Raw genomic sequence first — 66674 nt, 5'->3', positions numbered from 1 at the left:
TCAACACATGGGTCGGATTAGCGCCTGTTTGGACCTATACGACACCCTAGACAAGTTCGGGAACACAAAAAATACATTTTGAGAGTTTAGAGACCTATGTGATATACCATTACAAGTTTAGGGACTGTTTGTGCAGTTTACTCTTGAAAAGAAAACACAAAGAGACTACTCCTTTCTAAACATTAAAAAAATTACAGTTTATAAAAATTTATGAAATTGCATGTATGAAAAAAAGATAAAATTTGCTACAACACCCTCAACAAGATGATTTTTGGTGCTAGACATCACAAAAAAACGTGAATTTGCCGAGAAAACTTTAATTTGATGCAGGATATCGGACGTATTAAAAATTTAAAACACAATATTCACTCAATTAACGAGACATAAACTATGTTAACAACTGGACATTCACTCATATCGGCAACGACTACGCCGGTGACTAGTACTGTAGCCGAGCCGCTTCCCAGAGCTGGACTCACCGTCCTGGGCAACAACTGATCGAGTTGCTAGCTTCCTAGAGCCGCTTGCCTCCAGCGCCAGCCGTCTGTGACCTGTGATGCCAGCCCAATCTGCAAATCCCTCCTCCCATGCACCCCCGCCCAATCACCCTCAATCACCATGGCGAAGAAGGCATGTCACCAAAGTTTTTTTTTTTGGGGTTAAATTCTCTCTCCACCTCTAATGAAAATAATATTTTAATGACCATATCGTGTCATATATATAGCAAATTATCAGTATCATCAAACAAATTCACAATCTTACGATGGTTACCAACGAAGACCACACTTCTTACGGTGGTTACCAACGAAGACCACACTTTTTTGAATGTAATGTAACAATTTTTTTTAAAAAAAAATAACGTAAAACACATAACTCAAAATATTTTCTGCAGATATTCATATGTGCCTTTTGACAAATTAATTCAATTTCGAAGAAGTTTGATAAGTTTTATCACAATATTTGATAATGAAGAAAAACAAACATGCCACGTACTCCCTCTCCATCCCGTATAAGTAGCTAGGTTGTTTTTTTAGCCTCTCCCATTTCTTACAATATATTTTATTTTGTAAATAATCATTACATCAGAGTTTGTGAAAGTAAGATATAAATGTATTGGGAGTACATAAATAATGATATCAAAATAAATAATGATATCAGGATTTGATAAACTGAAAGTATTATAGTCTTTCAGGGTTTGTATTGGTATGTATGGGAATGGTATGAGTGAAAAATGAACATACTCTCTCTCTGTCAAAAAACCTATTTCTAGGACGGAGAAGTTGTCCCGGTAAAAATCGAGTTCTGCTAAGAAAAGAGAAGCAATCAAGTAATTTGCAAGAGTTGTCGATAAAGACCGTGTCCTCTTTCTCTATTACTAGGACTGTCCCATCTGCCATATATTGTTTGAGAATTGATGATTGTACTTTGTGAGGGAGTTTTGGTCTTTGGATGCATGTATTAGTTTAGCCTAGGCTTCTAGGAATTGCTATTTTGTGGGACAGAGGAAGTATTTTGCAATGGAGGGAAAACGTACCTATAGTTTCGAATAAATGAATCAGAGAGCTATCTGTAGTTTCGAATTCAGTTCGAACCTCCGTGAACTATACTACTACTAGTTCTTAAATAAGGTTCCCTCAAAAAAAAAATCACGTGTCCGTTTAAATGGGTATATAGCCCATCTTAATCATGATCACGATGACTATGGGGGTGTTTAGATGCACGGGTGTAAAGTTTTAGCGTGTTACATCAGGTATTATATAGGGTGTCATATAGGGTGTTCGGGCACTAATAAAAAAACTAATTACAAAATCTGTCAGTAAACCGCGAGACGAATTTATTAAGCCCAATTAATATGTTATTAGCAAATATTTACTATAACACCGTATTATCAAATCATGAAGTAATTGGGCTTAAAAGATTTATCTTGCAAATTAATCACAATCTTATTTTTTAGTCTATATTTAATATTTCATGCAGGTTCAAACGTTCGACATAATGAAAACTTTTAAGGTGAGATCTAAACCGGGCCATAATCTCAAAATTAATCCATACTCTACACGCGAAGCTCAACGCTAGTACTCCTACTTTGTACTGTACAGTGTATCGCAAAATTATGAAGGACATCCACGCTAGCTGCACATGACGTCGAACAACGTGCAGTGATGCGATCGACTATACTCCGCAACAGTGACCCCGGCCACAGAGAGGAGGTGTTATTATTCCTCTACTGAAAAGCCTAGTAGTATGTGAATACTCCTACTCTACAAGTCTCGAAAAACTATCAAGATGATATTCCGGAGTAGGAATAGGGCACAAACCAAGGCATACACGTAAGCGCGCAGTACATAGAACTATTGACGTGGACACAAGTAGAAACTACTCTATCTGTTTAAAAAAACTTAATCTAAAAAATAATATGATTTATCTCATTATAATAATCTGTATAATCATATGTACTTCATTGTTGTAGAAGTGATCATGTTCCCTCTTATATTAAGCTTTTTTAGACGAAAAGAGTATATAAAATTATAGACCTCGGTGTGCAAGTACATTGATACGTAAACACGCAAGTAAGACCTGTTTGGTACAGCTCCAACTTCTAAATATAACTCCAGGAGTTGAGTCTGGAGTGGAGTTGTGGAGCTGCCTAAACCCAGCTCCACAGCTCTAGTACATTTTGTGAGAGAGCTCCACCCAACTCCAATCCCAGTTTTAGTGGAGCTGAAACTGTTTGGCTGAGCTCTAGCTCCAGGAGGGGTGGAATTAGAGCTGGAACTGTACCAAACAGGCCCTTAAGTATAGAACTATAGACCCAGCAGGCGAGGCTATAGCTATGCTAGTTCCTTCAGCTTTCACACTGTAAAAAATGATTTTTACGCATCCCTTATTTAACCATAGACGGTCTGGCTAAATTAATGCTCGTATAAAAACATATTTTGATGAATTTCGGTTAAGATTTGCTTGTAAAATCCCACTTTTGAAAACATACATTATAAGATGTCCGGTTGAAAAAATGGATTTTTGCAAGCTGGGGTTTCTCTTCTCCGCTTGTGGTACGTGCTGAGCACGTGCTTTTGCCTTTTTCTCTCCTCTTTCTCCACTCCTCCTTTTCCTTCGCTTCCCCTCTCTCTGCTGTCATTTTTCTCCACTCATTTTCCTCCACCCTCCCACTCTCGCCCGGCCTTCTCGGGCTCGAGCTGGCAACGACGACGGTGGGAGTGGCGGTGACTTTTGATCGGCGGTGGGGGCATCCTCGGACTGCGCGGATCCACTGGTGGCAGCGACGGGAGGGGCGAATCCATCAGCCTCTCCCCCTCCCACGCGAATCCCATCGCCTCTTCACCCCTTACACGTGCGGATCTGTCGGTGGCAACGATGGGAGGGGCGGATCCAACGGTCTCTTCCCCTCATGCGCGCGGATTTGGCGGTGGCGGCGACGGGAGGGGTGGATCCGACAGCCTCTCCCCCTCCTGTGCGGATCTCGCCACCTCTCCACCCCTATCCCTACAACAACAACAACGATGGGCCTCAAGAGGTGCAGATGTGGTAGTGGGCGAGGCAGCGGATCGACAACCACGACACGGATGAGCGGTGGCGTCGAGCTTCGTCAGAGAGGGATCCGATGTTGGGAGCTCGCCAAGCATGGATCCAGCGGCGAGGATCAAGTTAGGGTTTCTGCATTATTTTATTTTGTAAAAGTCATAGAAATCAGGAGTGTAACTTGACTGCTTGTGAAAATCATGTTTTCGCAAGCGGTCTCCTTATGAGGCCCAACTGAAAAAACCGATTTCTGTATGCGGTCAGGACATCCATATGTGAAAAATCAAGATCTTCCCAGACACCTCGTGGGAGGCAGTTGGCCTGGCCAGATGCGAAAACCACTTTTTACCGTATGGAAAGATTTTTTTTTTATTAGTGTTACAAGGCACGCATACTATTTTTTTAATGCAAAATCGATATTATTAGATTTGTATTCAAAAGTAATTTCCCATGTATATTTGTTTGGTAATTATTGGTTAAAAGTTTATCCTAATAAAATATCATAAGTATTATATTTTGAAATAGGGAGGGCTAGTCGATGTATGCTGTATGCATGTATTTACATTACACGAATTAATTAATTGCTACATGATTCGCACTACACCACTTTCCATTCCAAATATTCATTCCTTTAATGTTTGCTACTACAGTTTATCATTGTTGCTAGTTAGTGGCACACAGTACATATTACTATGCTTATTATTACCTCGGCTCCTTTATCCTAATTTGATATCACCTAATTTCTAAGGTCTTCCTAAAATGATCATCTACTACGTAACAAGTATCTTTTCATTTGTTCATGCAAAGAGTAAATGAATATCGTTGAATGAGCTGCATGCAATTAATCGAAATTAATTTCTATTGGTGTAACGCTATATGTGACGCAATTAACAGGACATGAAGCAATAGATCACATTGACCGATGAGGATTAATTTTAGAATAATGAATGTTTTATTTATCCTTGACCTCATGTGTTCTTTGTTTAGGTAATTATCAAACTCGGATGGAGGGAGCATTAGCTAATTTTAAGGGAAAGCGCCATGTATTAACATTACTTTTTGTGCGGGTAGAGCTATGTTAACACGGGATATATATTATTGTCAAACGAATTTTACTAGTCAATTTTTTTAATTTTTTTAAGTTTGATCAAATTTATAGAAAATATAGTAGTATTTTTAACACAAAATAAACATAAATCAAAATATATTCAATGCTAGATTTATTGGAACTGATTTGATAATTTAGGGAAAAAAAATCAGGCGCCTTATGATATGAAACAAAAGGGAGTAGCAAGCTTATTGTGGCTTAATTTGCATGCATGGATGGTTAATACTACTCCCTCCATCTACTTTTGATAGTCATATTTCATCTTGGCACACAGACCAACGATAAGTGATTCTACTTATCATCCATTTAAACATGCTACTAGTCATCCTCGTGAACAAGCGATTCATTAATATTTACATTTCTCAATGCCCATGTAGCCAATCTTGTGTGGAGGAATAGAGAATCACGCATTAAATTCGAGAAAGACATTAAGATGATAGGTTGTTGGATTGAAATATGCCTATCAAAAATAGATTTTTCAGATTTGGAAATATGACTAGTAAGCTTTTAAGTTGCTGCATGGCCAGCTAAGCACGTGTAGCGACATAATTAAAGACTTGCATTTAATTTAGGTCGGTCATGCATGCATGCATGCAGCTGTTACGTACTCCAACTACGTACTAGTCCAAATATATATGGAGTACTGCCTCCGTTTCAAAATATTTGACGCCGTTGACTTTTTAGCACATGTTTGACCGTTTGTCTTATTTAAAAAATTTAAATAGTTATTAATTTTTTTCCTATCATTTGATTCATTGTTAAATATATTATTATGTAGGCATATAATTTTACATATTTCACAAAAGTTTTTAAATAAAACGAACGGTCAAACATGTGCTAAAAAGTCAACGGTGTTAAACATTTTGAAACAGAGGGAGTACGTGATTAGGGGGAGAGGGGCACAAATTCCACAGTTAATCATGCAAGGGATCACCCGAGTACACCATGCACGGACCACCGGGCCAGGCCAGGCCACAATATGCATGTAGATATATATTTCAGCCACGTGGCCAGCCAGCCAGCCTTCTTTCGTCCTGGTACCGGTGTGTTCAAGAAGCAAACATTCCTTCATTGTTGTATCATCTAAATAGTTGTATGTATATTCTTGAGTAAATTTTACTCTGGGCCACCTTTTATTACTGGCATTTCGTTTTGAACCACTTTTTAACTAATGTTTTTAATTTGGACTGGGTAAATTTACAATTGTGTTACTTTGGACTACCCTCAACTCTCTTATTCATCTACATTCAATTTGTCATATGTTAAAGAAACGATCTAAATACAGCTAAGGAGGTTTATTGACGAATATGAGCTGGCTTACTCGAGGTCGTTCATATGCTTGAGAGGAGAGTCAGGGTGGTCCAAAGTGAAACAAATATAAGATTACCTGGTCCAATGTGAAAATATTAGTTGAAGGGTGACCCAAAGTGAAATACCGATAATAAAAGGGGACCCAAAATGAAATTTACTCTCAAATCTATTAAAAAATAGTGAAATTTCATATATAATATGAACTATGAAAGAAATGTTGTGAAATATGGTCTAAATTCAAGAAGTTTCATATGTTTTACTCATAATTTACAGGATTTTCCTTCAATTATATGCAACCTAGCTAGTGCAAAGTGAAACTTATTTTTTATATATCCCAGTGTAAAGTAAAGTATATTTTTCAAGTTGCTGCAAAGTGCAATTTACTCTAATTGATATTATTAGATTCATATTTAAAACTATTTTCATATGATTTTATTTTTTTTTCATTATTTAAAATATAGCATAAAATAAATTAATGGACAAATAGCTCATGCAGCTGAACTTGTGTTAATTATACTCCTATTATATAGGATGGTTAATTTGCATGTAATACGATCCTAGCTAGGGACACAGCTAAATTAACGGCATGCATGCATTGCATGCTGGCACGTAGTTAGGAAAGAGATCGTCGTACGTTCATGCATGCAAATATTGATATATATATCCAAGTGGGCATTCTTTGAAGGCGTTGTCTCATCTGTTAGTCAAACAGTGTTCGAAAACAAATTGCTAAGGGCACCATGCAATGTGACCACCAAAAACAATCCGATCACCCATATATGCATCTTGCATGTAGTATATGTTTTTGGCACAGGACATCAAAGGAAAGAGGCTATCGCTCCCATCGGATGGCCAAATGAGCCAAAGAATAAGCCAAATTTTGAATTTTCAAACTTAATTTTAAGATTAGTTTTGAGATATTTTTAACGTAGTTTTTTTTTCAGCATTGGCTTTTAAGGTAAAAAAAACATATATATAAAAGTTTTACCTACAAATTTATTTTTATTCCCTAATAAGCTGTTTTGGCTTATTAGAAAAAAAAGCCAACCGATGGAGGCCTTATATATTATGGGGCTGTTTGGAACAGGTCCCTATCACATAGGCCCTGTTTGGATCCTCTAGGCTATTAAATAGCCCTCCATAATTTTGCTATTTAAGAGTATTAAACGTAGATTACTGACAAAACCCATTCCATAACCCCTAGGCTATTTTGCGAGACGAATCTAACGAGGTATATTAATCCATGATTTGCTACCGTGATGCTATAGTAATAAGCCGCTAATTATGGATTAATATACATCATTAGATTCGTCTCGCAAAATAGCCTAGGGGTTATGGAATCGGTTTTGTCGGTAATATACGTTTAATAATTCTAAATAGCAAGATTTTGGAGGGCTATTTAATAGCCCGGAGGATCCAAACAAGGCCATAGATGTTTGGACACTAATTAGAAATATTAAAAGTAGACTAATGATAAAACCCATTCCATAACCCTAGACTAATTCGCGAGACGAATCTATTCAGCCTAATTAATTAATCCATGATTAGCTGTGATGCTAATAGCGAGGCGCCTGTGCTGATTTTGTCAATCTCCAGGATTTGCCGGCCCAGTCTTCGAAGATGCTCATAGGAGTAAGGTTTGCGTGCGTGCGTTCATAGAGATGAGTGTGCGTGCGTTGTGAGTACTGTCTACGTTGTACCGTGTAATTCTAAAAAAAAAACTTTTAACAGCAAAAGAACAAAGAAAAAACGGCTTGGTGTGCCCAAGCATATACTACGTATATGTTATACGTAATCGGATTGTGTTTGGTGGACCCTTAGCAAGAAGGAGTGTAATCATCAACTTTTCTCGGACACGGACCAGACGAAAGAATCGAAGGCTGGCCTGCCCCGGCCGGCCGGTGGTCCGTGGTGTATTCGGTCCCATGCAAATGCATGATTAACTGTGGGATTTGTGCCCTTCTCTCCCTAATCACGGGAGTAATTTGGATTATTATACTACAGGCATGCATGCATGCACGTAGACGGACTATCGTCTATTTGATGAGTAGTACGTAGTTGGAGTACGTGCTGCTAGGTGGCCATGCTTATGCATCAACGTAAGTTGGGTAACCATGCATGCAACCGCAATAAGTACCTGCTACTGGCTTGCATCTCTTTGTTCAAAAGCTTTTCCTTTGACCTAAAAGCTTAAAGCATGTTTCACTTTCCATTTTTACCCAAATGGGATGCGTATGTTTGTGTAGACTCTATGCATTCAAAATTTAGGTCATCTTTAAAACATAGGATAGAGAAAACACAACGGAATGGAAAAAACGTAGGAATTGAAGTATTATATGTTTTTCCAATCCTAGAGAAATTGAGAACACAAGAAACAGAGAGAAGAGCCATTTGATTACACCGCAGGAAACACTCAACAATGAAAAGTTTCACAAGAGGTCTAACCTCTTGCTTATTTTCCTATGAAATTAACCATAAGAATGCAATCCTATGGAAATTTTCTTATCCTCTTCCTATGAATCAAAGGGCTCTATAGGAAAAAAAATCCTTAGGACAATGAATCCTCCAAAATTCCTTTGCTAATCCTCTATTTCAATGATGTGAGGAAGTTGTTTTTTTTGTTTTGCAATGTTATATTAAATCGTTGATCGAAAATTAACCAAGCAACCATATATATTAGAGATAATCCAAGAAATGCCATTGACAAGCATTTAAATCCCAAAAATGCCATCGACAAATGTGAGTTCTAAGAAATTCCATCGTACAAACGACTTTGTCCCAAAAATACCATCACCGTTAGGGTTCCGTCCATTCCACGCCGTTAAGTTCTATATGATGAACAGTGTATTTAACAGCGCAAAATGGCCGGAACCTTAACGGCGATGGCATTTTTAGGACAAAATCGTTTGTATGATAGTATTTCTTGGAACTCACAATTTTCGATGGCATTTCTAGGACTTGGACGCTTGTCAATGGTATTTCTTGAATTATCTCTATGTATTAATACTCATTGGTCGCATACATATGTATATTTCTTGGTCTTTGTTACATGTAGAATGAGTTGATTTTTCTTTTGTCTTGGATGAGAAAAGAAATAACGTCGCCTAGCTAGCCTTTTGGACGGAGGGACTACACTAATATAATGAAGAAGCTAAGTTTAAATATTTTATTTTCACTTAGTGTTAGGACTCTACCCTACTAAATTTAAATTTAAAGCTTAAAAGCCATCGGCTTATAAATCGTAAAAGCCTGAAATATCAGCTTAATTCAAAGCCTAAGCTAATCAATAAATTAAGCTTATGCTCAAACAAAGGTGGCCCTAGCCCTATATATCGAGATCGATGCGAGCTTTTAATATACATACTAGATAATATTTGGTTATTTACAAGAGAGATATTATAAACAAATTAAAGAAGAAAGAAAAGGAGTCAATTTGGTAAAGGAGCTGCATGAGGCTCTTGTACTGTACTAATAGCTGCAAAACTGGTGGTGCCAGTTGAAATGAAACCCTAACTAGGTAGGGTTGACATCTCTACCAAATCACCGGCTCTTATCGATGCTTCCAAGGGTGACCTGCTATCGTGGTGGTCGGCCACCATCTACGATCGGCGATGGCGGGCGCTAGCCAAGGGCAGGCCACGAGGATGGTGCCCGTGCCGCCGGCAGCTTCCTGCCACGGCGACTAACCCCTACCACCACCTTTGGCTAGCTCTTGCTAGGCGCCACCCACCTGCAGCTGTAGCAGCCGGTGCAGATGAAGTCCTCGTCCTATCCTGGTAGCCGCCAGGCACCGGACAGCTGCAGAGGGAGAGGATGCGGCCCTCGTTGCCGGTAACTGCCGGCCACCTCCCACCGCCGACGAGGGTGCTCTCGCCATCAGCCAGCTCACTCAATCATCTGCCGCGGTCGGCCAGCTTGCTTGTGGGTAACTCAAGGCTCTTCTCAACACTTCCTAAACTCCCACCTTCACCAAGTGTTTGATTTTGAAAATCCAAATGTGATTGACGCTAATTTAGAAGGATTCCAAAGTCAGCTTGGTGTGATTTCTGAATTGGAAAATGATTTGATAAGAGATATTGATCGGCTGGTGAGACAAGATTTGGATTTGGGCACTCTCAAAGCTGAATACTACGAAAAGATTAGACCATATCTAGTATCATGCGGTCTTGTAATGCCCCATGGCCTTAATCACCCTGATTCTAGGCTTTACTAGAGTGCAAATTCGAAATTCTTGTCCAAGTACCCCAATTTCCTTAATTCTCTTGACCTGATGAAGAAGTTGTCCAATTTACACCATGACAAATGGAAATATCTTCTCCGATTCATCCGAGATAATCGTATCATGGTCGTAGAGTGTTGGAAGGCGTCCTTGGGATCCATAGAGGATATGGTGTTTGATCATATTTTGCCTCCTGGATATGTTTGGGCCCAATCTGATGCCTCTCACGGTAAAGCCAGAGTCAATGGTGAGATGTGTGTCGTAAATCTTTGTTCTTTGTATTGGGACTGGGAGTGTCGTCGGGTGATCCGATGTATTCTGTATCATGGTGTTCGTTGCAGGTCGTGTACAGTAGTGTTGACCGTCATTATCGACCAGTTTCGACCGTCAATATCACCCGATATATGAAGACTAAGTATGCTTGCAATGCATTATTTTGCAAATAAAATATTCTATTCCAATATGTGCTTGGCAAACTAACCAATGCAGGATAACCTACCAAAGTGAAGTGAAAGATAGTGGAAACATATCGATCAATCAGTTGAAAGTCTATCAGTGACCTGCAAATCCATTAGGAGGCCCAAAGGTCCAATTTATATATCTGAATTTGGCCCAAAATGGATGTCACTGTCATAGGGACCCACCTGTCAGCCTACCAGAGAAGAATGAGCGCCAGGGGAGCTGACCAGGGTTCGGCCGAACCATGGCCAAGCCCAATCAGCCTAGGCCCAAGCCGAGGTCGGTAGTACCTGCTTCCTGATGACGGTTGTGGCTGTATCTACCGGTGGAAATCGTCATAAGCATGAACACATGGCACAAGGAGGGTGAAAGATGCTCTTTGGATGCTTCATCATGCCACTTGTCATGAGGAGAGCAAAGATGCTCATTGGATACTTTGAGCATCTCCACACTCCCAAGGCAACTAATGGGCTATAAATACCCCTCCTCTCATTCCATTCTCCACACACACAAGCAAGGATCAAAGCTCTCCACAAAGTTAGTTTTAGTGCTAGTGGAGTAGAGTTAGAATAGTTTCTAAGTCCGTGGAGGCTTAGGGGAGTTCGGTAAAAGTTCTGAAGTTTTTCCTTTCTTCTTTGTAAGACTTCCATTTATCAATATAATATTCTTGTTTATACAAGTTCGGTGCTTTATTCCAATCATAGAATATGAGTACCAGTCTTAGTTTATTCATGAGTAGTATAATCTGTGTGGTTAAACCTTCTGGGATTTGCATTGATGTTGGTATAATGTCTAACTACTGGGTCATTAGTCTGCTTAGGCTAAGCAAGAGTTATGGCTTCAGACTTAGTTACTCTACACCGATTGCAAGGCTGTTGAGTAGTAAGTAGTAATTTAAGCATGGAGCTTAGGTTACCGCTTATCATTATTTGGGGTATATTCTCCGGGTGATTTGTGGGCCGCTGATGGTGACAGCTCAGTACGGGCGTCTCCCCGCAGTTTATATCCCTACATACAATTTTCTGGGGTTGGATACTCCTCTGTATCCCGCTTTGGTTGAATGGCTATGACAGGTTGTCGTAAAGAACTCGACAACCCGGGGTAGTCTTGCGATGCATCAGGAGGCTTAGCTATGCTGCATTGTTAAAGGGGTTATACTCATAGTGTATACTAGTTAGAATATATTAAGATGTTGTATACTAGAAGTATAGGAATAGAATATATCTAAACTACTACCACTTAGCCATAATTAGGAGATATAGGAGTTAGCTAAATCCTTAGCTGTATGTCACTCTACCCTTAAGCTTGACTTACCCCTGCTTAGACCTTGATATATACAAGTAATATATAAATTATTAGCATAGTACTCTATTATCATATCTTCCCTTAGGATAAAATAAATACGATACCTTAGAATACTCTCGGCTGGATTGCTACAATGGTATATCCGTGCGCTTGCGGATCATATCTGTAACCAAAATATATCTGGATTATTCCTAGTGCTATTGTTGGGAATTATATTTCTAGTAGTGTCGCTAAGAAATATCAACAAGTAGCTAGGCACGTAGGAATATATTGTTTGGTTAGGAATGGAGTTGATATGAAGATAAAGAAGCTCTCAGTTATAACAGATGACCAAGCTACAGACCGAATCATAAGTGAGGTTTGCCAGATAAGTGAAGGTCTAGAAAAGAAAGGTTTGCCAGATAAGTGAAGGTCCAGAAAAGGAATTGTGCCAGACAATGAGAGGAATGAAGAAGTATTATCAGCATTTCAGCTGCTGTTAGGTGCCACACGTGCAAAACTTCTTTGCAGATAATATGACAGAGAAAGGGGCCGAGCTCATGTTAATGAATGCCCTATTTGAGAGATGAGCACACCATCTTGCCTGCTAGCTTGCCGCTGTTTACTGTCCATCAAGACACAGAGAAGAGCAAAAATATGACAGGTTTGTAGTGTTTCTAACATATATACTCTATATGGAGTACTAATTACTTCTTGCATGATTGCGCACCAAGTCTATGTTAAACTAACTTCTACTCTGAATTTTGTAGAGAATGCATGGAAGAAGGGCGTGCAGCGCTACTGCGTGATTGGAAGCTCACGGTCAAGGCTGAAAAGTATAAATTTGGAAGTTTGTTTAATCTAGTGAAGGTATTGAAGCCTCCAATGATTGTAGTCCACGTGAAGGATGAGCAGACTGCAAAGAAGATCAAAGAGGATGTGTTGCACTCAATCGAGGGCTACAGAGCTACTTCTATTCATAAGATGGAGTTAGGTTTTATGATTAGATTGTCACCACGGGACAAGACAAAGAAGCCGCTGGGATACCTGAGAGTGTCCTATGATAGTGCGGTGATAAGCGACCGCACACCCATAGAATCAACACTAGGCGTGGCTTCCGTACGAGTGAGGATCGACAAGAAGCTTCTTACATCAACAGCTTGCAAGAAGTGAACCCAGCTTGCCTCTTGTTTTTCCATGATGACCACCGGTTCACTGAGTGCATGTCGTTTGTTGATCGACTCCTAATTTCAAGTTGTGTTATACATACTGCATGCGCTATTCTCCAATCTTGACTCTTGAGTGTGTTTAATTTGCAAGGTATGATGCAGAGATATGATGGAGATATGAAAAAACTGCCTTTCAGTACTGTTTTGCTATACGGAGATAGCTGAATGGCAATTTGTTGTGCTTGGTAGCACCATTTTTGTTGGGAGATGTGTAAGCTCTTGAGATGAGGCACTGTCCGAATTAATCTCTAGTGATAAGATAGCTGCTCTCGATGTTTGGCTGAACTACAAAACTGCCAATTAAAAGTTATTCATCTTTACTTCTTGTTGAATGACATGCTTGCATGTGTCATGCCTAGTAGCCTTTTTGTGGATGTAAACTCTTGAGCTGCATGAGGCTCTGGTACTGTACTAATAGCTGCAAAAACTGGTGGTGCCAATTGAAAGCAGACTTGATAGACACTAAAGCCTCAGCTCAAGTTTGCTTTCAACTGGTAAAACGGGATAAACACCACCGGGAAGATAGCCGGGCGACGTTGGCTCTTGGTGAAGGGATGTAGATTTAGACTAGGGAGAAGAACATTATTGGGAGGGAGAGATTAGACTAATTGATATTCGTTGCTTAATGATAATAGATACGATCCCATCCTTATATAGATGGTATAGCTTGATCCCTAAGTAAGGATTCAATCTAATCTTATCTCTAACTTAACTAATAATCTTATCCCTAACTTAATTGATATGGGCTGCCTATGGCCTCTGCCTTCCGGCCCAATGCCCATGACACTAATTGTGTCCAAGCACATCTTCTGCAAACAACATCAACATGGATTTGTCAGAATCTGTTTAGAACTTAGTAAAGTTTTTTTTCTCAAAACACATAAGGCGGATCCAAATCTTAGTTTTCCAAAACGAGATATTCAGAAATGCAGAACAATACACCCAACAGAATAAATCTGTTTACAAACAATCCCACCAATACTAGTCAATACTTGTGTTCATAAAAAAATGATAAAATATTAACAGTCTACTCCCTCTGTCCAAAAATGTTGGTCATCGTCAGATTCATGCTACTAGGGTTTTCAATCTACCTTAAATATGTTGTGTTTCAAATATTAACATGGAATTATGTTATTGGATTCACCGGGAAAAGTGCTGACATAATATTTTGCTTTTATTGTTTTGCATTTTGCTAGTACATGATGAGACAGCTATATCTAACGTATTGTGTCTGAGATAGTGAAAAGTTAAAAATATCTCGCATTTTGGATAGAGGGAATAGTATCAAAGCAAACCTTTACATGCCTCTTGACACATGAACAGAAATACCAAAGATGGAACATTTGGAAACTCACAAGTGGAGATAAACACATGTTCAATCTTCAAATAATGTTACAACACTTGTTCGGGACAGAAAATGAGATCAACATCAACTTAATTATTTGTGTTATGCTGTAAAAGGAGTAATTAGTGAAGAGGAAGATTTTAGACAAATCATCTCAGGGAGGCACAACAGATGGATGATCTTGTAGATATAGTCAACATGCAACTTCTTGTGATCCAGATCCTTCTGATAAGTTAACAAATTATCCTCAAGATACTTATGCGTGCAAGTATCATCAATCGCAACATGAAGTGGAAGAAGACCTTCGATGACCTTTTTGCCTACGGTGCATACATTGGCTGATGCACCATAGTCTAGAAGCAAGTTGATCATGTTGATAGAAAACATTGAAGCTGCTTGGTGAATGGGGAAGAACCGAAGAACCCGAAGCTAATCGGTTCCCATAGAGGTCTGGTGCCGTGCCCTCCAGGGCAACCTTGGCACAGTGCATGGCATTGTTTGCAATAATGAAGTTGATGGTGTGCGCGGTGAAGATCAAGCCCCATGTCATGCGGTGCACATTATCCTCGAATAGATCGAGGAAGCTTTGGACACAATCGTCTTTCAGGATGGTTGAAAAGTGACCTTGTATATCGCAGAAGTAAAAAATCACCAACTAGATTGACCCATTCATGTTACAAAAAAGGGTAACACAGTCAATCAACCAAATGAGAGGCAAGAAGAAATAATATCTTGCTGAAATACACATTAGGATTATGAACTTGCAATGTTGCAATATAACTAAAAAAAAATCAGGGGCAGAGCTAGCATGGACATGGTTATACGGATGCATACCCGAGATATTTGCGCAAAAAAACCAGTAGGAGGCACATGTTAAACTACTTATGCTTTAGTTTTTACAACATTAGCCTTCAAAGTTTTATAGCAACAAATGGATCTTGATTAACTTTGTACGAATGTCATAAAATTCTTGTGTCTACGCGTCAACCATGACATTGCAGGATAACCAAAAGGAGGCCCAATCCTCCTACTAAATGAAAATGATGAGAGAGATGAAGTGAGCCAAGAACCTTAGGAGTGCGCTCTGGGGTGATTATGTTTGTAAGCCTGGACTCTGTAAGTATGTCCTCTGTTACATCTGCATACTGAAAAACGAAATGCATGCATGTTGGAAACCCAGTAAAAAAAAAGGACTCTAGGAGAACTGATGGAGTATAGCACATTGCTGAATTAGGGTTGTCAGGAGGCGGCGGAAGTGGAGGGTTCCATGGGTCAAACTCAACAGCAGCAGCAGTAGTAGTAGTAGATTCATCTTTGTCTATAGTCACAGATGAATCGACTGTCTCCATCTCCTCTGGCTGAAACAAACAACAACACACATTGAATTACGCAACACAACATAGAGCAAAAGGGGAAAAACGAGACGAGACGATGACACAAAGATCAAATATGATTTCGGCCGGAGGATTGGTTTGCTCGGTTTTCAGAGAGAAGGAGATGGTGGAGGTGGCGGGGGTTCGTTGGCGAGGGTGGAGGATTGGTTTGCCGGCAACACATGGTAGACATAATTTGCTAGCCGAAAGAGGGGGAGAGGGGTCGCCGCCGGCTTACCTGCGGCGAGCGTGATCGCCGATGGAAACCTAGCCGACTCCGTCCGAATGGGGAGGAAGCAAGTTTCGGATTTCAAGGAAAGATAGTTTTTTTTCTTTTTTCCCTTTTCCCTAGGGGAGTTCGCCTTTCATGGGTTCCGAATATAGATGGCCATACGGCCCGAGGCCCGCGGCCCGGCCCAAGCACGGCCCGGCCCGACTGGGGTTGTGCCCGTGCCAGCCCAGCCCAACATCCGGGCTATGCCTAGGCTGCACCCTCGGCACGGTGGGCCGGCCCGCCCCGCCATGATCGAAGAAAAATAATATAGGGATGCAAAATAGACTTAAATAACCATATAATGCAAGGCCCAAAGAGAAGAGGAATACAAAGGGCCTATTCGGCTGTTTGTCTGCGGTGGCTGCAGCTGCGGCTGTGCCATGTGTGTGTGGCACTGTTGGTGCCGACTGCGCCGCAGCCGCAGCACAGGCAGACGAACAGGCCCAAAATAGACTTATTTTCCAACCATATGGATAGCCCACAGAGTTGAGGGACGAAAAATAGACTTATTCAGTGGAGAAGCACGATGGGTTGTCGTGCCTTTGGGCCAGCCTGGCATGGCCCGAGTCGAATTGGGCTGGCACGGCTCGACGTGTAGGTCGGACCATGCTGGCCCGACTAACCTCGGCCCAGGCACAGCCGGGCCTGGGCCGTGCCGTGTCGGGCGGCCCATTTGACCATCCATAGTTCCGGATTCGGGAGTTGTTATTAGTGTTTTTAGTCCTTTTATTTATATTCTCTCCAAGTACAGACTCTATCAACAAATAGAGCACACTAGAGTTTGAAATTGGTAAAGAAAAAACAAAAAAGTAAATTGCAGTTTGCAATACTTTTTATCTCCAAAGTTTCACTTGAGATGGTCCTCAAATCAATCTTTTCACTTTGAACAGAGTAACTTTGTCTTTTTTTTTGTTTGAACCATTCCAAATAGCTTCTTTCATGCCCATGAACAATCTAAATCAAATCGGTTTCAGTACACCGGTGAACTTTCCCATTTATCTTTCCCATTTATCTGCAGGCCATCTTATAGCGGATCCAAGATTGTCCCAATAGTCCCGAGAAAAAAAAATCTAGCCCAATGCATATATGCATATATAAAAAGTTTTGAAAAAAGGAAAAATAACTCCACTATTAGTACATTATGATGCACGTTTATCAATTTATACTTTTAACCTTGTTATATTTATAGAATTTAAAAATATATAAGTTGGACCACCCGTATATAAAATATAGGTACACCAATGGGCCATATCTTCATCAGAATGGAGGGTAGACCTTAGACCCCATTTTATCATGGAATTGAGCCACCGTCCTCGGTAGCCTTGCTTACGCCACCATCCCGAACAGCTGCCACTGTTGTGCTTAGCAATTAGCATGCGTCGCCGGTAACACGGTCCGCTGCGCCTCAAGATAATTCTTCATATCGAACCCTTTTGCTTTCTCAAGATAATTCTAAAAAAAAATTCAAACAACACCTTGTTGTTGCTACAAAATCTCTTTACCCAAAGTAAGTGAACTTAGTGAAATCGAGAACTAACAAACAACACCTAGAAACTATTAAAAAGGTAGGGAAAATCATCCTTCATGGATAAATAAATGTGGGAACAAAATAAAAATTGTGGCATAAAACATTTTGCAAAAAACATTCTCACATTGTTCCTTTCCTCCAATGTTTTGTTTCATCAACTACTAAAGTCACAAAGGTGACTAAAATTCTCCAAAGGAAATATCTCCTTTGAATTACTCAAATTTTGTGAATATAAACCAATCTAACTTTCCAATTCCATTTACCCATAATAAAGAACAAAATTATAGAAAACTGAAAAGAAAACACTAATCATTCTGGGCCCTCTTTCTCTCTCCTCTCAAACCCAACCCAACTCACTTCACGGCCCATCATCCCACACTTGCCAGCCCATGAACTCAGCCCAGCAAGCCTCTCCAGCCCAAACCGATCGAGGAGGCCCTCTTCTACCTTGAAGGCCACACTCTTTCCATATATCCTGCTGTCTATATCTATACTTCATTGTCAACACCGCCGCCACTGCACCGATTCTTCTTGAGAAGAAGATCTGAAGAGAGCGATATGATGAAGCAAACCCGTAGCAGCCTCCTTGCAGATGATGAAGATCGCCCGAGATGGTTGAAGAAGCGCAGATGCGATCTCCACCAATGGCGAGTCCCGTTTTCCACACCATTTACCTCCTAAATAGTTTCCGATTTGTAATCGATCGATCGGTACTCACTGTGGCAGGAGTGATTTGCCATCGGAGCTGACCGAGGATATTGCAAGCAGGCTGCTTGGGTACGATGTGGCAGAGTACCTTCGCTTCCGCGCCGTCTGCAAGGCGTGGAGGGAGTGCACCCCCCACCCGCGCGAACTCGACAGCCGCTTCCGCCCGCTCCGCTGGATCCTCCTCTCCTCCACCTCCGGCGACATGCGGTGCCGCTTCCTCAACATCGCCACCGGCGCCTGCATCCAGGTCGACCTCCCGGAGGAGCTCGCCGCCGGCGGCCAGATCCAGATCGAGTGCAGGACCGAGGGCCTCCTGGTCCTTCGCGACAAGGTGACCGACGCCATTCGACTCCTCAATCCCCTCACAAAAGCCGTCACCGATCTCCCACCCATCACCGCCGCCATGGCAAACGTGATCCCTGCTGAGAAACGTGTCCATGCCGAGATCCCGTGGTCGCTGATTGCCTACGCCGGCATCTCCGACGAGACCTCCCCACCGACCGTCGCTATTTTCCTGAGAGACATGCGGTTAAACATCGCGTACGCCAAGCCCGGCGACCGCCATTGGAAGCTCCTCGACGACAAAGCTTGGTCGACCTTCCCAAGCAGCATCAGCCGTAGCGACGGCCAACAACTCCGGTATGTCAACTACCTGTCCGTGGTGACGCTCCGTGGCCGCATCTACTTGGTGACATACCAAGGTAACATATTGAAGCTAAGCATTCGTCCTAGGCCCCAGCTGATACCCATCGTCAAGGACCAGACCAAACATTCGATGTGGCACGGCCGAGTTCTGTGCAGCAACGTGGTCTCCTACCTTGTGCCGCCCAACGACGACGATCACCGTATGCTCATGGTGCGCTATTACGGCGACCTCACCCACCTCACAGATCACGAGCAGAGGTGCATCAAGCGAAGGAAGAAGAACGACTTGATCAAGCTGCCCAGCAAAAGCCCATGCCGGTACAATTGGCGAATACTGCAGGTGTTCGAGGTGGACATCGTCAGGAAGAAGCTGGTACGCGTGGACGGCATCGCCGACGACCGGGCGGTGTTCATCGGCGATGTGGCGTGCGTCTCGCTCTCTATCGACAGGTTCCCTTCCATACTTGGCAACACGGTGTATCTTGGGATGAACAGCTGCTGCGCTGTGGGCTTTGGCTTGTGCCACCTCAAGGACCGGACTGTTGAGCCGCGGCTCGAGCATGTCCTCGAAAGTGGGCGCAAGGCGCCACTCCTTGTTGATATCAGCCTCTTCCACCTAGGAAGGATTGTGCCCTTTGCACGCCCCTGCACTCTTGAAGAGTACCTTGTATTCAGCGTCGGCTTCAAGAACGGGATCAAAGATTGATATTATTGTCAAAGCCTCACTGCTAGCTGATGCTAATTAAGAAGCTTATTACTACCACTACTATTTATTGTTAGTAAGTGTAGTTGGTTAATTTACTCTTTGTATGTATGGCTGACTTTGATATGGTTTTAGATTGTAATCTTATTTATCAGCCACTTGGTTTGAATATTTATGTCCCTCCACAAGTCAGTCGATCAATTGTTGTCCTTCTTAATTTGCATCTTTGGTAACAGTCGGATGATGGATACTATCAGCTTTGATTAAAAAACCAACAGTATGTAACTTGTTCCAACCTGTCATCATTGTCCTCAATTTTTTTGTCAGACTTACATTTATTTATATAATCAACGTTTGCTTCTTTATGAGTGATGTTTTCTTAAACTAGCAGAATGCTCATATACTTACTTTGCTACAGATAGAATAATTGTGTTACAGAACCGAATTCCTTCTCATACTCTTCTACAGATAGAACAGACTATGTTGCAAGCCAAATTCCTGCATGGAACAATATTTGTATTGCTTGTGAAAAGAAATATATGTGATGTTTCCTCCATATGCTTGAGAGATTGTGTTGCAGGCCGGTTTTGTGATGAATATCAAAACCTAATTACAACTACATTGCTGAAAATTTGTTTCAAATTTGTACAGATAATCAGAGGACACCATCACACCAGTATGCACTAGGTGAAGCATCCTAGCGTTGCTGCAGATAATCTTCTCTGTGTACTTTGCAAGTAGCCTAATGGTATCCAGGAAGAGCTTCTGCAGAAACCACCACCACAAGATCTTTCAGTGTTATAACTTATAATGGTTGCATTTGGTCTCTGAATCCCATCAAACCATGATCCAAATAAAACTGAAGAAACAAAAGCAACTTTTCTGTACATTCATAGTTTTTTTTTTTGGTCATCTAAAAGGTTTTCCCCTTTATTTTTCCCTCAAGACACATGTTTCAACCGAATGAGATTTTCACAAATGCAGAGCTAAGGAAAACTATATATATCTCACAAGTGAACACTCAGCAAACAATTAATATTTGTTCCAGAACCGGTTTGAGGCATAATAAAACAGAATAAACTTCATTACTATTGTGTCATGTGCTGACCAAAGTATAACAATAACTGATGAAAATGTAGGGTCATATTTCAGGCAACAAACCATCTCAAGGAGGCACAGCAGATGGATGAGCTTGTTGATATGGTACACCTTAGTCATGCTCTAGATTCTTGTGGTCATCAGCTAAACTATCCTCAACATGTACTTATGCATACAGGCATGCTCAACTGCAAGATGGAGTGGAAGAACACCCTCAGTGACAGTATCTGATGCTGCTTGCTGGATGGGGAAGAACCCAGAGCTGTTCATGTAGTTGGCACAACGCAGGGGCATTGTGTTGAACAATGGAATTGAAGCTTTGAGCCATTCGGTCCACATTTCTTCTTATGAAGAGATTGAGCACAGCGAAATATCTGCAAATTCGGATCCGTTCATGTTTCACAATTCAGAGAGGGTAAGATTCAGTCGGTTAGTTTTTCGCAGACTGAAGAAAAAGATGTTGCTGAAATTCATATTATGATCAATGGATTGCAGTGATCAATTAATTAATATTCCCTCCGTTTCTAAATATTTGACGTTAACTTTTCAGTACATGATTGACTGTTCGTCTTATTCAAAAACTTTTATGAAATATGCAAAACTATATATATATAACAATAAATCAAATGATAAGAAAAGAATTAATAATTACTTAAATTTTTTTAATAACACGAACGGTCAAACATATTTTAAAAAAATCAACAGCGTCAAATTTAGAAACGGAGGGAGTATAGTACTAGGCCTAAATGGCTGTGACGTCAATTTTAAATTTTAAATTTGAATTTAGAGGATTATTTTGAACGGTCAGTGGTCAAAATTTTCAAAATTTTTGTGTGGTTGGTGACCCGACCCCCATCTCCTCCTCCGACTCCGATGCGCTCCTCCGCCGCCGACGCGCCGCCCCCCGCCACCGCGAGTGAGATCGGAGACCTCCCCGTGGAGATCGTCAGCGACGAGGAGATGGCGCTCATCGAGGCCGCGCTCTCCGCCGCCGCGGCAGCATCCCGCCCGGTCCTCTCCTCCGCCGCCGCCCGCCGAGCGGTCCAGCTCTCCTCCTGCGCGGCCTACTCGGCCGCCTCCGGCGGCGACATCGAGGACTCCCCACCTCTCCCGACGCCGCGGAGGGGGTCTCTGCTCGCGCGGTTCCGCGACCGCCGCGCGCTCGCCGTCACCGACATCACCGCCACGGTAAAGCTGCATCGCCTTGTGTTTGTGTTCTTCCATTCTCAGTGATTCTGACGGCGGCGTGCGTCCTTGTGGCAGGAATGGTGCGATAAGCAGCAGGAGTTCGTGCTGGAGCACGGCAAGCCGGAGATGACGCAGGCCATGAAGGCCGGGTCCGAGCGCCATGCCCAGCTCGAGCAAGAGGTGAGCCCTGCACTGCAGTGTTGGGATCTTCCAAGCAGAATGCTGCCTTCACATTTTTCTACCTTGAAATGCACTGAAATGATAATGCCATATTGAGATTGCCATTGTTTTGTTCATCATGATGTTATACCATGCAGAGCTTATCTGAAATTAAGTCACATTTCTAGTGATTGCGTATGATTGATTTGATGTTATCATGAGCTTCATAGCCATATTGAGTTTTCTCAATTTCTGAAGAAGACAACCATTTGTTCCTTTATTTGGGAATGGGAGCTAACTACCGATTTATTTCGGTTTTGATTTACTTCATTTTGGAGCAGGTTATCGAGAGAGTCGAAGTCACCATTAGATCCGCAGAAGAATCGTGGGCAGTGAAATTCATGAACTTTATCGTCGGAGCAAACCAGTTAATGTTGGAGGGCATCACTAGGGAAATCCCCGTGTAAGCACCTGACATGTTCTTATGTGTATACTTCTCCAAACCAGTAGTGCATCTTGGCTGCGGTGTTGATTTACAGAGGATAGAAAACATTTTTATTTCGTTAACATTACTTTCAGTAAAATTGATTCTATATCATGTCATTGCAGAATTGGGGTCGTTGAAGGTTCATGGATGATAGGTGTTATTGATGAACTCCGAATGCCTCCAGATGGTATTTCAGTCCATCCTATCCTGGTGGATACAAAGACACGTTATAAACCAACAGTTCCCTCAGAAGCACAAAAAAGAAATGGAAGGTTTGCTCTTAATCACAAAATGTAGACACCACAAAAGTTTTATTGGCAGGTAGTAGTACATACTTAAGCTTAGCTTCAAATGCGTGTTCCCTTGAATAATGAATGGTGAATGGTGATTCCCTTCAAGTGACTTCTGCTTTGATCTGGAATTATACAAAGTTGTATTTGATGCTTGATTGGTATATTAACAGTGCCATTGACAATCACACCATAGTTACAAAGAAGATTTCAAAGATCATTTTTTGCTAGAGCACACTTAAATACTTAACATTTTTCTTTCAAACAAATTTAGCTTGTACCTAGATCTGTAATGGTAGACTGGTAGTATCCTTTTATTCTGATTATAGTATCTTGTGAGTATTGTTAGGAAGCAACTCTGGGGTCAATTATTCAGTATGTGGATAAATTAATCCAAGTTGATGATACTTGGCAAGTACACCTTTTACAAAAAAAAAAAAAAAAAAAAAAAGAGTAGCACTGGTATCCCATTTATTGCGCCATCTAAGAGACAGATATATCTTATTTCGTATGAAAAGGTAAATTGGACATTATCTAGAAAAATGAAAAGGTAAATTGGTGAGCCTTACTGTTTAAGAATAAAATTCAGATGATAAGTAGTATCAGTATGTGGAGTTCTCTACTAGTTTTACTGTTTTGCCTCTCTATGATGATGCAAGCTTGCAGCTGTGAAGTTTGTATCGTTCTCTGGTTGATATTTTTGTGGCAGGCTTCAGGTGATGTGTTACAAGTATCTATGGGACAATTTGATCAGTGAGAAATTCCCAGCAGAGAATTTCTTCAGCTATTTTGACCTGGACCCCGGTTACTTGTTATCAGACGATATCAAGCAATACATTAGATTGTTGGGGCTCAATGCAAAGGTGCCAATTCCATGCCTCAAATTTTCTACAGTTTGAATTGTTTCCTGTTACTGTACAGGCACTGTGATTTGAATTACCAGCTGTTTATGGGAAATCATTCCATTCCATGAGCAGTATAGTGCTAATATACTATACTGAACATTCCAGCAAGTGATTGCTAAAATTAGGATGCTCATGCTACTTTTTCACAAAGTTATAATTCTAGTATCTTTGCGAGTTGTAACTTGTGACATGGTTTCTCTTCGTAGACCTTAGAAGATGTATTGAAATATTTCAAGGTCACCTGCCATACACTACCACGGTCTCAGGAACAGCTGCTCTTGAGGTAAATATGAGTTACAGGTTTACAGCCTGCACATGACCTGTAGTACCTGACTACTGAATGCCTAATCACTAGTGTAGTGAGCTCTTGCAAATGACATGCTAAACTGGTGCAGATATGAGCTACAAGCGGACAATTCCCTGCTTGAAGAATACCAGTTCTCTTATGATGCTAGGTGGCTCAAGGATCAATTTCAGGAAGTCCTCAGCTTCTGGCAAGGAGCACGGGAGCCTAAATTTGTGAGTGAAGAAGAGAGGTGGAAATGCAGTTTCTGCAAATTTGCAAATAATTGCCCAATAAATGCTTCCACATCAAGATGTTGCTGACTAAAAAACAAATGTAGCATTGAAGATTGCTATAGGTCAAAGTTTAGTGAGATTCTTTTACGCCTGACTGAAGAACCAGTCGTAGCGATGAATTTGAACATTTGAAGCGCCTTATGTTCGTTCTTTCATTTGTTCTTCTTGTTCTTTGATGATGATATGTAGATCAATGTAAGATTTTACGCTGTATGCAGCATTATAACTTAGATGTTGATCAGGTTGTTATAAAGAGGAATATTTTTGTTGTACACAATGAGATAACTTCATGGAATTTGCTATTGTGGAATTTTAACTTCAAATGTAAATTTCTTATGATTATTAATATAGTGTGATTTTTTGCTTTGATCTGGTGACATTAGGTTTTCACTTGTCCGAATATTTTTTTTTCTCTGATGGTCTTTAGACAGATAGGAATGCTTTGTTTGTGCCATACAACAAACTCTGAAACTGCGATTGCACTGTTCAGACTTCAGAGGGATCTTCACAAAAAGAAATATGTGGCTCACATAAATAGAAGAGACTTGTTTACATACAAACACCAAAGGTTTCAAGTGACAAATCGATATAGTTTTACAGAAACAACAAATGGAATCGACTGGCAGGGTACTTGCGAATCTGCTAGAGCAAATAATGTGGTTATAACTGGAAAAACAATGCCGGCAACTCATACAGCTGATATATAATCTTAAACCTTTGTTCATTGGATGAAATATATCTGCAGAATCCATTGCTCCCTCCTGGTACTTGTCATACGAGTCACTTGCTTCCACCATTGATCACCAAGGCCTCTGGCTGTGGTGGCTCAGCAATGTCCTTCACCACCTCCACCTTGGGAGGGCCCGAATGCCGCCTCATCGGAGAAGGCGGCGCCATTCCAGCTTGGAAGGACAGCTTCTTCTTCACTGAACCAACAGAGGCTACTTTCTCCGGTGGTGTCTCTGCACCATCGGTCACTGCAGATCCTTGGAGGCGCAACTTAGCTCTTGCAGATTTTGTGGGAGCCATGTAGCTTGGCACAGATGGGGAGCTTGCGAGGCTCTCGTCGTCACGCACGGTTGACGTGGCTATACTGTGCCTCCTCGGTCGTTCAGACTGGACACTGAACACACTCTTCGCGTCGTCATCAACCTGTGAGAGCCCATTCTTCGGTGTCGCGGATTTCTTCTTTGCAAAGATCGGTGACACTTTTGCGGAGGGAGTTGAAGGGGATTGACGGGAGGCTGGACGGGTCAGCTTTGGAGTTGTTGGTGATGACTTGTCTGGCTTGGATCCCCTACGGTTGAAGGCTTTTGTGATCTCACCCTCTCCAAGATTCAAGCTTGCACTCTTCACTGATGCACGGTCAAGGTTGCTCTCCTTGTCGGTCCCGGCACGCCCCTCCCAAGGCTTTGCTGCCATCCAGCGTTCCAACCAGCTCCATCCCCATTGTGGGTTGTTAGGGTCTACAAACATTGGGTTGACTGACCTTGAAGTGCTCTTCCACTGCAGAAGACAGAAGTTTCGAAACATTTTAAGCATGTGTGGTTGAGTGAGTCAGAGTACAGATTGGCATCTGTCATTGAGAAGCACAGATATCTACCTGATGTGAAAATGCATATGCGAGCGCCCTCTCCCTTCTTACTGCAGCCTCTTGCCTGCTTATAAGACTCGCCTCAATTTGTTCCTTAGACTGAGTGCTGTCATCCCACTGCTCCCCCATCTGATATGATTCACAAATAGAGTATGTTTAATGCTCCCAATGATATTTTATGATTTTCTGAGAGATGTAGAACAACTGCATACTAGAGTTCTCATCAAGCAAAATTTATTTACAATAGAACTAATAATAATAGTATCCTAGGAAATATTTTATCGACAGATTGCAAGGTTTTGAGATAGTTTGCCTACCCTCAAACTCTCCAGCTCCTGTTTCAGCAGAAGCTGGCGCTGGAGGGCCTGGTTCTCCTCTGACATTTTCAGCCTCCTTGAACGTATCTGCGACTGCACCCGTGCTAGAGTCTGCATGCAACGCAGAGTGCTTGCAGCTTGACGCTTAACCGAGTTACCCTCAACCAGTGACTTCAATCTGACAAGTCCCCGCAGAGCTCGTAATGCCCTCCTTGCCTGCATTATTGCAGCGATGAAATGGTCAATATATTATAGAAGTAACAAAATTTTTACTTCTCGCTAGGTCAAGTTTTAAAATTTGCTATCATGTTTTCCAAGGAACAGAATATACTGCTGCTAAGTCGACTTCAAGAAATGTTATCTTTGTATGAAGGGACAAGGGGCATCAATAAGCCTGACCAACAAATCCATCAACATCAAAAAATGATTAAGAATCAAAATTAGTAATGAAAGGTGGCTTCCACCAACTGCCAGTTGATCAAGAACTAATTTCTTATACTTGCCAAGATTTTTTCGTAGATCATGTCAACAAACATATGCAGAAACAAATAAACAACAAAACGACTACTTCAAAGGAGAGGAACCAAACTATAAGTTTGAAGTTACCCCAGGTGCACAGGTCACACAAGAAAAGTTTACCCCTGAATCATAGAAGCTTGTTTTTACCACACAACATTATGAAAAGAATACAGGAACTGTAAATACCTAAGATACTTCAATCAAGAGTCTCACTTCAAATTAACAGCAACCAGCCAACTACCGGTTGATTGATTGGTGAGCTGCCAATACCTAAAATTTCTACAGGAAAAGAGAAAAAAAATCTCAGGATGGCCAGTTGGCCACCAGCAGACATTTGCTTTCATGTGCAGTCATGTTGATGAGGAGACAAAATCACAAAACTATACAAGAACTGTTCTTTTAGCGTCTAACCTCAAATTGCAATGACCTAATCAGCAGCCAGCATAAATAAAAAACTCAACACAACCACCTTTGTAATATTTGCACCAACACAGTGGTAAATGAAAGCAGCTGATGAAATAAATAGCCACGACGAATTCTCAGACAACTGAGTAAAATGTAATGAAAATGCAATCAGATAGCTGAATTCAAGAGCTATTTCACATTACCAGGTAACCTCGGAAGGCGGTCTGGATCTTGATTGCAGCTTGCTCTTCCCTTGATACACCAGGTGGCAATGACGATGTCTGTGCGGGTACGGGGACAGCCTCAGGTACAGCCTCCACAGTGACATGTTTGCTTTGCTCCTGCTCAACTTCAGGGACCTTAACCTCTTCAATCTGTTGAACAGGTGGAGGAGGTGGAGGGGGTGGCACCGAAACATTGACTTCCAGAGAAGCCGAAGGGGTTAGATCTGGCGGGTTCGGGTTACTAGCTGCTAATTTTCTCCTCAGTCTCTGTTCATTTCAATGGACAAAGTTTGAGTTGTGGTTGCAGTTCAGCTCAAATTGGAGTAAGACATAGTAATTGCGGAAGATAATATGATAATTTGGTCATATAAATCAGTGAAGACAATCAATTTCAAGAGGAAATATGTTATGTATTCTTCTCAAATTACTGAATGGCAATTAAAGAATGCCAATTGAAACCATGACATGGGTGAAAATTCCTTGGGATTTTGAAATTATGTGCAATGGTCACCAAAAGAGCGCCTCCCTTAAAGTAGTAACAATAAAAGTGAGATTTTGATATCAACCAGGTCCAAAACTAGAACCAATGTGCTCATCGCTAATTGGAACAAGAAAAAATTGAAACTTTTATCACAACACAATTGAGACCTCACTGAAAAACAGAATTGTTTGCAATTCAGACGGAAAACTACAAATCCTGATCGAATCCAGATTGAACTTTCTAAATTCGAAACAAAAGGGCCTATTCAAACGAACCCCAAGAATCATTTACCTCCTCCTTCTTCTCCTTGGATTCAGGGCTGAACACCTTCTTGACAGCTCCAAACCACTTCCCCTTCTTCCCCATCCTCCCAAATCCTTCTGAAGAAAACCAAAGAAAATTACCGATCAGATCTGCAACATCCCCAGATCTATCCTACAAAAAATGGCACAATGGGATGGGAAAGAGCACATACAGAGGAGCCCTCAGAAGAAGAATCACCAAATCTTCCTGCGAAAGGAAAGAGAAAGAGGGCCAAATAATCCCCCCTTTCGGTTGTGCGGCAACCAGCAGCAACAACAACAACAAGGTGTGTCAGATCGGCATGAGAGGACAGCTTAATTCTCCAGGAATCTGCACAAATGCAATCATGTGGATGGTGGTGGTGGATGAACAAGGAGGGATTCTAGCTGGAGCTAGGACTGACAGGAGGGCACGGCCAGCCCAGAGCCAGCCAGAGCAGGAGGAGGAGGAGGAAAGGAAAAAAATGGGTTCTTGGAAGTTGGAAGCTGTTGTAGTAGAGGCTCTAAGCTGCTGGGATCTCTTGGATGGGAGTGGTGACTGGTGAGAGCAGCTGAAGTGCTTCTTTGGGTACACTTTCTTGGTGCTTCTTGCAAATTCTTGCAACTCTCTCTCATCAGTGGGAAGAGGACTGTGGACAGCTTGGAGACAGAAAAGTGTGAAATAATAATACAACTGGAATCTCCATTATATATAATACACTGCTAATATAGAAATATTTTCTTGAAGGCATCCAATTACTCATAGTATGATTTATTTTGGACTTGTGTGCTTATGTGTATTTATGTATTCTTAAGGCTTGATAGGATCAGGTGGATGTAGCACTGAAGATATGTAGCACTACTAGTCATAACAAACTGCTAGTGATCATCCAAAACACTGAAGTTGTAACTAACAGTGATTATCTGAACTCTGAATTATGATGACACAACCCCACAAGCATATGAGTGATTGCCTTTTGGGATTAGGAGAGGAGATTAGTTGCAACTTGCAAGGCCGGGCCTTCATCAGGACCCTGCTTGTCTGAATGGCCATAGCACTCAGCATAGTTAGTGGAGACTTGCCTTCAGTCATAAGTTACTCTATTGAGTGCTTCATCAGCTAACAAAAAAGTTGTGTCAGCATTAATCAGTTATAGATATGATCCTACTTATTAAGCTGTGACAGCCAATAAATCCTGCGTCTATGTTGTGTACAATTTTACAATATATATACACTAGGAGCAAACAAATTATAGAGGATGATTTTTAGTTCAGTGTGAAAGGACAGCAAACTAGCATATATGTATAGTATTGCAAAGGTGGCCTAAAAAAATGAAAAATAAAGAAAAGTTATTGTATGATTATGCTAATGAACAAAATAAATCATATCATTCTCTATATGCAAGGTGGCAGGAAATTATTTGATGGATCATGTTGCAAACAATGTGCCAACTCATCATAACTGTTTATATTTCTCTTTCTTGTTTATAGTCGGCTCCCATATGCATGTCTGTTGTGCTGGCAAGCTTCAATAATTAAAATATTCATTCAATCTTATCACAAATTTCTCTCCAGGGACACATCAAATTTATACTTCTCTAGGTACAGTTATGTTTCTTGCATGGCAAATTTCATTTCATACAATTCTTTCTTTTCACTAGCTCCTGCAAAATATAAAAACCAAAAAATGCAAAATGTCACATGTACATGTTCCTAACCAAGTTACAGTGGCAACCATGCATGCATTCCAAATTTTAAATTAAACAACTATCAAGGTCAAAATATCTTAAAACTAGATAAAAAGTACATGCATGTGGGGTGAAATATATCTTCAACCTGAGTGTTTGTCCTGTTATCTCAGCCATATAAATACCCTTTTTTGTACGAAGGCCCTGTAATTAGATATAGTTAACTAGAACCGAAATTTTTTATAACTGTCTGACACATTACATGTCAAGCACCAGTAATCATGGTCAAACAAACACTAATGATACACACACATATATATGCAATTATATAGTAGTATATATATAGTGCAAGTGAGAGCCATCCTTTCATTGTGTTTCCCATCAGAGATTAAATAATGTCACGAGTTGCAAAGCGACAGCCTAACGAGCGATTAAGCTGCATCGATCATACACACACTATTCTTATGTGCATCTCTTCTTTAATCATAGTATCAGAGTCGCTTTTAAGATTAGCTGGAAGTAATTTATCACAGAGCAGTGTAGTGTAGAGTTTGCACTGGATAGCTACAAGCACGTACCATTTGCCTCCAATGATGCATATATGCTACTTGAGCATATTATTGTGCGCCACTAGCTTGCAAATATGCCCCAGTACCATATGTTGAGTATGTTGTTCATGCATGATCACTGAATTAAAGTTAGCTGTACTGGTTTAATTAGTGGGTGATGAGAAATTCGTCTGCTATGTTGTTAATTAATAAAGAGTAAATTTCAGGTACAGGGAATTATGGTATGATGGTTGTATGAGGGGTTTTGGAAATGATACATAATCCCATTTATTGTTGTCCTATAATTTTACAGAACCATGCCTTTAATCAATTTGACTTTCTACTGTAGCAAAATAAAAAATATTTAACTTATATGGTTAAAACTTTTTATACAATGATCAAAGAATTCATAATTTGATTTTTGATATTAATAGTCATAAATAGGTGAATCAAAGAACAATTGATTAATTAACTCATTAACTGCTTTTGGTACATTCCAAGAGGTAAGCCAATTAATCCCTTTAGATTAGGTGAAGGCACACTACTTTCAGCCCTTCAGGTTACTTGACAAAGAAATTGGATTAAATTTCTGCCAAACTGGATAGACTAGGCTCAACCTTTTCCATGCATGTTTCATCCAAGTTAATATGCATTACAATTAAAGATGGTTCATGTAAATTTATCCAGACAGATTGATGGGGTGATAATTAATTACACTTAATCATGCTTTCAAGACCCAAATGATCGATCAAAGATATATATGGATGGATAGGTAGGAGGGCGTTTTCTGCTTTGGAAAAGGATGATGCATACCTATCCATCATCATCTCTCTCAAGGTGGTTGCTGCTTTGCATTGGGTCTTCTCTTTTCTTTCTTTCTTTCTTCTTCTTTTTTAAGTTTCTCCTCTTTAATTAATCAACTTGCCTTAAATTTTCCCCTCTCTCTCTCTATGTGATCTCTCACTGCAGATGAAAGCTAAGCAGAGCTTTTTCTTTTCTTTTTTAATCTTTTTGAAATCTGAAGAACGAAAGGCACAAAGTATCCTAATGCTGTCGACCTCATCATCACTGGCTGATCGATGTGAACAGAAGAAATGGATATATCGATCGTCGGAACAAGTGTCGGTCGTTGGAAGTACTTGTTGGATCGATCTTCGCTTGCTTGTGTCAGTGTCCGTGTGTTTCAGTGTTTGTCTGCATTAACGACAAGTTTCCTTAATGTTCAGGTGTCTTGGAGGCATATATGAAGCATATTCGATCATGACACATTTCTTGAGTTCTCTCTCTGAATCTCTTGATCTCTTATTTGAGTGCAGCTAAACAGGTCAGGCCGTGTTTATTTTCCCCCCTATTCTCAACTTTCCATCACATCATATCACATCAAAAACTTTCCTACACACATAAACTTTTAATTTTTTTTTCCAAACTGCCAACTTTCTTCAAACTTACAACTTTTTTTAGAAACTAAACACACCCTCAGTTTATATTTTTCATCTTTGTATATAAAATGTGAATGTAATCAGGATCTTTTATTCCACTTTAATTATTAGCATAATTCCTATGATTATCGTTGTGGAATTTTTGTGTTTTTTACTCGGTATTTTAGTTAAATATCATTAGAAAGGAGATGGAGTTTTGTCCCATAAAATTATTTTATTTATATTTTTAGATTTATTGGCCATGTCTCTTTTAGCAAGATCAGAGATGTAAACCATTCGCATATCTAAAAGATATATAAAATGTGCATGATAAATAACATACTATATATTCCAGAAAAAAATGTAGAATTAATGTAAAACAGTGTTGTAAAAAACTGAAAAATAAACAGGAACGAAGTGAAGTGTCATGCAAACATAAATATCACATTCAAGAACAGTGAGGTGGATGCATGTATGGGGCTCACGAGTATTCCACAGATGATGTACTAAATATATATACGCACACATTAGTGATATTTTTCACATAGTGATGTTTTCTTTATTCAAAAAAACTGAAAATTTTTCACATCCAGGGGCACGTCTATCGGTAGCATTTATAAATTACATGCAAAACTATGGTACAGATCGTACGTACGTACTCGTGAATTTATTGAATTCTTTTGGCGCTGTACTAACTCTTTTTTGGACCACAAAATAAATACAACTCGATCTGCTTGTGCCTGCCTACATACAGTGAAACAGTGTATATGCATACATAAATAAAAACTTTCTTTTGTCTTGAATATCTCTTTAATCGTTCCTTTTTGTGTCTCTTAACAAATTCCTTAGCATTAACAGGTTTTTAACACAAACATATTGTTCCTAGTTTCCTGTACCTTTTCTCTATTAGAGTAATACATTATAATCAAATTTAATTACCTTAATCGCAAAAATAACTACCTTGCTTCCCAAAAAAACTCCCCACAAAAGGAAAAAAAAGATCAAAATTTTACCTCTCACTTATGCTCCGTTTGGCATTTTGGTGGATTTATGATAATCTTGTTTGTTATAACAGCTTTTCGACAGTTTGGTTGTTTGGTGAACTTTTGTTTCTTATAATCTGTGTTGCAAACAACAATATCATCATGGGCTGAAATTATGAAACAATAGGGGGAGACATGAAAGTTGGATAATATATTTTATTTAACTATAATTCGATTTGTAAAATCAAATGCAGCGATGTAAGTTTCAGTTTCCACATCAACCTTAAAAATAAGCACAATGCACCAACTAGATTTTCCAAACCACCGTTAGCCATGATTTCTATGGGCAGTGGGGGAACGGAAAGGGTTACTCGGTGATAAGGTTTGGTAAAATTTGTTCGAATTCAAATTTTAAGAAAAGAAAAGGGAAATAATCCCCCAAACAATTTGTAATGATGTCTGGTGATAAAATTTATAGAGAAAATATATGCTAAGCTAACTCTATTTTTGCATGACTAAATGGTGGTGTTACTTCGAAATGAAGGTCTGATGCTCGTGGGTGATATATTCTGGAGCTATAATCATAGTAGTTGTGGATATTACAATATTATGGTATGTCTGTTGTTTTCTAATGTAGTGTTATGGTTTTATTTTTGTTTCATGTGATTTTCCCTTTTTTTTTAAGACAAAGACCACGGTTACCACAACTTACCGTGCAGTCGCCACAGCTTACTACATGGTAACCGCGAGTTACCATAAGATTTGGAAATTCTAGATTTTATTTTTCAAAGATAGTAACATACCCCTACTTTATAAAATGGAGCAAATCAATATAACTATGATTACAGAATAAAACATTAGATTCAGTGGTTACGTACAAGTGGTTACGTACATAAGCTATGCGTGTGGGCACATGCTGAGAACGTGGTGGGAGACGGAGGCGAAAGAAAAACTACTCAACTTTTAAGGTAGCATAGAGATACAATTCATACTGTTTTTAGCGGTTACCGTTGTAATCACCTTACCATAGTAGGATATCTCCTTCTTTGGTGGCCCATCAGACCGTTGGATCGGTTAACAAAAACAAGCAAGAAAAAAAAAAGTTTGGTCGTGTGGGCCTAAACAGTTTGTATGGGCTTATATGGCTTTACAGGGAAAGGGACCATCTCCATGTGCACGTACTGGCGTGGGCCAAAAAGGGTACACCAACATTGATCTAGTGTTCTTTTTTTCCAAAAATGAAATTCAGTCCAAATATTGGTGCTCGTAATTGATTTGGATGCTCATAATTTGCCCAAATCTGATTCCATCACAATTTGGACTTCAGAGGACGAGGAGAAGAAAGAAAGAAAGAAAGAAAGAAAATAAGAGTACGAGGAGACGTGAATCTCGATGCGCGCATCTGCCATGCCGGCCCGACACATGAAAAGTTTGTCGCTGTAAAACTTGCACGAGCAATCTGCCAATCTGCAGCTGCACTCTTGCTGCAGATCACACACACAAATTCCCCATATTTTTTCAGGCTTTGTCCCCGATGTCTGAACCTGGCTGTTGCTACCACCAGTACTAGTACTAGGATGGGCAGTGACACAATGAACATTCACGTACTAGAATTATTTATTTTATGACGAAAGCAGTAAGTAGTATCCGAGACAGTAATCACCAACCTTAATTCTGCTTTTACAATGCCAGAATAAGAGTGAAAACAATGTCAGAATATACAGCAAGGAGATTATGTGTTCTTTTTTTTTTTCTTTCTGAGAAGGCCTTAATCTTCTGAATTCTCATGGCATTGCCAAATTTTCACCCACATTTCTACAGTGTATTATTGCAATCCACAAGGGGAATTTGTTTGAAGCAACATCCCCCTCACAAAAGATTACCCAGGAGATGAGATGAGATGAAGATGAGAGGAGCAGAGTTAAAGAATCACAAGTGAATCTGAATAAATACTATTGCTTGGGGGGAGATTTTCCGCAGACAATTCATGGCCCCCCAAACTAAAAAGAAAACAAAAATGAGAGAAAAAGAAAGGGAAAAAAACTCAGTGTAAACAACCTTCTTCCTTTTCTTTTGTTTTCACCACATTTACATCAACTTCCCACTTTTTTCCCTTTCTGGAGAATCCTCTTGCTTGTTCTCTCCCTACCTTCTATTGTGAGTTTTTGGAGTAGAGGTTTGGGCATGAACTTGCATGGGCATAGTATATTGCCAAACCATGATTTGGGAGCAATCTGAGGGAATCCCCTTTAGCTTGGTCCTGTCTTCCAATACAACCTCTTGCACAAACTTGATGGAATCCTGCAATCACATCAAGAAAAGTATATCCATTATTATTTGGGAGAAGGAAGATTTAACTTTGGTTGCATTGATGCGGGAATGGTAAGCAAATTATTATTCCGAATGTCTCCTTCACAGAACTGTTTCTGGCTTATGAGAAGTGCAAGAAAAGTATAATACCATCAGCATCAGCTCATAATTCAGAATGAAGCTCACAAGTTTTGTATCAATACACATTCCTTGCAAGTCTAGGATTGTAGCAAACTTGATGTGGTTACGAATTAGGATCTTTCTGGTGCAACTAGCCTGTAGCGTAATTCAACTGGAGGGCAAGAAGTTCGATGAGTAATCGAAGGGCTCGATTATCTTGTTATAATCAGAAGTCGGTGTAGATATGTTATGGTTTAATGGCAATGTAGCTTTCAGTAATCAGTATCACTGGTGGGATGCAGCTCAAGGATGTGACCAGTAGGTCAGTAGGTGACTTGAACAAGATAAAAATCTGAAGTTTAAGAAAAGAATGCATGAAAGTGATGGTGGAGCATCTGATTGCCAACTGTTGCACACCATGTTCCATAGAAAGTGAAGTCAATAATTGCGTAACACTAGGGCGGTCAAATCAACTCAGAAAAATCTGTATGATTACGAAATAATTTATAATGAAATCAGCCGGTCAGATAATTCATCTTTTCCGAATTATAAATGTCCTTTTATCAATAGGAAGAATGAACTCAGTTTTTGTTATGAAATGCGCAACTTCCAAAAGGTAAGAACCTAAATTAATATATCTATTTAAGTTGTTTAGTGGGAGAGTCTTTTCTACATAAGTTTGTCTGTAAGAAAGATCTTGGGTTTCAGAAAGTATGATATTCCCTCCCCTCAAGGTAAGAACCAAAATTAATGAATCTATTCAAACTAAAATTTCCTAACAGCTCTGAAAATTTGACCATCACATGTTTTTTAGAAGAAATCAAATCTGCTGTTGATTTTCAGCTCTGGGGAAATCTGTTACTGTTCTGCCAGTATAAGTATTTAGTTATACGATCCTTCTCCTTTCAAACTTCCAAATACACGGTTTTTTCAATTATGGGTCCTCTGTTTTAGGAGGTTCACTATTTGGCTATCATGATGTGGACAGCCTAAAACTATTGTGATCTCGGATCCAATCAAATCTTCCTCAATTTGCATACTATTTATTACATTTAGTGCTATAGTCCAATTAAGTGTTGCAGAATGTGTGATGCTATTACTAAAATGCAGTGTAGCTTGATCAATTTGACAACAAGATTGGAGATGAACTAACCTGTGAAGTGTCTGGTAATGACGTCGGTCTGCCCCAACGCTCGGGATCCCACAAAATAGAACTGTTGAACGCAAACCCTGAGACGTCAATCGTGTGAGCTCGCGTGCCAGCAGCACCAGCAGGATTCAAGTCCGCCTCTGTGTTATATGTCACTGCACGGGTGGTCCCATCATTGAAGTCCCTCGAGAACCAACCGACAACCTTGGAGTCACTGCATAGCGGGCCCTCGACTACCACTTTCTTCTCGCCTGCCGACATTGTTGCCACTGGCCATGTGCCAAATGCCCTGTACATGTTAACAGTTAGAGAATAGAACATACATATACCGTAGTAGCATATAGTTAAGTAAGAATTACACAAATATGCACCAGCAAAGATGAAATGCATGAATTATTTGTGATGACATCAATCTCATCTTTCTTAGACAGAGTACAGTGCCAGTTGACTAGAATTAGCATCCACCGACACTAAGCACACATGGGTTAATTGAGTTTGATTTGAAAATAAGAGGCTTCACTCAAACTGAGATATTTTAAGGAGAATATGTCACCATAACTCCATTGAAATATCTTCCACATGCTTCATTCCATCATAAAAGCTAGTACTACTATTATGCTAATTTTTTTTGTCACCCATCTCCATCACTAGACACTAGGCATGGAACACAACACAAGGTGAGTTATTGCATGCATGCAACTGCCTCAACATACGTGGGAATAGACTAAAATCCACCACTTGCCCATACATGCGGACAAGTGACAAATATTAAATTAAATGGATTCAAATTCCAAAGTTTGAAAGGGCTAAAAAAACTAGACAGAACAAGCTATGGGACGAGGCGACCGTTGACATGGATGCAAAACTTTATTGAGCATGTATTCAGGTCATCTGCAATATGATTAACAAACTCAACTCGGTTAACGAAGCTTCTTTGGATAAACAGTACACAAATTCTAGCTTCTCAAGTTAAAAGAACTCTCGAACTCTAATTCCAAGTAAACAGGTATGGTAACCACGGTCAAAACCCATGCCCCAAAATGTGCGCGGAGTGTGGTGAGAGCACAGTATTGCACACTTGCACTTCCTCATTTTTATTAAGCGGTAAATTCTGTGACACATCCCAGGTCGTATCGAACTGTTAACAAGGCAACGAAGAATATATGCAATGTGACGATGCTAATAGCTCTGGGATGTGCTTGGTTGACGCCCAAGCGCCACATTTGCTGATGTGCACGCACTAAGCACTATGGGTTGATGAAGTGATGCACAAAAGTTTGGTTGGAAAAAAGAGGAGCGCTTTAATCTCAACATGTTCCCCTCAACACAAAAGCTATGTTCTTCCTGGGAATATTACCACTATTCACTCACATGATATGAGCAGTAGTGGTAGTACCATAGTACTGAACAAAGTGTACACATCTTATCTTTATCAAGGCAAGTACTACCTCTCTCCTATATTACTTGTTGATTTGACTTTTTTCTTGTAACATTTGACCATTCGTTTTATTTGAAAAATTAGTACAAATATAGAAAAGGATAAATCATACTTAAAGGACATTTGATAATAAAACAAGTCACAAACAAAATAAATAATAATTCCACAATTTTTTGAATAAGACGAATGATCAAATATTACAAACAAAAACTCAAAGCGGCAAGTAATATGGGACGGATGTAGTAGTACTACTCATCAAAGTTTGGATGTTGCTATTGAAAAAGTAAAGGCAAAAGGCAAGTCAAATGTTTCAGAGCCATGCATTTCTAGTTTGGAAGTAATGATGATAAGGTGAGGATCACATTATAGGACTAACAGCAATTTTTAGCATATTTTAGCTGGATAGGAAAAAGATAAGAGGCAAGGTGAAACGTCAGGCATTTCCGCCGGTTGTTGAATCAGGTCTAATTGAAAATAAAAGAAAGATTTGACCTGGATTTGAGAGGCTCAGAGCAAACAGAATTGGAAATGATAGTAGTATTCTCTGGCTGCAAGATCACAATACTGGAGTACAGCTAACATGGAAGGAAAACAATGTTCAACATCAAACTGCCAGCCAAAAAATGTTGTTGTTTTTCCTTCTTTGCAATTATTCAAGTATGAAAAAGAAAAATCATCAAGCACAATCTCGATGACCAACCATTCTGCCGACTCCAACCGAATCCAAGACGGCAATTAGACGCCATTCCGGAAAACTCTACACTGAAACGGTGGGCAGATCTCGTTCTGCATATGAAATGGCCATTCAAGGCCATAGAAAGCAACAGATGGTGGGGATGGGGCCTCCTTTTATTGGGAGTTCAATGGTCATGGCCTAACATAAGGTTACTATTTTCTGCCAAAATTGTGTTCAAGCAAATTTCTTCCTGCATTTTGCTACCCACTTTGGGGAGCACCAGAAATGCAACATTCAGTTCATGCTATAGGGAGGGTGATGTGTGATTCACCATGCATTTTCTAACACTAGGTTGCACAGGGATGGGCCCACATGTCGGTGGGCAAACAGCTAGTTGTACTGCAACCACTGTTAACTAATCATTTTTGCACATTTTTAATAGTTTTTTGCTTTGCTCTCATGGCTCATGAGCCACAGGCACGTTGAAGGTCTTAATTAAACTAATTGGAGTGGTTGCAACATATTTGGTTGTTGGGGGTGAGCAAAAGCAAGAGATCTTCAATCTTCAAAAGAAGCATAGATGCATACTAGTTTGTTGGGAGAAATGGAATAAATAAGGTGTAAAGCTTAGATCCAATAATTGACTCCCTGGCTCACATCAGAGTATTGTGCACAAGATGATGATAAAAGCATATAGGTACAACACACACTAACCTACTCTAATTCTCCTCCACTAATGACAGCTTGTGCCTTTAATGATACTTCCCCCAACGAACCACACGGCTACTAAAAATTTATTGGCTTGAGTAAATTTACCAAATTAAGAAGTGGTGATTAGTTAAGAGAAGCCCTAGTCGGTGGTGGACATCTGAAAAGAAAAAAAAATCTAAAATGTATGACCTAGATGGATTGAATTTGAAGGTTTTCTTTCCTAGATTCAACTCCCTGAAGAACAGCATAGACATGGAAGAAATGGGGATCGAAAAGAACTCAAATTGAATTGAAAAACTTAGAAAAAAAAACAATTAAAGGTTAGAGATCAGCAGGAAGAATCAATCAAGAAGCATTCGGATTAGCACATTCCACAATTTGCAACCTAAAATGAAAGAGCACTCCTAATAATCAAGCAAAAAATGTGAGAGGTTCAACCTTTGAGGTTAGAAATCAACATGAAGAATCAATTAAGAAGCATTCGGATTACCACATTCCAATTTGCAACCTAAAATGAAAGAGCACTCCTAATAATCAAGCAAAAAATGTGAGAGGCTCAACCTTTTGAGGTTAGAAATCAACATGGAAGAATCAATCAAGAAGCATTCGGATTAGCACATTCCAATTTGCAATCTATAAACGAAGAAAGTATACTCCTAATAATCAAGCAAGCAAGAAAAAAGAAAAGTGAGAAACCAAATGGGATGGATGGGATGGATGGAGTACTGACTCGATCTGGCGGATCTCGTCGAAGAAATGGGCGTCGTAGACGCCGGCGGCGTCGGCGAAGTGGACGACGCCGGAGAGGCGGTGCTTCTCGACGTGGGCGAGCGCGGCGTTGCGCTGCGCGTGCGCCTCGGCGTCGGCGGTGGTGAAGTTCTCCTCGGGCCGGAACGCGAGGTGCCGGTACATCACCCCCGTGCCGCGCAGCACCTCCGCCGTCGCCGCCGCGTCCGCCGCGGGCTCCACCACCACCCACACCACCGGCGGCCTCACCAGCCTCAGCGTGTGCGCCAGCCGCAGCAGCTCGCCGCGCCGCCGCCGCCGCTCCCCCCGCGTCGTCGTCACCACTATCAGCATCCGCCTCGCCCCCTCGCCCCCCTCGTCGTCGCCCACGTCCACCACCGCGCCGTTCCCGACCCCGGCCGCCTCCGCCGCCGCCGCATCCGGCACCAGGCTCACCTGCTGGTTCACCGCGACGTGGGACGTCGCGAGCTGGTGGCGCGGCTGGACACCGCCACCGCCACCGCTCCCGGCCCGCCACGACGACGAGGACGAGGGCGCGAAGCCGGTGAAGAAGCCCATGACGAAGCAGAGGGAGAAGTGGAGCAGCGCCTTCTTCCACAGGTGGCTGCTCCGCCGCTGCTTCGGCCTCTCCGCCGCCGCCACCGCCGCCGTCCCCATGGAGGCCCAAAGATTCACTCAACCTCTCCCCAGAATCCCAGATCAAGATGCACCAACACCACCAATGGAGCACCAGATCAAGCTAGAAGAAGAAGAAGAAGAAGAAGATGGTATACTACTAGTCCTCCTCCTCTAGTGAAGCTTTGCAGCCATTAATGGTGGTGGGGGTGAAGATCAACAAACTCCACTAGTACTCCTACAAGAAGATGATAGATAGATAGATCACCCAACAAGATTTGGGGTGGTGGTGGAAATGGAGGGAGGAATGTGCATGGGGGATCTCAACAAGCTCAATCAAGATATGGGGAGAAATGGAGAGAGATGAGGAGGAGGAACAAGGTTTTTGTGGTGCTTGGAATGGTGAAAAATTTGTGGTGAAAAATGAAAAATAAAATGAAATGGTGAGAGAGATGAGATGGTTGGTGAGGAGGGTTTAAAGAAGGCGGGAGGAGTGTGGTGAAACTTGCCTGTCCATCAACGGCCACAACACCCCACAATTTTTTTGCTTTTCTTTCTTGCAAACAAATCAACCAAATCTCTCTCTCTCTCCTGCTAAATCACACACCTCACCGACACAAAAATTTTCACATTTTTCATTCATGGTTGAATTGAAATGGTAGTAAGAAGAAAATGTAGTATATGGAATAGTACTAATAATTTATTGTTTCTCCAATTCTCTAGTGATGGATCTGGTGGCCATTGGGGTGGGGCTGCACCTACACATTTTATTATTGTTGTGGTACTGTGTTCCATTAGGAGAGCAAATAGTGTTTTCAAGTAAGTTTAATGATGGTTTTAGTGTATGACCAGTGATGAAAAGTAGTAGTGTTATGGTCAGAGCTGCTGATTACAACTTCTCAACTTGGTTGGAAATGGACTGCAGGACTACCACCAGCTGCTGGATCTTTGGCTGGTTTTGAGGATTCCACAGTGATGAAGCAAAGCTCTCACAGATTCAGAAGCTAGCAGCCAAGAACAACTAGCATGGCCAAACTGTCATAAATTCAGAGCCTCCGATTTTTTTAACTGAATCACAAGTTCTCCAATGCAATTATAAAATCACTACCTCTGTCATTCACCAAATTGTCATCAGTGGTATATTTCATCAGTTTTATACAAAAGATTTTTTGGCAATTAACTAATTGATTGGATTGGCATTTACCAGAAAGAAAATTATTCAGACTTCCAGGATGAAGAATATTAGGTGAGCTGCAGCTTTTGCTCTCTTTTAATACAACCACATAATTCTATTCCTCTCTCAGCTCTCTTGAAGCCAAAGGAAAAAAGACTTTGAGCTGGAAGGAGAAGAGGCCATTTCTGAGTTTGTTGGGATTGGAACATGGAACCTACTCAAAAAGCAACAAAAGTTGCTGATTTCTCTAATGGTGCAATTAGCCACACAAGTGTTGTGTTTGTTGCAAATGTGTGCAGGAATCTGAAGCAGAGAAGCTTAGCATCAAAAAGTAGGAGTATTTGACAAGCAGGATGGCCAGTCTGGACCAGGCATCTGCAAAATTCTTATGAATTCTGAATTTCTGATCGAGCTCAAGAACTTTCAATGTCTTGATTAGAACTGTAAAAAGGTGAAAGCATGTAGGAGTATGGATTAACCTCTTGTAAACAAGATGGGAGATGAATTTGCATGTCCTTCGTCCTTCAAGTACTCAGATTCTGTGTGCGGTTGCCACGTAGTAGGACAGGTGCAGGACTGCTTGGGGCCCACCTGTCAGCTACCAGCAATTGTCATCAACGCATCGACGGTACATTTTTGTGGAATCACTTCACATGGAGACAGGAACTGAATTACTGAACCCCTCAACACTTTCAAAATTCACTGTAGACATGCATGATTGCTGTGAGTTTTACCATGAAAAAGTTACTTGTCACATACAAGAACTCTGATAAGGCATAAGCATAGCCATGGATGTGAATTGGGTGTGTTCTTTTCTGCTTAACAGAATTATTGGACAACTAAATACACACATTTTTCAGACTTCTAAGTGTTATAATTTCTGTAAAAAAACTTTGTGTATATGATTTTCTAAGAAAACAAATTTAAATATTATAAGAATTAATTCATCGTTTGTCCCATCACCTTATTTCTCATTTTGATTTACTTTTACCTTACCTTTTTACTATTATTAAACTTATAAACTTATAGCTGTGTGTCTTATGACAGAAACAGGAGACGTAATCCATTTTTATTATTAAAAAAATAATTCATCGTTAATATCCTCGAGAGCTAAATACACAAGCTTTTTGGACTTCTAAATTTATAATTTATGTAAAAAAATTATATATATGAATTTCTGAGAAAATAAATTTCAATTTTAAAATAATAAATTCATTTGTTAATACCCTCGAAATCATTCGGTTATTCAGCGCCGAGAAAACATACAGGAACCAAACGGTCATTAAACAACTAAATAATCATCCAGTCAAAAACAAATCAGAATGCGTGTTAATTAGTCTTTGAGATGGAAAGAGGGAAGAATGTGCTGGGATTCAGACAGCGCAGCTCTCCCTGTCAGCCAGGCCGACTCTCACTACTCTTTCCAATCTCTTTCTTCCTTTTTTCTTCTCAAGAGAGGTCAATCTCGATGAGCCCATGTGATTTTGTCCAAAGAACTAACTTCTGCCCTGTACACGTCTACTCTAAGTTACAACAATTCATAAACTATTCAGTTTTTTTAGATGAAATCGTGATCTTCAGTCGAGCTAGCTGGTGATCATTTGATCATGGACAAGAAGTAGTTGAGGAATATTTGTTCGATCTCCACCTACGCGTTGGTTTAGTCCTGTCTGGCTGGATGGTAATTGGTAAGTTAATGAACTAACTAATAATAATTCAGCATCTGTTCTTCCTCTCCAACCTGTTATTATTCAGCAAAGTGATCATCTTAAGCAATTGGTAGGCATGGGTATCTAGCTTAATTGGAGATTATGACCATTTGTGTATTATTGTCCACGAGCAGTTATGCGTGTGGTTGGAGGCCTCTCCCTTTTGTTCATGCATGGAAGTTAAGAGCTAATTGCAGTTAGGATGATTAATCAAGTTGGAGAAAGAAACAAATTTCAAAACCTAACTTGGCAGCCTCATAATTGGGAGAGCAATAGAGGCTTCGAATAAGAAAAAAAAATCTGCCTTTCCTTCCATTCCTATATATATGCACGTATGTTTCTAATATTCTAAGTAAAGAAGAACATATGTATTACATGTTCTTTGCAAGGAACGGAAGAATGGATTAATGTGACACATTTCCCTAGCTTCTAAGTTTTAAGGATGTATTTTTCTTAAAAAAAATTATGTTTATGAATTTATAAAAACTATTTTCTCTTTAAGAGTGTTTTCTAACGTTATAATAGTTTATTCATTACAAAATAAGTAAGTATTCAGAAAAAACCTGACAATGCATCCATTCAGCTAGCTGAACTGAGCGTAGTGCAACCGGAGAAATTAAAGGAGACAACTGATAATCTACTGCAGTAACATGATAATCTCTCTCCGTAATAATGGTGATCGTGCAGGCTAAGGTTGGTTAATTTAGGTCTGGTCCATGAGAGTTTGGCTTAGGTCACTTTCAGAGTTTGGGAGACGACGACGATTTGGAGACAGGAACTGCAGGAATGCAGGGTGGCTCACCTATCACTCTGTCATCTAGCAGCTTATACTCGTTCGAATTAACTCATTAGGAGAATTATTATGATCCCGTTTCTTAGTTGCAAACTTGTTAGTAGAACAGAAGAATAAAATTAACTGATGTGAGCCACTAGCAAGAAAATTCAGGCTCGATCGATCTTGGCCCGTATTATCTGTCAGTCGGTCACTCTGCTGCATCTCCAGTTCGCCGTGTGCGTTTCTCTGAATTTGCTTCCATCTCTCACTTCTTATTCTTCTCCTCAATTTGTTCTTCTTCTCATTCTCTCCTCCAAGATCGTCTCGTGCACGAACTCTTAATTATCGTTGTCTGGTTGACGACGACTGATTGACTACTGGTTCGATGATCTGTCTTTGTCTGAACTCTGAAACTCTTCTTCAGTTCTTCTCCTACTGCGTGGAAGCAAGCAGCAAGCAATGCATTATCAGAGAAGGAAAAACAGAAGCATCACTGTCAGAAAAGAGGAGGGATTTCTCATTGGTCGCTTCTTATTATTTTCAACCCGAATAATTGCAGCAAAAATAAGAAACACAAAAGGACACAAAGAAAAATATATATGCTTGTGCTAATTAACAACTTGTTAAAGAGACGTCAGTGAAAGCTATGCTGCAACTAACGACTACTCCTACTGCTTGAGTGTAATTCAACTACTTTATGTAAGCAACAATCAAATTAATAAATTCATATATATGAGATGAACTGTATATTTGTTGATCAAAGAATGGCAGAAAGGGAGAAGTTGTTGCTGTGAAAATGACAAGCTACCGAAAATCATACGTACAAGCGACAGTATGGACTGCCATTCGTGTGAGGCAATATTCCAAAGCTCTGAAAACATAAACTTATTTGCATCAAAGTAGCAGCAGCAAATTAAGAGATTCATTCATCAAGAATGTTATGGAATTTTTTGTCCAAAAAGAATGTGATGGGACAGAGAGGACAGAAGCATCATGATCCACATACTGAATGCTTGACTGTATACTTCCATGGTGTAAAACAAGTTGTTTGTCAGGGGATTATATAAGTGATTGCTACACACAAGGACGGTGGCTATCATCTTAAAAGGGGTTCACTACTTGAAAATTCAGGTAAGCTAGCTCTGTTCTTTACTTTACTGATAATTAGGCGACACTTAGGGGTCCTTAAAAGTGGAGCCATGCACGGTAATCGAGATAATCACCCAACGACCAAATCCAGGCAGTGCTACACGTGTTAATGTAGGCCGGACAGATTGCACAAGCTGGCGATGAGATGCACACAGACCCAGCAGCACTCACTGTTAGTTAATAACCCAAGAAAGTTGCATCAAAAGCTACCTGGTTTCAGAAAACTGAAAGATTGTTCTGACGACGGAGTTGCAGATGCAGGTGTGCAAAATGGCAGAAAATTTCAGTATTATTTTCTTCTGATTTCATTGTTTTCATTATAATCTAATGGTAATTAACAAAAGAAAATGATTGATCCCTACTTATCTCAACTACTGTAAGCTAGGCAACTAACTAAACAAGCTCAGCATTAACAGATTCACATGTGAATTAAGCATCTGTGAACAACAAGAAAAGCTACTAGGTAGGTTAGTTAGGGCAAATAAAGAAGAGAAACAACCCTGAACAATGGCATTGCTAGGTTGTCATCAAAGGCTAGTATAATGCCAGCCAAAAAAACTGTCCAAAAGATGGTGGTGTGGTTACTAACCCCCAACCACAATTTCCATGTGTGTGATGACATCTCCTCTGCTGCATCTACATGCATTCATAAACTATACAGCAGCATGGTCAGCAGGGCAAATGGCACATGCTGCCTGAACAACATGGAGCCAATGAACAGGTTCAGCAATGGTTACTGGGCAAGAGACAAGATGCCAAGTTGCCAACCAAAGGGGATGGTTGGCATGGGTATTTTTTGCAATTTGCATCCCTTGATGTGTTTGATGTGGATAGTGCAATCAATTGCTAGCATAGCATTTACCATTGCTACAGTTCTTTGGTACTCTGAAACTTTAACTGGGATTTCTGAACTTTGGGAAGCAGTGGCCATCATCTTGCCTGAAAGAAAAAAGTTTCTTGTTTTGTTTCCATCTGCTGCAGATGCAGGATAATTGCAGTCATGCAGTGAGAATTACCACTACTCCAGAAATGCAGACCTGGCTAATGGCTATGTTCAGGTTCATGTGTCCTTCTTCACAGATGACCACTAATTAAATACTCCCTCTGTTCTAAAATATAACAATTTCTAGCATTTAAGATTTGTCTCAAAATATAACAATTTCTCATCCAACATTTTCTTCCCAACCAATTACAACTCTCAACTATTCACTTTTCTCACCTACTTCCACTTCTCAACCAATCACAATATTTTTCTATTTAATTCTACCTACTTTCTAACTGTGTTTAATTTTAAAACTTTTTATATTCTGGGACGGAGGTAGTAATTAATAGGAATCAAAACTGCATTGTTATGCTAGGATTGAGCCCGCTGTGGCCAATCACTCTCATCTGATGAAATGAATTTTATGGCCCAGTTGTCCTTTGGATATACTGGGCTAGGCCTAAGGATCCATTGGCCCTGTATTATGGACCTTTAATCCTGCTGGGCCAAAAGCACTTGCAGTTGGCCTGTAATTTCCACCAAAATCTTAATGCTGAAACGAAAGTGTATTCAGTATTCAGACTACTGTTGCCTCCTTTTTGAGATGGATAGATTAGATTTGATAGAGCACTACCATTGGCATGAAGGAATCATATTCATATGAGCCCATATCCATCAAGTGGTGCTTTGAAAAAAAGAAGAAGAGAGAAGCATATATACTGTAGTACGTTAACTGAAGAAATCTAAAAACCATATCATATCAGAGATTCAGAGATAAGTAGCTTAGGTAGCGTCCTAATTATTCCTGTGCAGAAACAGGCTGTGTGCTGTGCATACGTGTACGCATGAACAGTGCAAGATACAGTCCTAGTGCTGGCTGCTGGACCTGTCTGTCTTTCTGACCATTTTCTCGCCGCGTCTGCGCCGAATTGGAGTTCGGTACGCTGCCATTTGCAGCCGGGGAAAAAAAGCATCAGATGCATGTAAGAGGAAAATGTGCATGGCAGCTAGCGCTGTCTCGCAATATTGATTGCTTGAGTAAAATAAAACTAGATTCGGAGGGAGAGACGTCCTCCAAATATTTTTTAAGAAGAAATTATGAGCGTGTTAGGGATATAATACGAGACCTCGGGATTGAAACCGCACACCCCTTACCACTACACTGTCAAGTGCATCTTGCTTGCTTGAGTAAAATATATCGATGGTCCTCAAATTTAGTAGCGTGTTTTTTTATATAGGTCTCTAAATATCGAAAATATAGATTATGTTTCGGAATTTGTTAGTATAACAATTAGGTTCCAAATTACCATATAACCTTATCATGGAACTGTCATGGTGGCAGATCTAGAAAATTTATTCGTTGGTGTCATAATGTGTCTATCAGTGTCATAGCATGCTAATTATACTTAGAATATAGTGTTATAATATATGGATAAGCTGTTTAACTATAGTTTTTGCCGAAAGTAATCGGTGTCGCCTGACACCGATGTTAGTACTGTAGATCCGCCACTCATGGAGGTGCCACATACCCTCTTGAGTACCATTGAGGGTGTAACATGTAAGGGGGTATATGTGGCAGTTTTGAAATTAGATAGCACATTTAAATTTAAGTATGCTACCAATGCATTTTACTCTTGCATCAATATATGCATGTATGTGGATAAAAAAACAAATGGAAAAAATAATTGAGAAATGGCAAAAGCACAATGCCTACTACTTCAATTCCCCTCCACTGCATGCAAATATGAAATATGCAGATATGCTCTCATGCTATAGCCTCACTATATGTATACATATGCAGATATGCTGCTTGCAAAACCTCGTTCATACTTTAACAGAAACAAGAGGGTTTACATGAATCGAGCTGAGGTCTTTTTGAGTTTGTGGGTGTATCACCATACCTAACTGTCGTAGCATCTCATCATCTGGTTTCCAATTTCTCTGTTTCTTTCCATACCTTTTCTTCAGACATGCATGCATATATAATGCAGTCTTCTGATGCATCTGTCTATACGCGTCGTCTGAATTTCTGACGAGGATAATCTGAGAGAGTTGATTTAGTTTGCTGTATTACGTGCAGACAGACTACTGGCTGCTAAATTAATCCCGGTTCTCGTTCCAGGTTGGGCTCAACTGAAGTCTCACAAAGTGCGCTCCAGCCATCCCATTAGCAGCGTTAGCATTTAGCAAGCTACTACCTCTATACCAACCTCATCTCTGAATTAATTTCTCGCTCGTATATCTATCCATCCATCTACCAGAGCAAGAAATCAACTCTCTCTAGTGTGTGTCATGCACACTCATCAATTTCTTGCGTTGATCCAATGTGTAGGGATCAAGTTAATAAATAGTGTTCGTAGTTTACCTCTGCCGCTACCGCTATAATTAAGGTAGCGAACTGGAGATTAGTGTATTGAAACTTAGCGGCTGCTATTATATATGTTCAGCTTCACTACTGTGGTTTTCTATCGGTTTCGTTGGACTGTTATTGCGTTTAAATGGTGTTATTCATACATGGATGGACGAACTTAACGTAGCGTGTGCTTATTTATATTTTTATTTATTTATGTTATTATATTTTTATGCTATAATATGTATGAGTAATTTAAGTATGTTGTCTAAACTTTTGAATGAAATTCGATGTTTGTGTTGATATGTAATGTAACTTAAAATTTGAATCTTGCTATTGGAACTTAGAACTTAGTATCTATAATAGCACCTGTTATCTGCAATCCGCTACCCAGACACTAATATGCTACTGACTCATTATCTACTATTGATTATATATCTTGATAGTGATATATATACTTCTATACGTATGAATTGCATGCATGCAGCAACGGTGCTTCACGTATGTACATATATCAGTGTAAGTTATTTCCTTCATCCTAAAATATAAAGATTTTTTGAAGTCATTTAGAAGGTGATTAAAAAAGTTGGTGAAATTAAATGGGGCTAACAAGATTGTGATTTAGATTATTAAGGCCCTCTTTGTTTAGGCTTAAAGTTATTGGCTTAGACTTTTAAGTTTTAAGTCAGCTTATTGGCTTATATGATTTATAAGTCGATGGATTTAATGTCCTAAGTTTAGTGATGGAGTTATACATCTATCTCACATAAGCAAAAAAAAGCTTCTCCAACCTAGCTTTTGGCTTAATAGTGTTAGAGTGGCTTATGGCTTTAAAAAAAAAAGCCAAACGAATAAGCTGCTTGTTTATTTAGGCTTAGACTTTTCGGCTTATAAGTTGGCTTATAAGTCTAAACAAATAGGACCTAAGTAGGTGAAGAAGTTTCTTTTTTTTTGATAAATTTTGAACAATAAAAAGTTGCTAATTTCATGACTTCAAAGTAAAAGACAATTTTGAATCATTCAATCTCAATTTTAGAATCAATTTTCACTTTATCCTTCCGCGGCAAATTATATCGGCACAAACATAATTACTCTCCCAGACCTTTTAGTGCAACTATTGATTTGACTGCGAAAGCACTGGTACGTACTCTCTTCCGTCCCAAAATAATGTAGGACGTCGTTAACTTTTTAGGACGAAGGGAGTTGTAATCAAAAGGGCCAGATGCACCATGCATGCATGGTTTGATTTGGGAGATGATATGATCGATGATGATGATGATTAGAGTAAAAGCGTATTGTTGTTGTAACATGTAAAGTCCACACGGCGATGCAAATACAATTATTTCTACTTTAGAAATTCGCATGCAGCTTCAAGAAAAGAAATCAATACGCAGGCGAAATTTATATCATCGTGCATTAGTCGTAGTGGTGGTCTATATATACACGACGGGATTCCACTACAACTACCTTGCCAATACACATGATGCATGCTAAATTATTATTATTTGCAAGCTGATCGATGTATATGTGTTGGTTAATTTCTATGGCGAAATAATTGCTTAATCTCTACTAGGATAGGCTCTAATGTTTTTGTGGTCTGCAGCATGCTTACGTGCCGTGCCCAATATCGTAGTATATTGGCAATAATGATGATTGGTACTATATATTAATATATAATCTTATAGTAATATATAATAGATGAGACAAATTGAAAATATCCCTACCTGCCTTTCCAATTTTCTACCAAATATACACATGCACATACAAGTGAAAATTCTTTATACCTCTTTCAAGTTTATACTCAACTCCTTTCAGGACTTTTAATTTTCATAACGCAAAAAAAAAAACAGAGAGAGAATTTGGAGGGAGAGATGTACCTCCAAACATTTTTTTAAGAAGAAATTGTGAGGGTGTTGAAGATTGAACACGTGATCTCAGGCTGAAATCACAATGTACACACTTCTTACCACTAAATTATCAAGTGCATCTCTAATTTTTACACCGCACTCACGTGCACACATCCGCGTGGCATCTCGCACACATCTAAAAGGATTCGAGAGATTTAGCCTCATGCACATGATATAGGTACATGTTTTACTACCGAACATATATACCCATGTGTGCATGTACTACCTCCTAATATATAAGCCCAGCAACTCTAACTTTCTCTTATGCATCTAATATACGACACATATCTAACTTTTCATTTTAAATCCATGCACGTGTCAATTTCAGTAGTTAACCAATTCCCTTATTTTTTTCAAATATGTCCATGTTGTCGATCACTCTCATCTGCAGGATTAATTTTCAAATAGATCAATATGAAGTTTATTTAATGGATGGTACAATCAAATCACAAAACGTTGTTCATTATTTCACATGTGAAATTAGTACTAAGATTTGTCATGTGAAAAATATGTATTGCAAAGCTGCTAATATATTATTATATAGGGGGAATATATATATATAGTGCATTTGCTCTATGTCAAGGAGAGAGAAATTGATCTATAATTAAATGCATGAATGTGCCAACTGCGTCACGTACAGGCGCGTACGTAAGTACATACGTACATCAACATAGATTACGTACGTACGTACGTGGGACACAAGCTGCATTTTTAACTAATAATGTTACCATATCTTTCACATGACCGTTACAAGCCCTTTCTGGTAAAAAAAAAAAAGTTAAAATCGTTTATTAAGAAATCGACATGGCCGGCCGGCCGTTAATTTTTGTTATAAAATATTTGGAAGGCGGTAAAATTATACTCCATGTATTACTTACCGTCTCAAAATATATCAACTAAATTTAATTTATCTATAATTCTGAACGCACAATTATATTTTAGTAGTGGTAGAAGCCGAGAGTTATCCATGGGATGACCCATGGTCTTTCAAAACCTCCAACCAAAAGAGGAGAGGGGAGGGCAAGCTAGAAGGAGAGAAGATATCGCTGATGGCAGCATGCCGCATCCATGTGTGCAACGCTGACATTAATTGAACCATGAAAAACGTATCGAATTAGGTCCCCAGGGTTTGGAGGAGAGGGGTTGGTGGAGGGAGCGTCTTTATAGAGAGGTCATGTGTGAGGTGGAAGATGTATCAATAATAGGCGGTGGATTTGGTGGGTAGTGTGGCGGCGATTGCACCACCTTGACGATGGTGTGAGCTAAGAGCTAGTAGAGCGGTGAACTGTCGAGTAGCGGGGAACCTCATTGAAATGGTTAGGAGGCAAGGAGTAGTGATGGCATATCCACTGGTGTGTAAGTCGCTAGAGACGGAAGAGGAGAGATGCCGCACCAGAGAAGAAGAGAGGAGCGCTACGGCCACAATAGTATAGTAGGGATAAAGCGGTATGAGGTAGGTAGCTAGGTGGGTGCGTCCTGCGAGCCTCGTTGATGCCGAGAGCCTGAGACACGCCAACGAGGCAAAGAGCGGCGGTGCGTGGATAGGCAGATGGAGGTTAGGGGTGAGGGTAGGGGGAGGCATTGTGGTGGTGTATAACGTGTGTACAAAACGAACCATGAGAAAAGAAGGATAGAGTGGGTTAGGGTTATACGTAGGAAACAAGACTGAAATTTAGATAAAAATAAGGTAATTGAGAAGTAATTAAACCCTTCTAATATATACACGATAAATATATATCAAGCATCGACAATTGTAATTTATTTTGATCCACTATCTTCAATACAGTATATGTTATGTTGTACTTATCAATCTTTTTCCCCTAACAATCAAGATCAAATATATACAGAGATCCACTGTCTAATTTTCAGGCAGACACTTCAAATAACTGTCAGAGCTGATAAGTGCCAACCAGTCAACCAATTAATGGCACTATAGCAAGTTAATGACAGGTCCAAACATCCATTCCTACCAACATTAGGTTTAAACAGTCAGCTTCACTTCCAATAGCAGCTTGCTTACCCAGCTAAGCGCTGCCACTCTCACACTCTCTCTTCTCTATATATACCACATCAATGGCCACAAATCCACTTAACTCCCCACAAACCCAGCAATTAATCATCAGCTAGCTACAAGGCTGATCAAGATGGGCTCGTCGAGCGACACGGCCTGCACCGTCGCCACGGCGCCTCCTTCCCCGACGCCGACGTCGCCGCCGCCGCAGTTGGCTGCGACGACGGTGGTGCTCAGCCCGTGCGCCGCGTGCAAGATCCTGCGCCGCCGCTGCGTCGACCGCTGCGTGCTGGCGCCGTACTTCCCGCCCACCGAGCCGCACAAGTTCACCACCGCGCACCGCGTCTTCGGCGCCAGCAACATCATCAAGCTCCTGCAGGCAAGCAGCTCTAGCTAGCTAACTCGATCGTGTGCTCGGTGTTGCGGCCATGGCGAGCTCGCCGTTAATGTCGCCGTCGTGGTTGCAGGAGTTGCCGGAGGAGCAGCGGGCGGACGCGGTGAGCAGCATGGTGTACGAGGCGAACGCGCGGATCCGGGACCCGGTGTACGGCTGCGCGGGGGCCATCTGCCAGCTGCAGAAGCAGGTCAACGACCTCAAGGCGCAGCTGGCGCGCGCCCACGCCGAGCTCGCCGGCGCCCGCGCCCAGCACGCCCACCTCGTCGCGCTCCTCTGCATGGAGATGGCCGCCGCCGCGCCGCCCCAGCACCCCACCACCACCGCCGCCGCCGCCGCCTACTGCGCCGCCGTCGGCGGCGCCGCCTCCCCCGCCGTGCCCGTCGACGCGCTCTACGTCGTCGACGGTGCCGGCGCCGCCGCCATGCAAGCGAGCCCCATCGGCTGGGTCGACGAGCCGCTCTGGACATGAGCTCGCGGCGAGCTAGCTGGCATTCGGCGTTAATTAATCCCACGAAGAAATAATTAACTACTTAATTAATCAAACTGATCCAATTAGTACTTAAGTGCTACAAGGTGGTTGGGATATGTCAATTAGTATAGAGTCATATTTATATATATGTGAGATATATATAGTATATATATATGCATGTAATTAAAGTTTAATTACTTGATGTAATATATATGTTACCAAATGCAAGTTAACCAAAGGGTTAACTAGGGTGCAATACTTGAAGAAATATATACTTTGTTAAGTTGGTGTTTCAAAGAACAGTAAGCTAAGGAAAATAAATTGCTAGATTAGGCTACTAAGTTGTACTTTGGTCATGAAAAACAATGGATCTTGTGGAATAAAAGTTCCAGCATGTTGAAGCTGCAACAAGAAGTTAAAAGTATTGACCAATTTTGATGCTACAAGTCATGGATAGATATAGCTAGTTGAATAATTAAGTTGTTCTTTGCTTGACTACGTCGTTTGTGAAAATGATGTCCTTAATTCCCTTCTGTACATGTTGTTAGGCATCAATGCATTTCATATATCATGTAACTTTCCACAAAGGGAGAGATTTTCAAAGTCCAAAAAAAGGAGATAATTTCTTGGTAACCATGGAAGTATTAGTAGAACTAGGAATTAAATTTGACCACCATCAGTTTCTTGAGTGTTAAGTTCAGTCTCATGATGCTTCACCACAAGAAGTATAGCAATTTTCTGGTCTATGTATAATCAAAAGGGATGAAAGATGACCCGCATTTCAATCGATGGTCACCACAAAAGAAGACGGTTAAGAAAGTCTACTATATTTTTTTATCTATACCTGTAATGACTATTATAGTATAGCATGAATAATTGAATTCCCACGTTATCGAAGAAAAAAAGTGGTAAATAAGATCATCCATGCATCTAGGCGGTCGAATAATAACATTTTGGACTAACAGAAGAATTCATGGCATTCACAATTGCAAACTTTCAAATTAGGATTTCAAAATTAAAATTGAGTCTAACAAAGATAAAATTAAAATTGATCGATTAATTCAGAATATTAAACTTATCAAAGATCTAAGAAACTTAAAAAAATGAGACTCTAAGCCGAGTATAACTTTGCATCGATCTGTTAATTAGTTACAAAATTAGAAATTCATTTTATGAGAAAAAAAATGAGACTCGATCCGCACCAAGTAAAATATTTATGTTTCTTAATCATGATTCCAGGTCCCTTACGGCTTGATAATTATCAGTTTAATATTTTAATAACAATTAAATCAAAAGGGGCTAAATTGCCTTGTAATACCAGCAACCTTTTCTTATTTATCAAATTGAAGAACTATTTTATTAAAGAAACATAGTAAAAATAAGACTATGATAAATATAACTTTGTATTTCTATATCCAATTTTGAAAGTGTTAGCTTCATTCTGTTCATATGGGCAGGTTAAATTCAACTTCATTCTGTCACGGAAATGGGATCCTCTGACTTAACTGTATATCTGCTGCTTCTCTCCAACGAGGCTTAACTAAATTCTAAGTTGAATTCTAAAATATTCATATTAATTTGAATTAGTGGCACGGTGCAAAAGAGTTCAACTCAAAGCTGAACCATGTGCTGAATTAACTTGAGTCCAGTTAGCCAATCATGAAGTGTTCTCTGGTTTATATGCTTATCTCATCTGGCTTATAGAATAAGATTATAAGCAAATGGAATATTATTTAATTATGAATAAAAGACTAATCGATCTGTGCATTGGACACTTGACAGTGTAAACAAAACTCAACTATAACGACCCTAGCTACCACGCTACTATTTATTCCTGTTCATATATATGGTCTGATGCAGAAGTGATCGATGCATCTTACTAATGATTGGTAGGTCAGGCACAATGCAGTAATTAATTAAACGAATTAATTAATTAAAAATTATACGAGTGGCATATTCATGCCGTATGCAAGCAACAACTGGAGTACATGTATTTCAAAACGACGTCAAATCTATAATCCCAGTTGATTGACTAGTTGCCCTCGATCGTACGGTGTTTAAAATTTGAAATGTATTTATACGAAGCGTGCCGGCCAAATACTGATCAAATTAATTTAAGTTTCAGTACATATGCATGCATTATATTCTCCATACTTGACGTGGCATTAGTAACTTTTTCCCCTTGTTTTCTAGCTTCTAGTATGTCTTAGGCAACTCCCAAGAGATGAAATATCTGCAACATGCACTAGTTTGCATCATCTAATGACAAAAATTATTAGGAAGAAAACAAGTTAAACTACTATCAAACACGCATTCATGACAACATGCATGAAGTAGCTTAGTAGAGAGGAGATATATGTGCATTGTACATTGACCTAACTTAGGTTTACCTAGTAGATGAAAAAATTCCTCAGCAACACAAGTGGCAGGTTAAAGTACATGGATCTAACTACTCTACTCTACAGATCTACTCTACCATCTAGGTTAATTACATATATATCTGCATGAAAAATGTTCATCTCCTCAATTTTCCTAGTTGTCTGTCTAATCATCTTGCATTAGGGATTTCCAAGTTAATTTTTCTTTCCAACAGAAATGAGAAGAAGGCAACAAGAGTGGCAACCTAAATAACTACCTTATCTAGACCAGATGCAAATGGCTCCAAACCCAATGCCAAACTAGAGCAATGTACATGCCACATGATCCAACCTATTGCTCATCAAATGTGGAATACAGACATATGCATTGTGAACTCCTAGCTTAATTAGGTTTGATTTGTAAATGTGTCTAGCGTTGGTCGAGCTGAAATGAAATACAGCCAGCTTTGCACTGATCCCAATTGTTTAGTTAATTAATTTGGCATGCAGAAGAATCCTTGAAAATGTTGGCAACAGCTACTGTGGGACTTGACGCAAAAACGAGTACAATATTGTACGGTGTATTGTCGGATGCCACTAATTAACATGTGTTTCATGGCATTTTCTTATTCTTTTTACGTACTCTTTGTGATGCTGCTGAGTTAATTACTACAACTAATTTGATGTCTGAACATGTCATACATTAGTGGAAGCTAGCACTGTCTATGCATGATCTGCAACTCTGAAGTTCTGCCACTGACTGAATTTTTTCTGCTCTGTCAACCAACCAAATGAGCAGGGCAGCTAGCTGCCGACATTTTCTTTCCATGCATGCACAAATTCACAATTCGTATGAACCTTTGTCGACATTTATATCCAGTTCCTCCAGTTCAAAATAACACTTTGTCACCAAAATTTGGGGGAGATTTGTTGATGCAAGAGGGGACATGGACATAATCTCTGACCATTGCTGAACAATCAGTAGCCAAAAACGTCAACTGGAGTCAGTGTCCGTTCATAGGGAGCTTCTTCCATCCTTTGACCCAGATGTAACACGTATCGCTAAACAACAAAGAAATTGCTGATCATGAGGGGATCACGTTTCAGCATAAGATCAAAGAAATGTGTTTGAACTGGAGAAAGAACACATCTATCTCATGTCATAAACTAAACCTAACTGGATTGCTGAATGTCAAATGCACACTGCTTTTCTTCTTATTAACACCACATGGGGGCCAGTCCTTTCTCTGATCCAATCTCTTCTCTCTTAACTGGAATCATGTGCTTTGATTGGGGTTTGGAGAAGAAAGAGCTTGATTTTTCTACATGACAATAGTTAGTTAAGAGGTTTGGACATGTGGTTAATCTGCATTGCTTGTGCTGGGCTCACTGCATTCTAACTGGCATGCATTGTTTGAATAATTGATTCATATGTCTTATCATTATTTCTTCTCAACTTTTGGAGTTGCAGAGTGATAACTGGTAGGCAAGCAAGCTCTTCACAATCATATGGCATTCTAGAAAGAATCTTTAGTGAGCTTGTGTGAACTCTGGACCGACCAATGATGATTTGATTTCCCACTGGACTGGTATAATTAATGGGCTCTTTTGTTTCTATGGAATTTTGCGAAAAAATATATATGAAGGATTTCAATTCATATAGGACTATTTGTTGTTTTACATTTGTCCTAAATCAAACATATCTATCTTTGACCATTAAATTTTAGAAATCCGTTTTGCTTAACAATATATATTATATGAAAGTATTTCACACGGTGGATATAAAATATAAATCTTATGATGCTAAATCATAACTATATAGAAATTGATGGTTAAATATTAAAATGTTTGATTTGTGATAAGCCTAGACCAACAGGTAATTTGAAATGGAGGGAGCACACAATTTGTGTCCAAACACCCCATCTCTTTTTTCTGTTACTAGTATACTCAAACTAAGATTTTTTTAAAATTTTTACACTTTTTTAAATAAATATTTACAAAAATATTTTTTTCGTTTTGAAAATTTATAAATCTAGGCGTATCACGTTTAAAAATCGCCTTTCTAGAGGGCGTCTAGAGGCCTAAATTATTGTTGTAAATATTTTAATTAAAAAATGTGAAAAATAAAAAAAAAAGTTCCTCAAACTAACTAGGCTGAAAACCCCACGGCCCAAATGGTTGAAAAGGACCACGAATAATGGGCCGCCAGGACAATTCACTAGTAGGCCTTAATTTCCGGCCCACTAGTGAGCCAAGGTGAGTCACCCACCCACCCACCCAGCCACCCCCACACGCAGTGACGCAGACGCAGCCGAATCCGAGGAGAAGAGAGAGAAAGCGCGTGGCCGGCGGCGAGAGGAGCGGCGGCGATGGGCGGCGGTGGGCACGGCGGCGGCACGACGTACAAGGGGTACACCATCCCCCACAACAAGCGCTGGCACACCGTCGCCGGCAAGGGCCTCTGCGCCGTCATGTGGTACGCACCGCACGCATCCCTCGCTCGCCCATTTCCCCCCCAAATCTGGGCCTGCATCCTCGCCGACCGGATGAGATCCGTCCCTCCTCTACCAGACCCTAGATTCGTTCGTTCTACTGCTCAACTACTGCTTGTGCGCGATCGATTAGTTATATTAGAGAGGAATTCGATTGCAGTTAAACGTTTACTCAATTTGGGGATCTCTCAAATCCTCTCGTTTGGTCCATATGGGACTCATCTTTGTATCGGAAGATTTCCTCATGGAGTAGAATAGTCATCGATATCAACGGTGCTCGCGCTCCTTCTTCTTGGATAGGCAACGGCAGCGGCAGCGGCAGCATATCATTATTGATTTCACGATTTAGGCTCTCCGGGAGTTTGGTTATGAATCACAATATTATGCTGTAGCAAATTTTAGACTCCTTTTAGCTAGCTTTTAACCACCTTTTTCATCCATGCATTTTTTTCACAACTCTGGGAAGAATCACAGTATTTGGCTAGCTTGAAACGCCTTTGGTTCAAACCAATGTTTTGTTATTTCATCGTTTTGCAACCTTTATTCACAACACATGAATAAGAAAGCATTAGGCACGATAAGGAAAACCAACCATATGGCTAATTATTCTTGTTTGTATCTCCATTGTATCCATTGTGATTTGTGAAACGGGACTAGCTTTGAGATTTGGACAAACTACTATGTCACCTTGAGGTCGTCATTAAACATCACTTCAGGGGGAAAAACATCCTCTGAGAATAAATGATTTGTACTATTAAACCCATCGCCAACTAATACTAATCACTGGCAACTAAAACAACCAAGCACTTATAATTATTAAGCAAATCTGATATGAGCTCCATGCCCAGTCAAGGGTCTACTGGAGGGTACCGTCCTGCCTGAATGTCACAACTTTATAATAAAATCAATCTACAAAGATGCATGATAGTGTTGTCCTTAGTTCTTTTGTCCACTCTATTCTTCGCCAGACATTTTCTTATGCTTCTCGATGAAGTCATTTGCTCATTTGCAGCCTACTGTTAAGCTTCTGCTTGAATAGCTTATCATGGCAGCATGAGTATAGAAATCTCATTGTTAACACACTTGCTTGCATTTTGTTTTAATTTACATTTTAAAAAGGTAACCCGTAACCTACCTTTCATTGCAAGACAGTAACCAAATTTGTCTTTAATTCCATTTTTTTTCCTGTCATTTCAAGCATATCCAATTATGAACAGTTACAGATGTTTGCTTATGACTAAGATTTTCTAATATCATGGATTTTCTACTTGTTTACATTTATAACCCAAGTCTTGTCTGTACAGGTTTTGGGTTTTCTACAGGGCTAAGCAGGACGGTGCTGTTCTCTTGGTAATATAATCTTTCGATTTCCTCGATCTTGAGTTGTGTTGATTCATCTCTTTTTAATAAATAATAATGTTTTCAGGGCATGCGTCATCCTTGGGATGGTCATGATGATCACTCACATGGTCATGGGCATGAGCATGAGGTAACCTTCTGGCCCGTTTGTACTGTGGCATACTAGTCCATGTTTGAACTTCCTTTTGTCAATATGAAACCCATGGGGCTGTGGTGCTTGGTTATTCTTTCTTTCTTTCTTTTTTTTTTGTTTTTGATAATCGAGAATGTGAAAACTGCAAGGGGATGAATAATGGAAAATAGCTAAAATTTTGCATTCTTGTGTATCTCTGTGCCCTGTAACATTTGTAGGCACCTCTTGACCACTAGTCACAAAAACGTCAGATTTGCAATTTTGCCACGTATAAGTGGATGGCATTTGTTCTTCTGCGGTTTTGCCACATATGTATGTATGACATGTGGACATTTGACCCGGGGACCTCGTTGTCATTAGCTTGGGGTGTGCCTACTGCCTAGTGAGCAAACGCCACTTAACTATGGGGCAAAAGAGAAAATCTACCATCAGTTAGTGGGGTATCAGTTACATGTAAATGTGGTACTGGTTTTTGTGCGTGATGGAACTTCATGGAGCTACCAAATGGATCAGATGAGGTAATCCTGAACTGTAGTGATGTTCTGCTTGGTTTGACATGTGAAATGCCCAAGCATATTGATTATCGATAGGGCCTTTATCTTTGACTTCTGCTAGCAATGCCTGCTTCACTGCTTGACAATGTCCAATGCCCAGTCTGTAGTGATAACCTGATCCTGTGTCTTTAAATCAGAGAAGTAACGGATTTGTAATTGTTTTGCGCAGGGATCATCATCAACATCATCGTCTCACTAAATCAACTGCTTCTAGGCGGCTGAGGGAGACTCGCTGCTTTGGTTGTTGCGATGAAATCCTCGAAGATAATAAAGTTTCACACTATTAATTTTATTAAGATGGGTTCATGTTGTTGGCAACTGTTTAAGGCAAACTGGTTATGTATTTTGCTTTTGAGATAGCCTCCCTCGATGGAAAACCCATGTATGTTGTTGCTTATTAGGCTGTGTACATCCTTTTGGATGTAGAGGCTGGGTTTTTAATCCATTATCTAAAAAAATGTTGTTGCTTCTTGTGATCATTTTACAGCTGTTACAAATTCCAGTTGATACCCATTTTCCTTTTACCTACTACTTCCCTCCCGACAAGAATGCAATTCCTGCTATGCGCCTGAGCATACCCTTGTCCAGATGCATAGCCAGAATTGGTTATTTTGGGACGGAGGTAGTAGAATCCATAGAGGGAATTTTCTCCATAGAATGCCGCAGCACATAGTATTCGTTCATGGTTACAACTTACAACAAATGACTGAAGCAGGTGGTTCATAACACTGAAGATTCATCTGTCGCTGGATCACAACACTGTAGCCCACAATAGTAGGGAAGTTTTTTATTATACCCGGTGTCACATCGATGCCTCAACCATGTCTATGTTGTTATACAGAAGAAAAAAAAATTGTTCCATCAGAAAACAAAGAACATAACTGTGCAGTTGTTAGACGATCTAAGATCATCATATTGCGTAATACCTGATCAGCAATCATCATAACATGGTCAACCATATTAATTTTTAATAATGGAAACAAAGTAAGAGAGAGAGAGAGAGAGAGAGAGAGAAGGAACTACAGAGCAATACATTCATCATGTACATGATGATAACATATTCATCTAAGATTATGCCAAATCAAAATCTCCAATGGTACAGCACAATACATTGCTAAATGAGGGAACTACTCTTGTTTCTTGCAGATCTCATCTTGTACCCAGTACACAACAGACCTAACCCTAAACACTATAGCAAGCACAAAACCAAACCAGACTGAACATTCTGAAACAAGAACTACTTTCCTTTTTCACCACCCAAAGTGTAGCTGATTCCACATTCCAGTAAATAATATATAAGAGATTCAGACAGAGCCTTAGCACCACCAATTGTGGTCTTTTTGTACAGGCAAAGGGGCAAAGGCTCCCAGTTCTTCACTATCTCAGAACTGGAACCTGCTAGGTTGAGTCTTGGTCATCCTTGCCATACCAAACGGCTCGTCGTTTTCGATCCTCCTGGCGTTGCGGAAAGCGGCACAGCCAGCAACATACACGATGACGAGGATGATCAGCACGACGATGTTGAGGATGGCAACCTTACGCCAGCTCTTCTTGATGCCAGCGAGGACGCCTGCCTTGCAGGAGTCACACTGGAAGCAAAGCGTCTGCTGGTCATTGCTCCACTTGCTGCAGTCCACATCGTTCACGACGGTCGGAACGCCAGGGTTTGCGGTCCAGAACGTTTCGTTAACATAGTTGTATGCACACGATGTTGGTGGCTTGCAGCATCCAGACTGCAAATGTCAAGTCATGAAATGGTGTTAGCATATAATCCAAACTAGATATTCAGAACTTCGCTCCTATGGTTTTACTATCCTAATGGACATGAAAGGAAGTGACAAGACAACAAAATGCATATTTACAGAATGTAGTTTTACAAGCAAAACATCATAGTTCATTGACTGTAATTCACTCCTGGAAATCCCCCCCCCCCCCCCAAACACACACACAAAAAGGAACATTTTGTTGATCAGAACCCAAATCAACATCATTAACCAGAAATATTCAGCGTTAGAATTTAAGTTCTTGCAACTTGTTCATGGGGACAACTGGTGTAAATGTGCACTTAAAAAATTTGACTAGTACATACTCCCTCCGTCCCAAAAAAAGACAAACCCTAATTTCCGTGCCCAACGTTTGACCGTCCGTCTTATTTAAAAAAATTATGAAAAAAATTAAAAAGACAAGTCACGCATAAAATATTAATCATGTTTTATCATCTAACAACAATGAAAATACGAATTATAAAAAAATTTCATATAAGACGGACCGTCAAAGTTGGACACGGAAACCCATGGTTTGTCTTTTTTTGGGATGGAGGGAGTAACATTTTTTTAGATATGGAAGAACTAGTATAATTTATCTACAGGTAGCTTTACATCCAACATAAATTGAAATGAATAGAACTACAATAGCACTAGCTTAACAACACAAACTGAGCATTTTAAAGTACCCCATAGATTGGGACAGTATGTACAAATTTGGGGAGCAATTATCCATTTTCCATCACCTTAGACTGCCAAGTCTTGTCGACAGCAACAAACACAAATATAACCGAATACATAAAAAGATATCCTATATTCAACACAAAATTGATGGTGCCAGTTCGATTAGAGATCAAACATGCATATGTCTACATGAAAAGGGAAAACAAAGCAATCCGACTCTAAATTAAGGGAAACCACGAACCAACTTTGAATGCTTTCATGGTCAGGATATGTCCTACAAAGTACAAAGTATGTACCCATGCACATTAAACTATATAAATTTCTTGGCTCCATCAAAGTAGGCCTATAAAGACATGGGCAACAGCTAATATGTATTAGAATATTTATGCAATCCATAGCATACCAGTACAGTACAGTCTCCGGTGAAAGACTACAAGAGAAATGGGTTTTTTTTTTCATGTGATCTGTGAAATTGTAGCCAAAAAAAAAAAAAAAGACTGGCAGTTACAGAAGACAGCAACGAGAATATAAAGGACAAACAAGGCAAGGCTTCCATGGTCCAATTCCAACTCTCAAATGAGGCACCTAGCAACCGGCTTTTAGCTGTCCTGATCGCATTTTGTTGTGTTGGGTAAGAAGCGAGAGGCCGTGATCCCTTCAATCATGCTAATGCTGTGGTCCACCTTGTCTTTTGGTATCCAGAAAAGAAGAGAGAGAAAAATAGGAAAATGACCTTGTCCTCAGCATCACAGCATATTGCAGATTCTACTTCTTACCACTGCAATAGTGGCAACTCTGAAACGTCTTAGTATTATTTGGTCTTAGCAATTGCACCAGCAAGGCCACCTAAGGGGAAAAAAAATAAACGACATAGACAAAGACTCAAATCGACCAGGCAGTCAATTCTTGTCACATAGGTTTCTTTTGGTGCGTAGCCTGGAGTTGGAGGTACCAACTTGCTCCATAAAAAAGGACACTGCTTTGAGGGAGTTGTACACACTTCAAAGATTGCTTTGAGGGAGTTAATCATTCAAGATTTGAAGTCTGAATCACCCTAAATAGGATGTACTTAGGGCGCGCCGCATGGAATTTAGACAAAATTCCTTGCAATTTGAAGCAGTTCAATAAACTATTAAAGCAAGAAAAAAGATTGCTTTTGAAGAAAGTTATCCGGTGGAATCGAAGGACGGGTGCGGCTAAAGGTTTGTGATTTTCTTGCTGCTTTGGCCAAATCATGGGCAAGCAAAAGGTTGCAGGATTAACAATTTCTCGAAGGTGCAAGCTGATGCAGGAACAAAAATATTTTAAAGGGCCATATGACTTGCTAAGCAAAAGGGGGGCTGCTGATGAAAGTGGTAAGCAAAGCAGCACATCTTGAGATCCACATGGGTACCATGCAGTGATAACTGGGAATATCCTAACCAAACTTTACAACAAGAAATCAGAAAACAGTATAGGTGGTTGTTCCCTTCCTTCAAATTGAACCAATAATCCAATCAAGACCGAACCCAAAAATGCAAATCTTTCCCCTAATTGATGAATAGAGCTCTATAAAAATGCAAATCTTTCCCTAATCCTCTCTTATTTTTGTGCCACAAAATCCCAGCCTTTTCTACACTGACCTGTAGTTGGCAATGGATAAACTGCTAATGCCCATCTAATCCATCCAAAACTCACCAAGAATCCAACCTTTCAACTCCAGAACGCCTAAAAACACATCGATTCTCCGCTATTTTTAGCTCCTTATTAATTCAGTTCATTTGGACCAAACAGGAACAAATCAAAAAAGAAGTCAGTTTCCTTTCCCCCCTCTCTGAGCGCGTCACAACTACGCCAACTTCCAAAATCCGAATCGCATCAGAAGCAGCAGCAGTCAATCTCCTCAAGAACTGACGAATCAAGAGAGAGAGAGAGAGAGAGAGAGAGGGAGAGAGATTGTGGTGGTGACCTGGATGGGGGAGAGGTCGCGGGCGTAGAACATGGAGGGGGTCTCGGGGACGAGCATGCCGGTGTTGGGGTCGCGGGCGAAGCGGCGCATGGCGGCGCAGGCGCGGCCGTCGCGGAGGCAGGCGCTGATGGTGGCCCAGTAGGCGGGGTCGGCGACGCGGTCGCGGAGCCATCCGTTGTAGTCGGAGAGCTGGTACTCGAGGAACCGCCGGTTCATCACCACCTGGCCGTCGCCGCGGTCGGTGACGGCGAAGGCGAAGACGATGAAGAAGAGGAGGGCGACGACGATGAAGAACATGGCGAAGAGGTAGAGGCGGAGCAGCCACGTCTGGCGGTAGCACGCCCCCGCGAACCCCATGAGGGACACCACCATGACGGCGAGCCCGATGGCGATGATCGGCCACTGCAGGAAGCGGATGCAGTCGGTGGAGTTGGCCCTCGACGCCAGCCAGATTCCTCCCCCCAGGATCGGGATCGAGATCAGGAACGTCACGAAGTTGACGATCCCCAGCAAGCTCGTCCCTCCTCGCAACATCCTTGCTCTTGCTCTTCTCCTTCTTCTTGAATCAAACCACCACCTCCTCTTCTCCTGCTTCAATTCTTGGACTCCTCCTCCTCTGCTTCCTCTTCTTCTCTCTCTGCTTCTTGCTCTGCAACTGCAAATGCGAGGGGGAGAGGAGAGGAGAGGGGAGAGGCGGTTGGGGGGTTGGTTTTTAGCGAGAGGAGCAGCTGCAGCTTCAGCTCCAGCGGCAGCAGCAACAGAAGCGCGGAGAGAGAGTGTGGGAGTGGGGCGTATTATACGTCGACGTCGGCAGTAGGAATACGTATACGTGTATACGTACTCTAATTTATTTCGTGTAATTTCTTCCGTCCTAAATGTAGGAGTATTATATTTCACGTTTAGAGTAAGATTTTTTTTTCCAAAACGCAATAAAGATATGAACACGTCTCTAGGCGTACGCACGTAGATCATAGTAGAATGAGTATATCTGTATGACTGTAACGATACATTTCGAGTCATCCGAATAAATACCTCCCAGAGATTATGCTGGAATATTTTTAATATTAACAAAGTCACCATGTACATACAACCGCTCACATTTAGTATATCGCATAACACTTGAAAACAATTTGCCATGAATGCATTAACTTATGGACCTATGTTTAACCTCTGTAACTGATTCCAAAAAAAAAGCTAGTAACTACCCAGGTCACGATTATATCAAGATTTTAAAACTATGACTAAGTTTATAAAATGTAATGGTTCTATAACATTGTGATATTACCTTTTATGCATATGATTTTTTTATAAGTTATTAGTGGTTAAGCTTTAAAATTTAAACTAAATCATGTCTAAAACGTTAATTAAATACGGAGTGTTTGTAAACAGGGATAGTATAGCAGGTGGGAGAATTGCTCGGTTGCCTTTTGACTTTATACGGCTTGGGCGTCCAATCTACGTACTTCCTTTGCTGCTACTCGTACTAATCGTATCAGGTTTTCACTGGTGAAAGTGATTGATTCCACTGCTTTGCAATATTGAAAACGAATCACAGTTCACAGCCACATGGTTTTTTTCTCGATTATCGATGATTACACGTTTCCATGATTTACTTGGTAACAACATCAAACATGGACGGTGCCTACGAATGTGATGTTTGCCTGAAAATAGGTGGCAAAGTCTGGGTATTTCACATTTGTTGTTGAAAATACTTTAATCCGAAATGGAGTAATGTTCAACATTTTTCTTAAATTAAAGGCTTTCGTCCAGCTTTTTACTGAAAACATAGGAGTTCGATATACTG

The 66674-nt window shown here is 40.4% G+C and overlaps 7 protein-coding genes across 7 annotated transcripts; 4 read left to right on the top strand and 3 right to left on the bottom strand.

Moving 5' to 3' along the window:
* The first annotated feature begins 12698 nt into the window (after window positions 1-12698).
* LOC127773351 (uncharacterized) lies at window positions 12699-19999 on the top strand. The gene is made up of 2 exons (XM_052299416.1): window positions 12699-12992; window positions 18356-19999. Exons 1-2 carry the CDS (start codon window positions 12699-12701, stop codon window positions 19727-19729), a joined length of 1668 nt encoding a protein of 555 aa, XP_052155376.1. The 3' UTR covers window positions 19730-19999.
* Window positions 20000-21663: 1664 nt separating this feature from the next.
* Window positions 21664-24837, top strand: LOC127773657 (exonuclease V, chloroplastic). The gene is made up of 7 exons (XM_052299794.1): window positions 21664-22012; window positions 22088-22192; window positions 22513-22634; window positions 22781-22930; window positions 23658-23811; window positions 24060-24136; window positions 24249-24837. The coding sequence occupies exons 1-7, from the start codon at window positions 21698-21700 to the stop codon at window positions 24457-24459; spliced, it is 1134 nt and encodes a 377-aa protein (XP_052155754.1). The 5' UTR covers window positions 21664-21697; the 3' UTR covers window positions 24460-24837.
* Window positions 24838-24942: 105 nt separating this feature from the next.
* On the bottom strand, window positions 24943-28842 carry LOC127773656 (protein IQ-DOMAIN 2). The gene is made up of 6 exons (XM_052299793.1): window positions 28448-28842; window positions 28264-28352; window positions 27471-27758; window positions 26344-26559; window positions 26036-26155; window positions 24943-25938 (listed from the first exon to the last, which is right to left on the bottom strand). The coding sequence occupies exons 2-6, from the start codon at window positions 28336-28338 to the stop codon at window positions 25213-25215; spliced, it is 1425 nt and encodes a 474-aa protein (XP_052155753.1). The 5' UTR covers window positions 28339-28352; window positions 28448-28842; the 3' UTR covers window positions 24943-25212.
* Window positions 28843-34489: 5647 nt separating this feature from the next.
* LOC127773533 (probable beta-1,4-xylosyltransferase GT43A) lies at window positions 34490-41253 on the bottom strand. Its single transcript, XM_052299633.1, has 3 exons — window positions 40026-41253; window positions 36474-36759; window positions 34490-35191 (listed from the first exon to the last, which is right to left on the bottom strand). The coding sequence occupies exons 1-3, from the start codon at window positions 40697-40699 to the stop codon at window positions 35036-35038; spliced, it is 1116 nt and encodes a 371-aa protein (XP_052155593.1). The 5' UTR covers window positions 40700-41253; the 3' UTR covers window positions 34490-35035.
* An 11556-nt stretch (window positions 41254-52809) lies between these two features.
* Window positions 52810-53976, top strand: LOC127774621 (LOB domain-containing protein 1-like). The gene is made up of 2 exons (XM_052300901.1): window positions 52810-53093; window positions 53182-53976. The coding sequence occupies exons 1-2, from the start codon at window positions 52848-52850 to the stop codon at window positions 53578-53580; spliced, it is 645 nt and encodes a 214-aa protein (XP_052156861.1). The 5' UTR covers window positions 52810-52847; the 3' UTR covers window positions 53581-53976.
* A 4236-nt stretch (window positions 53977-58212) lies between these two features.
* Window positions 58213-60954, top strand: LOC127773273 (NADH dehydrogenase [ubiquinone] 1 beta subcomplex subunit 2). Its single transcript, XM_052299313.1, has 4 exons — window positions 58213-58413; window positions 59734-59779; window positions 59856-59918; window positions 60645-60954. The coding sequence occupies exons 1-4, from the start codon at window positions 58307-58309 to the stop codon at window positions 60672-60674; spliced, it is 246 nt and encodes an 81-aa protein (XP_052155273.1). The 5' UTR covers window positions 58213-58306; the 3' UTR covers window positions 60675-60954.
* Window positions 60955-61518: 564 nt separating this feature from the next.
* LOC127773272 (tetraspanin-3) lies at window positions 61519-65628 on the bottom strand. The gene is made up of 2 exons (XM_052299312.1): window positions 64871-65628; window positions 61519-62208 (listed from the first exon to the last, which is right to left on the bottom strand). Exons 1-2 carry the CDS (start codon window positions 65402-65404, stop codon window positions 61858-61860), a joined length of 885 nt encoding a protein of 294 aa, XP_052155272.1. The 5' UTR covers window positions 65405-65628; the 3' UTR covers window positions 61519-61857.
* Between the last annotated feature and the right edge of the window lie 1046 nt (window positions 65629-66674).

This window comes from Oryza glaberrima, chromosome 5 (genome assembly GCF_000147395.1).
Source record: "Oryza glaberrima chromosome 5, OglaRS2, whole genome shotgun sequence".
Lineage (NCBI taxonomy): Eukaryota > Viridiplantae > Streptophyta > Magnoliopsida > Poales > Poaceae > Oryza > Oryza glaberrima.
The sequence above is the reverse complement of the archived record's forward strand: the minus strand, read 5'-3'. Positions and strand labels throughout refer to the sequence as shown.

Bases quoted from the DNA above. Each gene is read 5' to 3' on its own strand.
- LOC127773351 (XM_052299416.1), top strand. From the start codon at position 12,699: ATGGAAGAAGGGCGTGCAGCGCTACTGCGTGATTGGAAGCTCACGGTC. The intron at 12,993-18,355 runs GTGATAAGCGAC...CCTCCTAAATAG, and splicing joins GAGTGTCCTATGATAGTGCG to TTTCCGATTTGTAATCGATC.
- LOC127773657 (XM_052299794.1), top strand. From the start codon at position 21,698: ATGCGCTCCTCCGCCGCCGACGCGCCGCCCCCCGCCACCGCGAGTGAG. The intron at 22,635-22,780 runs GTAAGCACCTGA...ATGTCATTGCAG, and splicing joins ATCACTAGGGAAATCCCCGT to AATTGGGGTCGTTGAAGGTT. The intron at 23,812-24,059 runs GTGCCAATTCCA...TTCTCTTCGTAG, and splicing joins TGTTGGGGCTCAATGCAAAG to ACCTTAGAAGATGTATTGAA.
- LOC127773656 (XM_052299793.1), bottom strand. From the start codon at position 28,338: ATGGGGAAGAAGGGGAAGTGGTTTGGAGCTGTCAAGAAGGTGTTCAGC. The intron at 27,759-28,263 runs GTAAATGATTCT...TGAAATGAACAG, and splicing joins CCAAGGAGAAGAAGGAGGAG to AGACTGAGGAGAAAATTAGC. The intron at 25,939-26,035 runs GTAGATATCTGT...TGTCTTCTGCAG, and splicing joins CATATGCATTTTCACATCAG to TGGAAGAGCACTTCAAGGTC.
- LOC127773533 (XM_052299633.1), bottom strand. From the start codon at position 40,699: ATGGGGACGGCGGCGGTGGCGGCGGCGGAGAGGCCGAAGCAGCGGCGG. The intron at 36,760-40,025 runs GTCAGTACTCCA...TAACATGTACAG, and splicing joins GACGAGATCCGCCAGATCGA to GGCATTTGGCACATGGCCAG. The intron at 35,192-36,473 runs GTTAGTTCATCT...ATGTGATTGCAG, and splicing joins CATTACCAGACACTTCACAG to GATTCCATCAAGTTTGTGCA.
- LOC127774621 (XM_052300901.1), top strand. From the start codon at position 52,848: ATGGGCTCGTCGAGCGACACGGCCTGCACCGTCGCCACGGCGCCTCCT. The intron at 53,094-53,181 runs GCAAGCAGCTCT...TCGTGGTTGCAG, and splicing joins ACATCATCAAGCTCCTGCAG to GAGTTGCCGGAGGAGCAGCG.
- LOC127773273 (XM_052299313.1), top strand. From the start codon at position 58,307: ATGGGCGGCGGTGGGCACGGCGGCGGCACGACGTACAAGGGGTACACC. The intron at 58,414-59,733 runs GTACGCACCGCA...TTGTCTGTACAG, and splicing joins GGCCTCTGCGCCGTCATGTG to GTTTTGGGTTTTCTACAGGG. The intron at 59,919-60,644 runs GTAACCTTCTGG...TGTTTTGCGCAG, and splicing joins GTCATGGGCATGAGCATGAG to GGATCATCATCAACATCATC.
- LOC127773272 (XM_052299312.1), bottom strand. From the start codon at position 65,404: ATGTTGCGAGGAGGGACGAGCTTGCTGGGGATCGTCAACTTCGTGACG. The intron at 62,209-64,870 runs GTCACCACCACA...TGACATTTGCAG, and splicing joins GCGACCTCTCCCCCATCCAG to TCTGGATGCTGCAAGCCACC.